Source organism: Notolepis coatsorum (genome assembly GCF_963971535.1).
Source record: "Notolepis coatsorum genome assembly, chromosome: 1".
Lineage (NCBI taxonomy): Eukaryota > Metazoa > Chordata > Actinopteri > Aulopiformes > Paralepididae > Notolepis > Notolepis coatsorum.
Window position 1 is genome coordinate 197,653,569 of NC_140165.1, and position 72,089 is coordinate 197,725,657.

Below are 72,089 nucleotides of genomic sequence, written 5' to 3' on the forward strand. Positions count from 1 at the left end.
GATGGAAAAGAAATAATAATAATTTATATTCTCCTTTGGTTCATTACAATTTACTCAAGCATAGTAACAGACACAATATATCTGACACTGGGAATACATTCCCTGAGGTCCATAGATGTCCCTAGATACCAGGAATATGCTAATGGTCTTGTAGAAGTGGAGCAATCTTCCACTTACTTGGTGTAGGGCCAATATGCCTATCTACGCCAGGATATGTCAATACACTTTGACTTGGGCGATTTTGTTACTCACTGTTTGATGTTGTTGATTGTTGCGTCTTGATGGATTCGAACCGGTTGATTTTATGGAAGGAGTTGTGTAAAAGTTTCAAATAATAATGGGGGCAAACAACTAGAGATGTTCCGATACCATTTTTTCCTTCCTGATCCGATTCCGATACCTAAGCTTTGGGTATCGGCCGATACCGATACTGATCCGATACCAGTGCATTCAAAAAAACTATATTATAAATTATACCCTTTTTTTTCTTCTTTTTTTACAGATACTGTTTTATATATACTGTTTTTTTAGTAATAACTAGAAAGTAATGGTATTTATTCAACAACAGGTGATTGTATAGATTAGTATTAGTATCATTAATCAATGAGTATGGGGCTGCGGCACTGCAGATATACCCTACTCCAATGATCCGCACGGACGTTAGCTAGTACTAGCAGAGGCTCTGGCTAGTAGTAACATTCATGTTGTGATTTTCAACATTCTCTTTTGAGACTCCGCCTCAGACTCTTATCCTTTGGCACTTGGAACTTGCTGTACTTTGCTTGCAGGTCTGCAGCCATTATTGCTGGATTATGAATAGCATCAACTTTAGCCAAGGTACCGTTATCAAGCTAAGCTAGCTGACCTAGCTCGTCTTCCCCGCATTGACATTTGATAACGTTAGTCAGCTAACGCTAGTCAGTAGCTACTTGACTTAAATACGATTCACTGTGGGTGCATTATTGTTGATAGACGGACAGTGTCAGGTCCTGGAGAAAGGACAGGCGATCATCTGATTTGATGTAACGTTAAAGCGGATGTTGTTCCAACTAGCTAGCTTTTCAGCTAATGCTATCATAACACCAGCAAGCAAAACACATCCCGTCCGAGCTCCCCGTCACACGCTCTGTCAGGGACAATGGAATTTAAGAAAGTGTATCTGCTGTTAAAATGACAAACAGCATCACACTTTAAAACACGTTAATTTTATAATCCTCACTCTCCGCAGGAGATAAATGACGTCATGGGACATGACAAACCAATAAAAAATCGCGAATTAACCGGTGGCTACAACAACACACAGTAACTACATGCATCATTGTTTACAATGAACGGTGGGGCTAATCGAAAGGACTAACCTAAAGTTAGTTGTTCACCAACAATCTACAGACACAAACAAACACAGAACCGGACTGTTATATTAAATTAATTGATTGCTGTTTAACGCGTCCGTGTCCAGTCCTTTCGATTAGCCCCACCGTTCATTGTAAACAATGATGCATGTAGTTACTGTGTGTTGTTGTAGCCACCGGTTAATTCACGATTTTTTATTGGTTTGTCATGACAAACCAATTACATAATCCAACATATGTGTAAAGAAACAACATATTCCAGTTAACGGTATATTTTTTTAATGATTCGTTACGGCGTAATCAATACTTCCATTTGTATGAATTGCGTTAAGCGGAGTTTAGTATTCCTGCCTGGCTGAGGAGCTTGTCGCGGCTCATGCGCATGTGCGCGCTCGGCCAATCAGAGCAACGCGGAAGGGCATGTTGGCTGCCGAAAGTATTCACGCGGGGGGGGGTCGCCAGATGATTTGAAAAAAAATAAATGTATGCAGTCAGGCCACTGAACTTAGAAGCAGGCCAGGCCAGTGTTTCTAGTTGCACCAGCGCAATAGTTAGATAACCTAGGTGGGGAACAACCAGGAGATCACTGCAACTCACACACGTTGGAGAACTATCTCTCTCTCTCTCTTGCTCTCACACACACACAAGGGAGCCGCATGTGATTGGTGGAGGCGGGACCCTTACAAAAAACTCAAAATGCATATTGTCGGTATCATGGTCGACCATGAATGCATGAAAGGGGGGGGGGGGGGGGGAGACGTTGTTTCTGATTATTGATTACCAATAACGGCATTAGCCCCAGTAGCCTCATTCGCTGACTGGGTGGATGGCTATGAGAGCAAGGCCCGATCGGGCTGTAATTGACGTCAAAGCGCTCTTACCTGTGGCCGGTTGGACTGCAAAAAGGATTTCCCAGTTATCGATCACCATCTGGTAGATCCATATGTCCATTGGCTGATGACATATTCCTTTACTGCATACTGAATTCAGCGTCCCAAAAACTATTCCAGACCATCGGCTACACGCATAGCTTTAGGCTAACAGAAAAGTCCATTCATAATATATAAAAAAAAAAAAACACCGGTCTGTAACAGGGAACACTGCATTATCGAGACAGCGCCCCTACGAGGATCTGGCCGGTAATGCACTTTTCCGAATTCCAAGAGTAGGGTAAATCTGCAGTGCCGCTCGGTGACATTGAGTAGGATATTACAATGGAATAAAAGCCAAAACAACCTCGCCACGTATATATATACGTGGTTGGCCCTTTAAGCATGGCGCCGAAACATGTATATATACGTGGTTGGCCCCGAATGGGTTAAAGGGTTAAACCACTCCTAGCCACAGCAGGTGCAGACTTCAGTATCAGTATCAATATTCATCCCATGTCATCGTTTTTTCCTGTATGCAAAACATTGTTTCTCTTACTCTATAAAGCTCAGTGTCACCCTTGACTCGGGGTTAATTCTCAGATCTCTGTATTGAACTGAGACTTCTGTGCACAGAATACAACTATTTTATTTTCTATCCCTTGACTCGATCTCAAACACAGGACTTTGTAAAACAAAATGTCTGCAACAGTGTGTAAGAAAAGAGGTATTTGTATAATATTGTAATGAGAATATAGCCTATATTCCAATAGGGTCCAGCTGCAGCCCTGGAGAATCCTCTCACTGGCAAGCTTGTGCCAGCCACAGGACACGCGCTGCCAACCACAGGACGCGCGCTGGCGTAAAGTACGGAAGTTTCTCACTTGATTGATTGAAAACTTTATTAATGTCCGCCTTGTTTCGAACTGGTTATGCTTAGGCCCTCTTTTGAAGTCGGTTATGCTTAGAGTTTATCTTTAGAGCAGGGCGATAGACTGATTGATTGATTGAAAACGTTAACAGATTGCAGAATGGGTACAGTACAGTACAGCTCAATACATACAATTGTTAAGGGAATGCAGACCAGGGAAACACTTTCGTCTTGTTTACATCAGGGTCCCCCATTTTCAATTCATCATAACATATATGACACACACGACATACAGATAGACAGTACTGCTACATCTATACATTTATGACATACCAGATTTGCAAATACAGTACTGTTTGTGGTACAAAAAGTGTCCAGAAAAGAGTGTATATACATTTGACGTAGAAACTGTACATTGGAGGAGGTTGGGTAGGTGGGGTGGGGACTGTACATTGGAGGTGGGGGGGGGGGGGTTGGGTATGGGGTGGGGGGGGGCACTGTACACTGTACATTGGAATACTGACAAAGCCATACTTGGTCATTTACTGTACAACTGGGTTAGGACATTACACTTGGGGGTTAGGGTTAGAGGGGTGTGTGTGTGTGTGTGTGTGTGTGTGTGTGTGAGAGGGCATGCCCAGTTTGATGCCTACTCTTGGGGGTTAGGGTTAGGGTTAGGGTTAGGGGGGGGTGTGTGTGTGAGAGGGCATGCCCAGTTTGAGGCCTACTCTTAGGGGTTAGGGTTAGGTCCAGTGATAGGGACCTAACATGGATTTGGATAGTGTTAGGATAGTGTCCTTCAATTCACCTTTGGTACCATGAGGTGCAACCGTGCAAGCATAGTCGTAGTACCCTTGAATGAGTGCTCCTGACCACCAAACAATGTACAGTTTTGCTTGTACAGTTGTACAGTTTCCCCCACCCACCCCTCCTACCCAACCCCCCACCCCACCCACCTCCAATGTACAGTCCCCCCACCCAACCCCCCCCCCCCCCCCCACCCAACCTCCTCATACGTACAGTTTCTACGTCAAATGTATATACTCTCTTTTCTAGACTATTTTTGTATCACAGAAACAGTACTGTATTTGCAAATCTGGTATGTCATAAATGTCTAGATGTAGCAGTATTGTCTATCTGTATGTCATGTATGTTATGATGAATTGAAAATGGGGGACCCTGATGTAAACAAGACAAAAGTCTTTCTCTGGTCTGCATCCCCTTAACAATTGTATGTATTGAGCTGTACTGTATTGTACCCATTCTGCAATCTGTTAATAAAGCTTTCAATCAATCAATCAAAACCAGCCCTGTTTCCAAACTCTAAGCAAATACCGGAAGTGTTGCGGTGGTCTATAATATCAATGCGGACACCATCCCAGCAGATGGCGGTAGCAAGCACGCTCACTTAAAACAGTGCAGGTTTGTGGCTGCCTTCGAGAAACTTCCGTACTTTCCGCCAATCAGCGCAGACGTACTTCGAGATACTTCTGTACTTTCCGCGAATCAGCGCGCGTCCTGTGGCAGTGAGCGGATTCTCCGGGGCTGCAGCTGGAGGCTACTCCTATATTCCCTTTATATCGATATAAAGGTGTTTAACCATGCTCCATATCTTCCTATCCTGTATTAATGTTTTGATTGTTACAGGTTGTAACAATCAAAACATGTAACCCTTTGACAAATTAATTAATTGGAGGTTACTTAAGTTCAAATAATCGTCATTGGTTCAAAGCGCATGATGACATTAGGCGTGTTCGAGATGGGATAGGCGGACGCAGATCTGCGCAGGTTTTACTACGGCCTCGCCAAGCGCGTTGCATGCCGGTTAGAATGTTGTCCGACTTGCTCTGAAAATCTGACGAGACGAGGCGCGGAACTCTCGCGGGACCGAGCCACGCACAGCCTTCAGAGCGAGGCGCCACAGTACCTCTCAGCCGGCTGCTCCCGGCTGGGAAGTAGGCTGGTAAAGCTATGCCTCCTAAAATGTGAATCGGAAATACAGAAATACCGGCTACAGGCTTTCCGGTTTCCGGGCACCCCCTGATCTGTTTATAGTCCCCAGCGAAACAAACAACAAGCAGGTCTGTCAGCCTGTCGAGGGAGGCGATAACGAGGTTGTTTCTGGGGGAATACATTTTCATGAGCACCGTGTCGTGATTTCAGGGGCGGGACTTCCTACCTGATTCCCACTTTCGGCCGTAGTTCTTTACCAGGCTTTATCTCTCGAGATAAAGCTGGGAACGAGGTTAGCTGGGAAGCGACTTGCTACGGTCGCGCAAAGCGCCTATTGGCTCAAAAAAGTTGTCAGTCACCAGCCACGTGACAGCCAGGGAGTTATGAGACGTTTGATTGATTGATTGAAAACTTTATTATGTTATGCGTTATCATCATATCATCATGATAAACTTCAAGCTGTCAGACACACACACATGCGTCGTCTGTTTTGCCTCAATACTGTATATATAATTCTGTTTTGCCTCAATATACACAGTATACATATATATATTGATGCAAAACAGAATTATTCAGCAGTGTGTTGTGTGTGCGTGCCAGGAGGCTAGCGTGCAACAAGATGGTATACAATATGGTATATGAATAGTATATTCCACTATAGCAGTATATGGTGTGCTGTACATTTGAATCTGATCTAATTTTGCACACGGCCATCGCATTATAATGAGCTGAGCTGCTGGACAGGTGTGTAATGTGTGTGTGGTGACGTGAAAGCGTATCTGCCATGCGAGAGGCTCTCGTGAAATCGGAAGTGTCCGCCTTTTTTAACTCCTCCCCCGGCTTCACTCGGCTACTCTCGTCTACTTTCGAGGCGAACCGAAATCCATCTCGAACACGCCTGTTGACATCAATGACATTTGATACTATGTATCTTCAGAATAGGGAAGTAACCTACTTGTATGTTGTATCCGCAATTATATTTCGAGTTTTTAGGGAGTCCCGCCAGCGTGTATGCTGGCGAAAATAGTTGTCGCTGACAGGAGTTGAACATTGTAATCAGGTCTGCCGTGGTTCGTGGGAATATTTGCTGTTTATTTCTAGGCTATGTGCAGCGACTGTGACGTAATGGTGTGGGCTGCATGAGGAAGAGGTCGTCTGAGGCAACGGATCGATTCCCGATTCACTGCTTTCTCGTTTTTTTTTTATTAATTTACCAGCGAGATGAAAGAAAATGTTTACTATTATAGTCTGTGGGGCTGTATTTTTCCCCGGGCTTTTCTTCAGCCTGAGAAAACTACTTATATCAACCTTCAAAAACTGGAATGAGGCGGACGTGGCTGTCGTTAGTGCGAGGTAATTTGTCCAATTCAGATTCGATCATTTTTAGGGCAACTGTTTTCTATAACAAACTAAGTTAGGTCATGGCAATGTTTCTAAACTTCCATTTCAGGTTGGTTTCCTCCATCCATGCCTCATTGGCCACCACTGCAGGAATAATAATTGTTACTTCCTGCAAGGATGTGATGATTGACCGGTATGAATATCAATCAATAATAATTGTTACTTCCTGCAAGGATGTGATGATTGACCGGTATGAATATCAATCAATAGATGGGCAATGCAGCCACTGCATGTATGGCGTTCGTTTTTATTTTCAAATACGATCAAATGTATTAAAAAATATATATAATTTGCTCCTCTTAATTTCATTTTAAACTGCAGTAATTAAAGTTAATCTGCTTAATGTCTCTCTATGGCATGCAGCCACTGGTTGGTCAATGGCTTTGTGTTGTTCGGAGCTCCCTATATGGCCTACGACATCTACGCCATGTACCTGAGCCATTACTACATTCAAAGGGTCAAGGGTCACGATGCAAATAGAGGTCACTGTCTAAGGACTGTGAGGGAGTTCCTCCACAGGGATTGGCTGTTAGTCCTTCATCACCTGGCTCTGCTCCTCATCTTCATGCCCATCGCCCTGGTGAGGAATGCTGCTCACTCTTGACAGTTGACATACACGCACACAAGTGTTTGTCTCATTATTCAGCCTCTGCTTGGTATGGAACCTCCTAACAAGCTTAAAAACAAGGGCTGGGAATGAAATGTGTCTGTCTTTCAGTTCTTCAGAAGAGGATTGGGAGACTTCTTCATCGGCTGCATGTTCCTTACAGAGTTCAGTACCCCCTTTGTCTCCATAGGGAGGATTCTCATCCAGGTAACAGCTTCCCAGATTACACATGATCAGTATTCAAAGTTTAAAGGTGCACTATACGTCTGGAGAGATTAAATTGCATAGAGAGGGGGTGAGTACATTTTCATAACTGCAACATTGGGTCCCTACAACACAATTGATCAGCAAATTCATACATATAGGCACAGAAAATAAGGATAAACTATAAAAATCAGCTAAGTTGATACACAGTGGTCACTCAGAGATCATACTTTTAAATGCAGCAAAATAAGGAAGAACCTGCAGCTTCAGTCAGTTGGGAGGGCATTCCAGGTGTTGGAAGCATCAAAGGGGGGTACAATTTTCCTAGTTCAGAGCAAACTCGAGGAACCCTAAGAACGACCCATTTGAATGTGTAGAATAGGTTCCAAGATTCCATTCTAACACTTGTATATTATTGTATAAGTCATTACCTTTATTTATCACGCTTAGCATTGTATTTTATTCTCATTACTTTATCATGTCTATTTTCATTTTATTATTTGTATTTTGTATTTGCATGGCCACTTACATTTCACTGCATGTCTTGTGTATGTATGTGACAAATAAAACTCTTGAATAATATCTGTCACCAGTAATAAATCTGATAGTCCAAAATTGATAAGAAAACAGCTTCAACAATCCTCTCTACTAATCACAGGAACACTGGATCTATTTCTGTATAGGAAGCCAATTTTGTCACAGCTTGGAAGTAAGAATATCCATGTATGTTGAACTTAAATGAAAAGTTCTCATCAAGCCACAAGCCAAGATAGTTATACTCACGGACTCTCTCAATGTTAGAAGAACCGCATACAGTAGATATATGTACTTCATCATAATCAATATTTGAATACTATATTACATAAAGTTTTTTTTTTACTAATATAATAGCAGGCTCTATAAATATAAACTGCATAGTGCACCTTTAACTTTCCAAAGACACTATACTATATGCATTTAGAAAACATGATATAGTAGTTGTAGGAGATGCCATTACTAGGGATGCCCCCTCTAAATTGAGTAATTGGTCAGTTTGGTCTTAGTCAACCAAATTGTTGTTTAATCGACTTTCTATGCTTTTTTCACTTAAAAACTGTATTGCCTTAAAAATGACATATATCTGGTAAGCACTAGATTTGAATAAGTCCTTATGCATGGTTGCATGTGGGGAAACACAATTTTACAGATTAAAAAAAAAAAAATCCGATTTAAAGGCTATTAGTCAACTAAGAATTTCTTTAGTCAAGACCTGCCCCGATTCTTACTCATTACTTTACTATGGGAACATTAGTTTTGGGAACAGTTGTTTTCTAATCCTAATGACATGTCTTTGAACAGTTCAAATTTAAGCATCCGTCTTTGCAATATTTATCACCAACACAAATTCCAATTAATTTGTTGTATTTTTAAGTGGTTGTGATTTTACTCCCACTCCACTGCCTGTCATTCTCCACCCCCTCCTCCTCCTTTTCTGTCTTCCATCTTAGTTGGGCCTGCAGGACAGCCAACTCCACCGCCTCAACAGCCTAATGGTTCTCGTGAGCTTCTTCACCGGTCGCCTCCTCCTCTTCCCCTTCATGTACCAGACGTACGGACAGCAGTACGCCGTTCCTCTCCACAGAGTTCCCTTCCATCTGCCACTTCACTGCAATGTGGGCAACATGGTCATCTTGAGCCCTCAGATCTACTGGTTCATCTTGCTTTGTAGGAAAGCATGCTGGCTCTACCGGAGGCAGAAGGGCGATGCTTATAAAGATGGACCCAAGGCAGAATGATTTGTCTTTTATCTGGCATCTCTGGCATCTCTGGAAATGACTTTGCCCGCATTGAGACTTCAGTGCTCAAGCATGAATTGCATTTGTCTACTATGAAGCAGTACAGTTGCTAGCGTTTTCCCCTTAATTTTTTTAAACATGACTCCTATGTTTTATCGTCAGTGCTTTTTATTTATTTGAATAAAGATTTGTATTTATAAAATCAATTGGAATATTTTTTCTTTTATTATCAATTAATTAGTTGTAGGCCTACTTCCTGGAAAAAGACTACTCATCTATATAGTAGTTGTACAGTTAATGCAGCACACACACACACACAATGGGCTTAGTTGGAATTTAAGCAAACTTTCTAAACATCTGCCGACAAAACAGAAAATGTTAAATGCTATTTAGTGACAAGCAAATTAAACGGATATTAAATGGTCTCAGCAAAAGGTTTATGTCATACACACCATTTGTGCTAGTGAAAAATTACAAGAACCATACACCATCTACTGCACAGCAACTTGGTCAAAGACATGATCAAAATGTTTTAACCTGTACCGCTCTACTTAAATGATTATGAATAACGGGTTCCAAATCTACAACAGAATACTCACACACATGTGCATAAAGAACATTAATGCCCATCAAGCTACAGACAGCTTGAGCTGAGAGATCTTATGCTGTAGCACAGCCTTCATCTCTTTGTTCTCCAGGTTGTCTGTGATGGTGGTGAGGAAGTGTCTGGTGTTGTCACTCTCCAGGTGTGTGCTGCTGTCAGGGTGGGCGGCCATGACGGTCTCGTAGTGGCTGAGGATCTCCAGGGAGCACAGGAACAGAGCTTCACACTGCCCACCCGGTATCATCACCTTGGGAGACAAAGGCGAAACGCATTCACTCGCACACAATCTTTAAGAACCTGTATAAGCTGCAATAGTGTCATGTATTATATAGACCTGTTGGCTGTATACGTCAGACTCAGTGTGCACGCGTATCACCGGAGCAGAAAGGAACGTAATCCTGGTCAGAAGAACGAGGCAGACTACAATATATTTGCATTTGTTAGCCATGCTAGTGATCTAAACAATCAATCCATGCCAAATCTAGATATCTAAAAGGTGAAAGACTCACACTCGCAGCTGATTTGGCAAAATTACATCCAGCCATTTGTCACAACTATTAGTCAGGGGAGTGCCATGGTATCTCCATAGAGCCCCATCGTATTCTTTTAGAGCAGCAGCTTGCGCAGGTAGGGGGCAACTTAGTCACGTGACTCAGTTGGTATTGCGGATTGGCCCGAACACGATAGGTTTGTATACAGTGAACAGGTCTATAGTGTCATGTATTACAGGGTTCCCACAGACAGTGCAAAATGAAATTCAAGGGCTTTCAAGTACTTTCGCAAGCACTATTTTTCATTTTAAAAGGGCATTTAAAAGGATACAATTCACTTTTAACACTTTCTTCGCCAGGCTTATGTACATCATTATACCCCTCTCTGCCAGCTCTATTTGTCTATGGAGAAGTTCCCCTTCTTTGCAGGGCTATAACTTTTTAAATTGTATTGCTAAATTGACATTACTATGGCCCATTCAACGTCAATTATCCATCGTTCAGGACGTAGGAACGTTACTTTTTCATTCACATATTCATACTAAAATACGGTCTAAAGTATAAGTATGTTTTTATCGTTTTCTGCAGCTTTCTCCAGAACGTGATTTATAGCCCTAAATGCATTATATTGATGATCAAATACAGTTTGATAGCGATCTGCGCGAGATAAAAAATTTCAAATGGACGTGCTTCTAGAAGTTACTACTTATCATCTGATGTTGACCGGATGGGGGGGGGGGGGGTCGTTTATAATTCCGTGGCCAACGTTAGATGATTCATCTAGTGTGGGTGATATGATCATTATAGCAGTTAGTATCGAACACGTTAAAAAAACCCGCTAAAACTCACCGTAGCTTCCTCGTAGCGTTGGGCGATGAGCAGAAATATTCCTATTATGGGATGTTGAAATATGCGATCCATCTCCAGGTTGTATAATAGTATATACGTCCAAATCATGTTGTTTATCGAGTTATTGGTAACGGATTGCTATCCATTGTGTCTAGCACGAGTCCTGGGACTATTAGCAAGTGATCGGACCGAATTGGAATGAGCACCAGCTTCCGTTTCCTGTTTCCGGTTTGGGCAATCCGCCGATCGGCCACCAGATGGCGCTCTTGAACCGTTGGAGAGTTGAGAGGGGATCAACAGTAGATCTCAGGTCTCCGGGGGAGAAATACGATTGCGATCACAGATTTTTGAAATATTGATCTCAATGACGTGTTACGGCGTCATTGGCAGAATTAGCATGGCGGGGAATGACGTGTTAAGGCGTTTTTGGCAATCAAAGTGTTAAATGCCGTTTTATTATTGAAAAAAATAAATCTGAATCAAATATGTATGGCTTAAAACCAATTTCCGACAATTAGTTACACTTTAGAATTTTTTATCATGGATGAACAAAACTTTCAATGCGAATGGTTGATTTGAATTTCAAAGACTTTTTAAGCACCTTGTTAAAAATGGGCTGTTTAAGGAATTCCAGGCCTTAATTCCAGGGTAAAAAATCAAGCTCTTTAAGCACTTCAAGGACCTTCTGCGAACCCTGGTATTAGCTGCGTTAATTGCTTTTGAAAATGAGGACTGTGTGGACTCAACCACATACAAATTCCATTCAATAAGAATGCAATACATTTTTGGCTCTGGCAAAATCCAGGGCCCTTTAGACTCGTTCTTTATTTAATATCATTTGTATGTGGCTGAATCTACACAATCTCCCTTCAAAAGCAGTTTATGCAGCTTTAATGTCGATCATTCACTGAACCTGCCACTGCACATAGTTGGCACTATAGAGCAAACCAGAGGGAATTTTTTATTGTGATGATGGACACGACGGGGACACGTCTGGGCGCAAGGCATAGCAGAGAACCCTTGGCATCACAAAAACACCCAGATAGTGTGTTAGTAGTGATAGATCATAGCAAATAACATCCTCACAGGTATTATAGCGTCTACACAATGGTTACCAAAATAGGTGTGCTGCCTGAAAAGTTTTCAAAATATTAAGAGTGGAATCCAGGAAGTACCCAGGAAGATGTCCTCATTTACCAGCAGCCATTTGCTTAGCAACAAAGAGCACGGTTATTATCAGCATGGCTGGAACGCCTATTTGACCACCATTTGTAAAAATAATAATTCATACCTGAGAATGTTGTACGTGACAGAAGAGCTGGCTCAGCACAAAGAGGACCTCCTGACAGGGAACTGTCCCGACTTGCGCCTCCTCTTTCTGCGAGTCCACAGATGTGGTGGAGACGTTTGGCGTCTTGGGAACCTCGAGTGTGGTGACCGACATCGCATGGGACACTTCTTCCTTCTCTCTTTTAAAGTCTTTCATTTGTTTCTTGGATGTTTTGGATGGTTTGGGCGAGGTGGACGTGAGGCTGGTTTTAGGACTCGGAGGTGAGGCTGTGAATGGAGCAGAGGTTTTAGGAGAGACAGTAGATGTGCTGGATAAAGAGTGAGTCAGCTTGGCTCTCAGTGACTCCAGCATCTCCCTCACAGCATGGGCGTACAACAACCCCAGGTGGGCCCAGCCCTGAACAGGCAACCAGTCAGAGCAACTGGACCCACAGAGCAGCTGGAAAACACGGAGCAGGAGAACAGACAGGCGGAGCTCGGAGGAGACGCATCTCAGATCCAGAAGGGGCAAGTAGTCCACGTACTCCAGGGAGTAGGGAACATGCAGCCTGCCTGACCGCAGCAGCTCCCTCAGCGCTCCAAGTAGTCTGGTCCATTCAGACACGGAGCACCAGGGCAGAGTCTGGGTGACGGCTACCATCAGACCTTTGCCAAACATATTGAGGTGGTCGGGCCGGCGCTGGTCCAGAGAGAGGCAGGAGAGCATGGTGGACTGGAGGTGGTCTGATATAGAGCAGCACTCCATCCACGCCAGCAGGCCTGTCCCCTGGCCATAGTTGGGCAGCTCCACACCTGACCACTCCTAAGGATGGAGGGAGGGAACCAGAGTGGATGAAAGAATATACAGTGGGGGAAATAAGTATTGAACACATCAACATTTTGTTCAGTAAATGTATTTCCAATGAGCATATTCAAGCGAAATTTGCACCAGACTTTGGTATTAACTCAAGAAATCCAGACAAGAAATCTAAACATTAAAGTCCATATGTAAATAAAGTTATGTGTAATAAAGTGGAATGAAACAGGAAAAAAGTATTGGACACACTAAGAAAAAGCAGTACACCACAGCAAGGAAAGGCAAGGAACTAACTCAAAACTAATTAGGAGGCAACCAGGGTTTCGGTTAGAATTTTTTTTTGCCGGTCTGAGTGGGACAAATGGGATCAATTCCGGTCAGAGTTTATTGAGCTTAAAAACAATTGATAGGCCTATATAAAGAATGACATCCTCAAGGCATTTATAATATTTTAACTTAAAACTAGGCTACTTTTGCATATATACAGTCATTAATATATTCCAAATAAAATAAGTCCCGAGACTTCGTGCTGCTGCCGACTTGAGGTGTCGGTGGGCAGTCTGCCCGACATTAATAAACAGCAGTCTGTTATAATCACATTTTTATGAGCTAACGAATTCCGTTATATTGGACATTTGTATTAATTATATCAAGCGAAGAACTGAGAAATTGGCAGAGAGAGACGGAAACATTATCGTGGGTTTGCGTGATGTATATCTCCACCTCCCAACGACTTGGTGCTGGTCATAATGTCCGGTGAAAATAATTCCCTCTAAGCACAATTTGATTATTTTAATTGTATTAAAATAGGCTAAAATTAAATAGCCTATGCGATGAACGAAACAATCATTACATTTGTTTCATCGTTGCTTCACCAAGCAGGTCTAATAATGACAACGATGTTGTCAGCGGGAGCTTGGTGGTAGATTTGCAAGAGCATGCAGCTGCAGACCCGCAGAGCAGAGGTGTTTTCAGGTCCGGTCTGGGGACCGCTCAGCAGCGCCCCCCACCCAACAGCTGAATTGCCAATGGCTGAATTGGAGTACTGCAGTGTGCGGGCACAGCTCTGTGGGACTGCAGCTCTGCAGCTGCATGCTTCTCGCAAATCTACCACCAAGCTCCCGCTGACAACATCGGTCATTATTAGACCTGCTTGGTGAAGCAACGATGAAACAAATGTAATGATTGTTTCGTTCATCGCATAGGCTATTTAATTTTAGCCTATTTTAATACAATTCAAATAATCAAATTGTGCTTAGAGGGAATTATTTTCACCTGACATTATGACCGGAGAGATTAAATATGTCGGACTTCAACAGATTTTGCCGGTCAAATACCAGTAATTACCGGACAACGGAAACCCTGGAGGCAACTCTACCTCCTATCTGTGCTAATAATGTCAACTGGGTTAGAATATATTGATGGGCTATAAAATGTTTTTTTTTTGTTACCAAGGTGCCACACAAGAAACATCAAATGATGGGTAAAAGCAAAGAGCTCTCAAGACCTTCACAAACAGATTATTGTAAATCATGACAATAGAATTGGCTAAAGACGTATTTCACAACTTCAGAATCTTCCAGTAAGCACCATTGGGGGCATTATCCATAAGTGGAAGCAACATACTCCATCATCAACCGCCATGCACAGGTGCTCCTAACAACATTTCTGATCAGGGAGTCAGAAGGATACTTAGAAGAGTAGCCAAAGAGCCATGGACCACTAGGAAAGAGCTCCAGAAAGACTTGGGGGCAGCAGGTACAACTGTGACAGAAAGGACCATAGGCAATGCACTCCACGGCCATGGCCTCTGTGCACGCTCAGCCCGCAAGACGCCACTAGTTCAAGTTCAAGTTCTTTAATAGTTGTCATACAGAAGTACAGAATACTTTCATACAAAATGCTTCTTACTGTTACGCTCCAGAGACTGTGCTAGACAAGATAGTATCAAATAACATAATAACATAATATAGCATGAATTTAGAAGAAGAAAATGAGGTCACAGTGTTCGGTATAGACATATGTACAATGTTCTGAGTTACCATATAATATACAATACACAATACTATGCAGTGTACTAATGTACAGTACTATCTAGTGCAGAGCAGAAATGGGATGAGGTACAATTTTAGGTACAATTTACAGTAAGGTGTACGAGTTGTAGTGCAATCCTTCATCCATAAATATAAAGTGTGGGGAGTGGGTGCTACAGTGTGTTTGTTTAAAGTGGGTGTGTGCTATAAGTGTGTGGAGTGGGTGCTACAGTGTGTTTGTTTAAAGTGAGTGTGTGCGTGTGGATGTGTGTGCTATGTGCGTTTGGTGGTTGTTGTTGTGTAGTGTTCATTCATTGTTCGTTTAGCAGCCTGATGGCCTGGGGATAGAAGCTTCTTCTGAGTCTTTCTGTGCTCGCCTTGAGACTCCTGTATCGCTTGCCTGACCGCAGCAGTTCAAAGAGGCAGTTGTTCGGGTGACTGGAGTCTTTAATGATTCTCTTAGCCTTGCCCTTGCAACGCTTGTAGTAAATGTTCTGGAGGGTGGGGAGCCCCCCTCCAATTGTGCGTTCGGCTGAACGTGTCACTCTTTGTAGTCTGCTTTGGTCTTGTGCAGTGCTATTCCCAAACCAGGAGGTGATGTTGCCGGTCAAGATGCTCTCTATTGTACATGAGTAGAAGTTCTTAAGGATCTTCTGGCTGACTTGGAACTTCCTTAGGCGCCTGAGGAAGTAGAGGCGTTGTCGTGCCTTCTTCACAACACTGTTAATGTGTGTGGTCCATGTCAAGTCCTCGGATAATTACACTACTGAAGAAAAGACATGTTGAAGCTTGTTTAAAGTTTGCCAAACAACATTTGGACAAGCCAGTGAACTACTGGGAGCATGTACTCTGGTCAGATGAGACCAAAATGTTACTTTCTGGCTATCACACAACACACCATGTTTGGAGGAGAAATGGCACTGCACACTACCCGAATAACACTATACCAACAGTGAAGTTTGGATGTGGAAGTATCATGGTGGGGGGCTGCTTCTGCTCTCCTGGTACTGGCAGACTTCATATTAGGGATGCCCCGATCGATCGGCCACCGATCGTTGTCGGCCGATAATCAGTATAAATATGCGATCTGTGAATTCCGATAATGAGTCATATTCGCCGATCGCGGAAACCGATCAAGCGGAGATCTCACTCGCTGTCTGTCTGACACACAGGACCTGCAAACTGCCGCTGCTCCCTTGCCCCGCCCGCACCCGTGTACAGTTTGTAGACACAGAGGACTGAGAGGCGGCTCCTCTGCTCGAGTCTATAGTGCATTCGACCTGAGCTAACGTTAGCTACCTAGCTATCGTTACTGTTTAAACTAAATTACCCAGTTAACTATTCACTTTTAGTAGGCATTGTCTAACAGTATTTAGCCGGCTAGCTACTGATAGCTCCTGATATCAACAAATGCTCCAGCAAGTCTATTGGTCCATGTTGATACCTCCGTTAGCTTGCGTTAGCTGACGTTAGTTCACTGTTAAACACGAAATGTCCCATTGAACTAAAAAGTTCTGTCTTAACGTCATCTAGCCGGCTAGCAGTAGCTACAGATAGCTCTTGATATCAATGTCTTATAACATTGATTCAATGCGTATTCGAGCTGAGGGCTTGCTGAATGTGATATGACCAAAGCACAGTAACGTTACCAATAGGGTCCAGCTGCAGCACAGGAGAATCCTTTTTGGAGCTGGAGGCTACTAGAATACACACAGACAGTGGAGCTGTTTGCAGATAGCGAGCATTTTGACTTGTTGCGTGGTGGCGATGTCTCGCAGATAATACAAGTACAAGTCTAATTATATAATATATATATTTTATAAAAAAAAAAATTATATAAAATAATTTTTTATCAAAAACGATCGGATCGGTATCGGCCGATATGACTCACGACGATCGGTGATGGGTATCGGTGGCAAAAAACGTGATCGGGGCATCCCTACTTCATATCATTGAAGGAACAATGAATGGAGCCATGTACAGAGAAATTCTTGAGAGGAACCTGCTGCCATTCACCAGGATGCTGAGGATGAGACGTGGGCGGACCTTCCAGCAGGACAACGATCCAAAGCAAACAGCAAAGGAAACTTGCAGTTGGTTTCAGAGAAAGAAAATCAACTTGTTGGAATGGCCCAGTCAATCACCTGACTTAAACCCAATTGAACATTTGTGGAAGAATCTGAAGATCCAGATTCACAAGAGGCCCCCCCGCAATCTTCAAGATTTAAAGACAATCTGTGTAGAGGAATGGGCCAAAATCACACCTGAATACTGCGGGTGATTAGTTACATCATGCAGAAAGCGTCCTTGAAGCTGTCATTACAAACAAAGGCTTCTCCACTAAGTATTGAATTAATTTCAGTTCGTGTGTTCAATACTTTTTTCCTATGTCATTCCACTTTATTACACATAACTTTATTTATGTATGGACTTTAATGTTTAGATTTTTTTGTCTGGATTTCCTGAGTCAATACGAAAGTCTGGTGAAAATTTCACTTGAATGGCCACATTGGAAATATATTTATGGGACAAAATACTGATGTGTTCAATACTTATTTCCCCCATTGTATGTATTGCTACACAAATAAAGTACAGAGGTATATGAATGCCTCTAAAATGAGGATAGCACAGGCACGTTTCATGATAGCCCTTTTTAAGAAATATTGACAAGCATGAAATCAAAGATATAAACTCATACCTGCTCGGGCAGATGGCACACGGTCAGCAGAGATGATGGCACCTCGTTCTTAAAGTGCTCCCCCCACACAGGCTTCAGGTGGAAACGAACGGTCCAGTCGAGATTGGTTACCTTGTTGTAGAGCCAGTACAGAGCTCTGGACCAGGTACTGGGGGCCGCTGCAACCTCCTGACCCACCACCTCTGCCAGTGTAGCCAGGACAGAGACCAGCAGCTCCTTGGTTTCCATTGAAAAGTTGACCGTGCCCTTCGGTGGTTGGTCCCAGCACCTGGTGTAGATAAGATTGGTTTATTTGACATTTAAAAAGGTGATTTCAAACAGCTCAGAAATAAAAGATAACCAATGAACTGGATTCATGCAGTATGAAGGACAAACTCACTTACTGTGGACTCCATATGAATATATGAAAAGCCAATAAGGGCTTATAAAGAAAGAAGCCATCAATAACAGTGGGTTATTTAAAGGTCCCATGTTTTGCTATTCCTCTCACTATTTGGGCAATGTTACACAATTCCTGTGAGTCTATGGAACACATCTGTACGTTTTTTTTTAAATGCATTGTTTTGTATTTCTAATCAATTACTCTAAAGCAGCATTTTTCCACTTCAAGATTTCAAGCTGTTTTGGGCTGGGCTCCGCCCATAAGCGATTTGAGTGACAGTCACCCATACACCGTCACTTACTTACATCTACGTATGAAGCCCTTCCCCTAGACTCAGTTTGGAGGATGGATATACCAGACCTGGAAGTAGATTTTGATTGGGCTGAGGTCTGGGCAAACGTTCGGCTATCGTCACGTAACCCGGATCATCAACAGATTAATCTTAATTTTATTCATAGGACTTATCTAACTCCTATTCGATTGAACCGTATGGGGCTTAAACAAGACTCTCGATGTTCCTTATGTACAAACGGTGATGATGGTACATTGATGCATATGTATTGGGAATGTCCGCCTGTTAAGATATTTTGGGAAGAAATAACCACACTATTATCAGGATTTTTGTATTTGACAATACCTGTAATGCCTTCTGTATTACTGCTGAATGATGTCTCTCAGGTATCACACTCTGTACACATAAAGAGGCTAATCTTGTCCGGTACTACGGCTGCCAAAAAGCTAATAGCATCACGCTGGATTCAACCTGATAAAATGTGCCGGAGGGTATGGATTCTTACATATCTTGATGTGATTTACCTGGAGATATCTACCGCACGAATTCTAGGTATTAATGAAGCTAGCATAGAAATCTGGTTAGGGGTGGTGGAGAGGATAAAACATTATATGAACTATTAATCCTTGGTATCAAACGGAATAATGGATGTATTCAAGGGGGGTCCGGTGGGGGGGGGGGAAGAACGAGTAAGAGCATGTATGTGTTTTATAGTGGATTTCTACTGTAAAGGTTTGTATGTCATGTCAAAAAAAAATACAAATAAAAAAACATTTGTTAAAAAAAAAAAAAAAAAAATCAAGCTGTTTTGGGCTGGGCTCCGCCCATAAGCGATTTGAGTGACAGTCACCCACACAGCGTGATACATGTATACGAGAGAGAGCGAGAGAGAGAACGAGCAAGCGAGAGAGAGAGAGGATATATTGCTCCGTGCGTGCGTGGGCGCTGTGCGAGTGGCTCGACTGCGATTGTGTGTAAAATGCAGGTGGACCATGGAGAAAGAGAGGGAGTCAGGGACGCTTATAGCTTATCCGCAACAGTAAGTGACTTCCGGGGTAGGCCTGATTGGCCCCGACAGGCACGTGACGCGCAACTTTCTCTGCCGCGCGGCACGCTCCGCGGAGCGGAGCGGCAGAGCTTGCGGAATGATGTAACCGTCCAAATACGCTATGACTTTCATTCGGCGCTTCAGCTCACCTGGCAGAGCAGCGGTCCTGCGATCCTGCGGTCCGTTGTTGACGAGTTCGAATCCCATTGAATTTTTTTTTTTTAACGTGATTTTTTTTTTTAACGTGTATTCTTTCGCCGGTTAAGGTTAGGCATGGTTAAGGTTAAGGTTAAGGTTAGGCATTGTTTCGGAGTTGGTTAAGGTTAGAACGGTTAAGTTTAGGCGCTGTTAAGGAGCTGGTTAAGGTTAGAGTTTGTGTTAGAGAATGGCAATATTCTTTCTATGGTTAAGGTTAGGCATGGTTAAGGTTAAGGTTAAGGTTAGGCATTGTTTCGGAGTTGGTTAAGGTTAGAACGGTTAAGTTTAGGCGCTGTTAAGGAGCTGGTTAAGGTTAGAGTTTGTGTTAGAGAATGGCAATAGACAGCCTATTTCCGCGCGACAGCTCTCAGCAGCCTCGTTGCGCGTCCTGAGTTTGCCGCGTCACGTGCCTGTCGGGGCCAATCAGGCCTACCCCGGAAGTCACTTACTGTTGCGGAACAGTTACACGCGTCAGGGACAGGGAGACCGCTTCCGCATTATTCCCACTGCTCCGTTGTTGAGCGAATTGTTGATTCTCTCTGTCAGCACCCGCGCACGTCAACCCGTTTGAGGAAGTGTCAGTATTTCCACTCGCTCTGTTGTTGAGTGTGCTACAACCATAGAGGGGGCATTAGTTATGAAGATCAGCAGCACCTACTGACATCAGGGAACGAGTCAAATCAGAATGGCTTAGTTCAGTGAGGGAGGATCTCGTGAACTCGAGACTGGACTGATGAGCCAAAATGAGAATTAGAGACACAGACCCCATTGATACAACCCCACATTGCTAGAAAACAATGCTAACACTGGAAAAGGCTATTTATAAGACATGGGACATTTAAATAAACTCAAATGTCTACCTTGAGGCCTGGTTGAGGAGCTGAGTGAGGGTGTATAGGAGGGGGAAGGGAGAGCAATCCAGGACCCAGTGAGGAGAGGAGGCTGGCTCCTGGACATCCAGAGACAAGGCACCATTGAGCAGTTGCAGACTCAGGTCCAGACTAATGGGCCCTGGTTCTGTAGGGAGGAGAGAGCATTGATCAAAATTTCACTTTCAGTCAAAGGGCCACCTCAGTATTTCAAATGTGCTGGAACTAGGTATGTACTAGGGTTGCACGATACACTGATACTAGAAAAGTATTGCGATACCTAGCCGTTAAAAACAGTACAATAATACTCCATTGTATTAGTATCGAATATCGATACTTTTAGAATAATAGCCCGATGCCGTATATTCTACGAGTTGAGTGGTGTGTGTGTGTGTTTGTGTGTGTGTGAGAGAGAGTGCAGGCTTTGCGTAGTGGGCATGTCAACAGCATCAGCTGAACTCACCAAACCATTTTCCACATTGTCTGTTTGTAATTCTTCTGCCTAAAGCCAGGCCTGGACAGTGCAAGCGTTTCACTCTCATTTGTGACTGGGAGTCATTGAACAAAATACAATTTTTCTCCATTTAGGGAGAGGTAACATCCTTGTGTGTAAAGACAGAGTGATAAATTATTTCTGAAATGTTACATATGGCTCTCTTAAGTGCAATCCTTGGTACTGATACTGGTATTGGCCAGATATCCAATATCAGCACATTCCTAACTGAAACAACTAAATGTGTGTAGATTTATAGACAGTAGAGGAAGGGCTGACCTTCGATTATTTTTTTGGAATTCTGAGCTTCGGGGCCGAGATTTGATTTTAATTCGAAGCTTCGAGATTAAAAAAATATATATATAATAAATATTTTTATTTTTTTTATGTTGTGGGACTTGTACAGCACTTTGTTCAACTTTGTCAGTGCTGTAAAGTTTAAACCTTTTTAAATCTTAGACAAACAAAACACTTTGCTTTCATGAAATATTGTAAGCCGTCATTTGAAGCTTTATAAAAGCAGCACAATGAACACAAATCCGTCAGTGCCGAGTCCGACCTCATCCTAAATAACAAACAGCATTGCTTGTTGTAGTTACCAAAGAGAGGCAGAGTTGATTTAGCAATTTTTTTAATCGGATTTAATTTTCATATTCGAATCCCATGCCCATCAAACGAAGCTTCGAAGTATTTAAGACAGCCCTAGGAGTCCTAACCCAACATTTGGCTTTCAAAAGCAGTTCATTCAATCCCAGCTTTGGTGGCTTATTATGACCACTCCCCCCTTAAATGGAAGAGATGCAATTGACCTATCTCAAACCCTGCCCTCTTCTCTTGATCCTCCAATCACAACTGTTGTTTCCCTTTGTCCGAGGGAAGCAACAGCTGTGATTGGAGGATCAAGAAAAGAGGGACAGGGTTTGAGTCGAGTCAATTGCATCTCTTCCATTTAAGGGGGGAGTGGTCATAATAAGCCACCATAATAAGGTCAATTGTAAAGCATGAAGCAGACATCAGTATGCTTACGTGTGGTGGAGAGGTAAGGCAGGACGAAGGTACACACCACCTCCTGAAGGGACAGGAAGCTTCGCTTTCTATCCTCTCCTTCAGCCTCTATGACTGGCACCATCAGCAGAACCAGGAACCGGAGGAACTGCTGTCTCTCATCAGCTGACAACTGTTTGGTTGCGATCGTCTCCTGTAGGCAACTGCAGAGTAGACTCCTGTCACCTGGACCATCTCTACAGCATTCTGCCATTTCCTCTAATATCTCTTCTCTATTCTTTTCACTCCCAATAGTGTCTCTCCTCCTTTCCACCTCATCCGTTCTCGCCTTCCCTCTCAGTCCGGGTAGCTGCTGCAGTATCTTAGCCATGAGAGAAAATGACCCCTTATTGAAAACAGCCGAATGACAGCAGTGCCTTAAAGTAGCCTCAGGGTTCTGAAAGGCCACTCTCGCTACCAAGGAAACTGCCAAGTTCAGGTTGCTATGTGACACAGCAGCCGAAGCTCCACCCCCTCCCTGGATGATGCAGTTGAAGGCCATGTTAAGTTCTTGTCCAAATCTATCAGTCATGGCACTGGGAAGAGAGGCATCCAAGAGCCCCTTACTGGAGAATCTCAGTATAGCGGCCAGCACACTGTTCTTGTCTGCTAGGGAGAGCTCTGCGAAAATGTCCACAATGATTTTTGTTAGTTTTTTGCATTGGGTTATGTCTGTGGCGTCAGTGTGCGATTTAGCGATGAGAGTAGAGACTAGTTTCACAACTGTTCCATGCTGCTGGAAGGCTGCTTTGTTTCTTTCCAAACAGTCCATCCAGTGCTTTTCCCTCATGGCCCAGGTCACCTCAGTGGCAAATAACACAGCAAAGTCCTGATAGTCCTCCAACCGATGGTCGATAATGGCCATGGTGACCCTAGCATTTGCCTCAGGGTCGCTCTCTATGTTGGGGAAGGAGAGTGAACCAAGCATCTCTCTCAGTGTATTCTTCAGGTCTGTCAGATCATCCACTTCACTCATGGTTTCAGACACCTCCACATCCTCCAGGGCTTTGAACGTTCTCAGGATGCTTCCATCTAGATGTAACACAGAGCAACTAGGATACAGGCTGTCACTCATTTTCAGTAGGCCCCTTTCTTGCCAAAACTGTGTGAGCTCTGTTAAAATACGCAGGGCCTGGGTCAGCGTCACCAGGCACGGTCTAAACTGAGATGGGGTGTGAAACGCGCACAGGTCTCGCTGGACATCCTGGAGAAGCGCAGAACTCAATTTCTCACCGTTCCTCTCTCTGATGCTCACTACCTTAGACAAGAAGTGCATCTTCTGTTCAGGAGGAAGCGGAACTGCTCGGTCTATCAGGAAGGAGGTGTAGATAGCGTTGAGGGAGACAGAGAGGGCTTGGCAGCAGAGGTCTGGTGTGGATATGTGATCTCTTATATCGGTCAGTGCATGAAGGAGAACGGACAGGACGTCGGTGGTTGATAAAGACGCAGGCAATGATACTGGAGGTGGATCTGGGATGTCTGGGTCGGATTTGAACCTCTTAGCAGCCTGAGAGGACATGCTAATGGATGATGATAAAGAAGGAGGCTGGGAGGAGAGACCAGCAAACTGGTCAGCGAACGTCTTCTCCAGCTTGTCCTCTCCTCCCACCAGCCGCTCGGCTCTTCCCTTCCACGTCTCCCACCACACTTGCAGGAAGAAGCGGACATCATTCTCTGAAGTGGGGCTGCTGGCGACATGCTGGGCCAGTCTGCCCAGCTCAGTGCAGATCTGAGCTTGTGGAAGACGGAGGAGGAGTTGGCTGAAGATCTGAGCGGCTCCCATTGATTTTAGCAGCTCCAGCATGACAACACGGTTGATAGCGGGAAGACTGTTCTGAATGGGGAAGAATGGGTTCTCTCTCCATCCTCTTTCGGTGTCTTCCCCAGTCTCGCTCTCCAATAACTTGAGCCATAACACACAGGTGATTTTCTTCCTCCAGTGGCTGGCACTTGTGTTTAGACCGTCGCAGAGTGCCACCTGGTGACAGATTTCTTGGACTGCCTTCAAGATGGGGTGAGCCACCTTGGACCAGTCACCTTTCTGGAGGGAGGAGAGTGACGTGGGGAGACACAGCTCGTTAGCCAGAAGGAAGCCTCCCTGAAGAATTGCAGACTCTGAAAGCACAAGAATACACACCAAGGTGAGACTTCAGGTATTTCAGTTAGGAGGATGCAATGTCTTGTATACCAGCTAAGCTCTACATAACACTAGAGGTCGCTTAGCTGGTATATTGTGGCATAGTATGTGGTTGGGTGAAAATACCATAGGCCAAAAAAATCCTGTTTGTAAAGTGCAAAGTTTATACTCCCAACACTGTTGTATTGCTATTAGGAGTGTAACAATGCATTGATGCATCACAATGCATCGACCCTAAGGTGACGATTCAACTGCATCGATTTGAAGATGTTATAATCTATTAGAATCGCAATTTTTATGTGTGCAGTCAGTGTTGTTATTCTCATGTCCATTACAGCCAACACAACGACATACGCTACTGCATCAACATTATGATTAACAAAGGCATTCATTTTGTGGCATTAATGTTACATATATATTACTATTGCTATTGATTAATCTAGGTGTTCTAAAAATCGATAAGACTAGAATAAGTTCAATTAACTTAACGTTACTGTCTCGGAAAAGTCTCGAGTAGAGGAATGGTGGACTTTCCGGAAGTAAAAAAGCAAATAAGCGCTTCCGATTGGTGGTAAGAACAGCAGAGGTGGGTGCAAGTGGTGTGACGTAATTCGCAGAATCGACTGTCAATCAATATGGTCTACCTGACATGCAAACTCATAAACAATGTTTCTGTACTGGAGGTGTACAGTATTTCAATAAGCAACCCTGAAAGGATTATTTTAGAAGAGCAACACTAGCCAAAACATAGGCATTGTATGCATAAAAGGGGCTAAAGTTAAGTAGGGATGGGTACCGAATTCAGTACTTTTGAGGTACCGAACCGAAACACGTCGGTACTACCGAGTATCGAATCAAGTGAGAAACCGATTTTTTTTTTACCTTTTTTTTTTTAACTTTTTTGTCAACGTTCACACGCTCAATATATGCTTACCTAGGATTTGACTTGATTCAACAACAAAGCAGTCGGAGCAATGACAAGCCGAAAACTGTCTAAATTGTAGTTATTTGAAGTTTGGATTTTTTTTTTACGACTGAGGTAGGTAAATTAAATTTCTTGAGACTAAAGTACCGAAAAAAGGTACCGTTGGGTACCGGTATCGATTCACAGGTACCGGTATCGGTTCAAATGTGAAAGGTACCCATCCCTAAAGTTAAGTGACTGTTACTTTTGTAGCAGTAGTTCAATGTCACTGCCTTTTTTGTATTGTTTTTATTGACCTATAGTCCATTAACTCAATCAGCGCCACACAGTTGAGCATCGTTTGTACTTAACAGGCCGACGCTCTAAAATATAGGAATACGTGGCGTGTTTGAAGGGCTATAAATTTATTAAATTTATTTCCCAAAACTTTTATTTGAAGCCCACCGCTCCGTCTTTTCCGGTGTTTTAGACTTTTATTTTGAAGCCCACCGACCGGACCGGAAGTATTGTTGTGATTATCAGGTACTTTTTTAGTCCCTGCTCTGTCGTGGTTCCAAGCGAGTAGAAGTGAGATGCATGCATCTTATTGGTAGAAGTGGTACCAGAAAAGTCACGTGAAACACTGCAGACCACTGATTGGTCAGAATAGAGACGCGTCACTCATTGGAGAGTCTGAGGGAGTCTGAACGAAAACAGAACGCCGCCATCTTTAATGTCTCGCATAGGATTTCATAATCATTATGTTTGCAGCAGGCACAAGTGCAATAAACAAAGGATACAGTCACTGTGTATTCTGCCTCATTTATTGATTAAACAAAACCGACATCAACACAATTTGCCACCGAGCGGAGAGTTTAGTCTCGCAAAAAGATTGCTGACTTGTTAAGGCTTGTTGTTAGGTTAGGTGCTAATGTTGTGCTAGCGTGTTAGCATGGCTATCGTACATAGCGTGATCAATATAACTCGCTATTGATTGTTTGTATGAGTAACGTTAATGCTAGTAGAATAGACACAATGAGGGGTAACGTTAGCCCCACGGAGCTCCTGTGCTGTGCTCTGTAGTAAAGCCAGCGGCCCGCCTCCCAACACGGACAGTGACTGACAAGGGGCACTGGTTCCGACTCAAACAAACACGCAAATAGCAATTAATCGCGCCCGTCAAAATCATTGCATTAATTTTAATTATCGCTGCAATTAATCGATTTATTGCTTATTGCGGCAGGCCTAATTATAGCTATGGATACAATACTATGGCCCATTTGACATCGACTATCTATCGTTCAATATGTGTTAAAGAAATAATTTTTTCATCCATACATTCCCGTTTTATACCGTGGTGAATATGAGTATAGTTTGAGTAATCCTGTCTAATCCCAGAGAACTACGCTATGCAGCAATACGTGCAATTCACTAAAAACTTTGCCGTTTCTCACCTGTACACGCTACTATTTCGAAATCACATCTATATTATCGGTATTATGTTTCATCATGAATGCATGAAAGGGTGGGGGGTAGTTTTTTGATGCTTTGATCGTCACCAACGGCACACGTTGTGGAGTAACATTACATATATCTTGTGATCGAAGTGAAATCATGGTTGGATCACAGCAGGATTGATACCATATAGGCCTTACCTTCACTAGGATGTACCCCATAAAGAATATTCCAATGATCTGATCGCGAGTCCCAGTATTTGTGGCGATCGTGTCGCCAACATAATCCGCGACACATCATGCACCAGGAGCATTTCAAATTTCTCAATCCGATCGGGACAACCGCCCCCCTTGCCCAACAAATACAAATGTGACCGGAGACTTTTGATCGACGCACAGGCCAAAATATAATGTTTCAAAGGGTGCTTGATAGTGCCACCTGGGTGGATGCGGCCGGTATTGCACTTTGGCATTCTCAGGATTCCCCATGTTAACCCAGATGTCTGTGTGCCTGTAATGAATGGAAATATCGAATAAAAGAAATAACGATGAAAACCCAACTATACTCGGGTCTGGCGCTGAACGGTTGGAGAGTTAACCCGACTATCATCGGGTCCGGTGCTGATTGAGTTAATGGAGGACCCTTATGTAAACAAGACGAAAGTATTTTTCTGGTCTTCATCCTCTTAGCAGCTGTTTGTATTGAGCTGTAGGCTACTGTATTGTACCCATTCTGCAATCTGTTAATAAAGTTTTCAATCAATCAATCATGCTGAGTGAATCAGTTCCCCCAGCCACATTTTGGGGAATTAACTGATCCTCGCATCGAATCGTGGTCAAATGAAGAGATTTCATGATGCATTGGATCGTTGCCTGAAGAATCGTAATCTAATCGTTGTGGGGTTGAATCTTTTCACCCCTAGTTGCTATGCAATCTGACACATGACTGCATTTGCAGTAGCCCCTTTCGTGACTTTCGGTTTGCAAGCCTGTGTCACTTGCCCACCCGCCCCGATCACCCAGTAGAGAAACGACCAAGCGCCGTCAAGGGGCTCGCGGTGTGTCAAGAATACATCAGATCTGAATTTCAAAGATACCCAGCGTACAATATGGGTCCAACACAGCTCCACGATGGGGTCTGGAAGCTCGCAGTTGCCAATAAACAGTTTAAAACATTGTTACTCGACGAGTGGTATTTACAGACCGAACGTCCATCTCCGCCGTTGGTGTCACAGCGCATGCGCACCATGCCGCGTTCACGTTACTGGGAAGAAGCGGAAGAACCAGGACATCTCGTTGCTACAACTAGGAAGCCTTCACGCTTTGACTCTATATATATCTATGGATGAAACGCCCACATCCATACTTCCGCAATTCGTGACGCGAAGTGGGAGATATGGGGTCTATAAAAGAATCCCATATGTCCTAGTAGGAATTACCACTAGGAGGCTGACGTGAATGGTTTTTCCCAGTCGGAAGCTGGTTCTTCCGCTTCTTCCCAGTAACGTGAACGCGGCATGGTGCGCATGCGCTGTGACACCAATGGCGGAGATGGACGTTCGGTCTGTAAATACCACTCGTCGAGTAACAATGTTTTAAACTGTTTATTGGCAACTGCGAGCTTCCAGACCCCATCGTGGAGCTGTGTTGGACCCATATTGTACGCTGGGTATCTTTGAAATTCAGATCTGATGTATTCTTGACACACCGCGAGCCCCTTGACGGCGCTTGGTCGTTTCTCTACTGGGTGATCGGGGCGGGTGGGCAAGTGACTCCGGTCACAAAAGCCACAGGCTTGCAAACCGAAAGTCACGAAAGGGGCTACATTTGCAGGTGACTGGCCATGCAGAAATGTATAGCAGATAACAAGTAATTTAGGGAAACCCATAGGAACCCTAATTTTGGCATGGCAGGTCACCTGCAAATGCAATGTGTCAGATTGCGTAGGTCAGTTTGAGGGAGATTATAACATTGCCCTAAAGTTACAAACGACCGACTGAATGTTGCAACTTCCAAGGCCAAGGACCAAGGTAGTGTAATAATAACAAACAAAATACAAAATAATGTCGCGCCCAATTTGTTTTGTGGCCTATGGTATTTTCACGGAGGTTGGCTTGCAAACCACAGTCACGAAAGGGGCTAGGGTTACCAGCTAGAGAGGTTGCTAACTTGCTATGCAGTAGCTAGAACAGCTACCGCAATGCTCAATCAGAAGTGACTAAATGTAGTTCAGTCTTTGTGAAACACGGACAGCTCTCACAAGGATAAGTTAGCTAGTAGTAGTAGTAGGCTATAATATATTCAAGTATGGTATTCCGTTTAATCTCGGGAGTTATAGCAAACAGATAGCCTACCTTTGTCCATGATCTACAGACAGAGTGAAAGTGACAACAGACAAATTAACAAATGCAGTGATGTTCAGCATTCAGAGTCCCATTCTTTTCAATACACGTTTATACACTTTCTTTGATTGCGCCTAAATCTACGAAGTTGAAGGTATGGGATACAAGTACGTTTTCACGCGCGTGTGAATCTTCGTTCATTTGTTTAGAGCGCTTCCTTTAGTTCCGTATCAACGTGTCCACAGTCCTCAAGAAGAGTAAACTGCCCTCAAACGTGATACTTTCCCTACAGCGCCAACTATACAGAAAAGGGATATATGGAGTACTGCATTATATGTGGCGCGTCTATTGTTTTTTTTGTGTAAATAAACATTCCGTGAACATTCCTAACTGATCTGATACGCCCACCATTTCATTGCATCCAACATTATACAATTATAGCAGCATTTAGTAATAATAGCTTTTCATAATTATATACTGCCACAACTGGGTGATACGGGTTGCAGGCAAAGCTATGCTACTATTTTTTCTGCATGCCAGGTTCTATTTCTCTAAAAGCGAAAATGAAAGTTATTCCTGTCTACACCGAGCAGTTCCATAGCTTAAAGTAACAGCAAGGAGAGATTTGTACCGACAAAAGAAGATGGATTCAATCATAAAGATCCTCATATACTCGTATCTCTGTGCAAGTATGTCATTTGTGTGTCCAATGTTAGTCTTGTTTACGACTTGCAAACACCGTGTCTTGCGCGAGTATTTTGTTCCACGGTTGATAAATACAATTATGTCGTTGTCGCCCCCCCCTAGTCTTGTTTACGAATTGCAAACACCGTGTCTTGCGCGAGTATTTTTTTCCACGGTTGCTGAATTGTTAATTGTTTAAAAGGATCCCTATTATTATTAGCTGTCACCTAAGTGATGAGCTAGTCTGCCCTGGGTCCACACAGAAAGACAACAGAAAACACAAAACATAACAACATATATGACAATCACAATTAACAATGATAATCTAAAAACAGTATCAACATCAGAATATTTTGCTCACATATTTAAGTAGTGCATTGTGGTATTTGAAAGACACTTTACTATTAAATGTACTTATGTTCAGTGGGCAGTTATTCCAATGATTGATAATAATAAATAATTATGGGGGACCCTGATGTAAACATGACAAACGTCTTTCTCTTGTCTGCATCCCCTTAACAATTGTGTGTATTGAGCCGTACTGTATTGTACCCATTCTGCAATCTGTTAAATAAAGTTTTCATTAATCATTCACCCCCCCCCCCACACACACACACACACTCTCTACCTCCTCATCTTCATCCCCGACAGAACTCCACGGTCTCCAACAGATGCCATTGCTGGCCTGTACGTTCACAGATGAACATGAATATATCAACCATGAGAATCACACCACGATCAAGTTTTACCCCAGAGACGCCATGCTGCAGTTTGGCCAAGCAGGAGATTCTCCTATCAATCCCCACATCATCACTTTCCTGATCACTGGTGAGAGCGGGGGATACTGTACATGTGGAGAACCAGAACCTTGACATTTGGGGCTGCATGTGTATTATTATTATTATTATTATTATTTTTTTTAAACATAACATCAAATTAGAAACACAAGCATTAACAGTAAACATCCAATGAAATCACCATTTGAATCATTATAAATGGAGTATACGAGATATATACCTAATACTTGCTATCTAATACCCATACATATGCTCTTGCTCGCTCACCCCCCCCGGACCCCCACTTGGATAATCCATCCATTTTCATTCGTTTCTAACCAGGCACTACAATTCATATGCTAGCTTTTATTCTCTCCACCACTTCTAACCAGATTGCAATGTTGGTTTCACTGACACCTAAAATTCTTGCTGTAGAAATTTCTAGATAAATCACATCGAGATAGGTAAGAACCCATACCTTCCGGCACATTTTTTCCGGTTGAAACCATCGTGATGCTATCAGCTTTTTAGCCGCTGTGAGACCAGATAAAACTAGTCTCTTTAGCTGTATAGGGGCTGCAAACTGAAAAACATCATTCAACAGCAATACAGAGGGGTGTACAGGTATGTTCAGAAATAAGAATTCTGATAATTGCTGGGACACTTCTTTCCAGAATATCTTAACCGGTGGGCAATCCCAATACATGTGCATAAATGTACCCTCATCCCCATTTGTACATAAGGAACATCTGGAGTCTTGTTTAAGTCCCATTCTGTTCAATCTTATAGGAGTCAGGTATGTCCTATGAATATAATTAAGATTCATTTGTTGATGGTCCGGGTTACGTGACGCAATTCGAACGTTTGCCCAGACTGGTCTACAAGATACACTATACGACTAAGGTACCCATGTACATGTCAAAATACTTCCCAAAGGTCAGTGAATACCACAACCACTACACCAGAGGAAGCTCAACAAATCATGTTAAACCCAGATTCGGCTCAAACAAGGGACTAAACACGTTTCGCAATTATGCCACATCAATGTGGAACGCCCTACCCAAAGCTGTAAAGGAATGTGAATCTCTACCCACATTCAAAACTGCTCTTAAAGAGCACCTACGGGAGGCTGCAATTCGAAACTGGCCCCTGTAAATGTCCTAACGCAACCCCCTCCAATTTACAATAAATATCCTATCAAACCCAATAATACACGAGACCCTCTTCTTGGGACCAAGTAAGGTTTAGTCGATAATCCAATGTACAGTTACCCCCCCCCCCCCCACCCACCCAGCCTACCCAACCCCCCCCCCCCCTCCACCTCCAATGTACAGTTTGGGGGGGACCCTGATGTAAACAAGACGAAAGTCTTTCTCTGGTCTGCATCCCCTTAACAATTGTGTGTATTGAGCTGTACTGTATTGTACCCATTCTGGAATCTGTTAATAACATTTTCAATCAATCAAACAGCTGTGGGTAGGGCGTTTCACATTGATGTGACATAATTGCAAAACGTGTTTAGTCCCTTGTTTGAGCCGAATCTGGGTTTAACATGATTTGTGGAGCTCCCTCTTGTGTTGTGGTCGTGGTATTCTCTGACCATTGGAAAGTATTTTGACATGTACATGGGTACCTTAGTGGTGTAGTGTATCTTGTAGAACAGGCCCATTGCAAGTTGCTGTAGTCTGTCTTCTACTCTAAGCCATCCTAGGTTGTCAAAGTGGGCAGGGGTGAGGTGGGTTTTGGAGTAAGGTCAAGCAGTAGTCTGACCAGTTTGTTTTGCGATGTTTGTAATCTTGTTTTTAGTGCCTTTGAGGTGCTTTGGTACCATGAGCCTCTAGGATAGAACCCAGGTATGTAATTTCATCTTTCCTTGTGACAATATTGTCACCCACTGTAACTGAGAAGCCGTTGGTCTTGCTGAGTTTGTTATTTGATCCGAAGAGAATGGACTCTGTTTTTCCCAGGTGTAATGATAGTTTGTTAAGCGTCTTTGAGCACCTGGAAAAGCACTATATAAGATAGATGTATTATTATTATTATCAGCGAGCCAGGTTCTGATTCTGCCGAGTTCAGAGCTGAGGGTTTTTTCAACCTGCAACTTGTCCCTGTCAGACAGAGACCAGCAGTGCTGAGTCGTCCGCGAACAGGAACAGGTTGCAGTCACAGGCTGACTTTGAGTTCCCCCCAAACTCAATTCAGGTGAATCGAGGAATCCCTTGAACTGAATCATATAGTGTTTTCACGGCGGACCGGGAAAAGCACTTGGAGTACTTCAGATTGCCAAAAGCTATTACAAATCAGGGAGAAGAGTGCAAAAAAGGAGGCGAACACCCCCTCTGTCCTCGCCCGTTTGAACGAACTACCAAAGTACCGATCAGCATTTAGATCCAAAAAGTTGTACTAGTAGACTATTATAAACAATAAACAATCTTGAATCTATTCGAAAACCATTTTTAATGTAAAGATCAGTTGATCTAGTAACGTTATTTAATCACCTACCTTGGCTTTCACAATACGCATGTGACATGTCATGATGAGCTGATACTGTGCCTCACTCACCCATCCATCCACACACCATATGGTTGTAGCCATAGGCATCCAAACCTTTGTAAGATTTAAGGTCTTCATCTGTGTATGGGCTTGGTGAAAAAACAAGGTAGTTCACTATGTCGGGATAGGCAATAGAAGGCAGAATTGTCGGGTCGTAACTCCAAGATGAAGGAGCCAGCTCGTACAGATCTTCACCACCTATTAGTCTGAGTTTATCAGAATATCGCGCCCTTTCCTGCCGACTGTCCCTCTCTGTAGGTTCTAAGCAGCTTCCACACGCTTTCCTGAACTTTTCTGTGGTTTAGACACCCTAAAATCCAAAAAATCGACTTAAATCAAACATTCAGCGTGCAATCCATTCTGATGTTTCAATCCCAGTATCTCCACAATGTCCACACATCTGGGTTACTGACCAAACCGTGATGTCGGTGCAAACACTCTATACTGTACTTATTATAGGAGTTTGAAAAATGGAAAGAAGTGGGTGCAACTGACAACAATCCAGGGCTGAATCCAGGCTATCCTATCCTACCCTACCCTGGTTAGATTGATGTTTTCCTTGATTTTATTCCCCTATATTCTGTCCTCTCTTCCTATTATGTTATGCAACCTCCTATTTGGTATAGCTACCGGAGATACACGGAAGCAATACACTATGGGACACTATTGGACTGTTGGACATTCACTACACTTAAGCTATAGACCACTACACTTCCGCGTTACATTGAGCTCATGGGAGGAGAGAGCGGGGGGAGAAAATGAATGAATGTGGATGAGAGCCTCGACATTAAGTGGTTGTAGCTACGGCTGTGGGGGTGCTGGAGCCATGATCCTATATACTTTTATACGCATGAGTCTCCTGAACACGGAGCGACCAATCCCAAGTTGATCGGCACTTTCTCTGCCGAGCTATAGTCACTTTTCCGCACCTACTCCTGAACTACGCATGCGCAGATTGATGAACCTAGATCTCAGGACAATCCAGAGACTCCGTGGGCAATCTGCGCATGCAGAGTTCGGGAGTACGTGCGGAAAAGTGACTATAGCTCGGCAGAGAAAGTGCTGATCGACTTGGGATTGGTCGCTACTCGCTCCGTGTTCAGGAGACTCATGCGTATAAAAGTCTATTGGATCATGGCTCCAGCACCCCCACAGCCGTAGCTACAACCACTTAATGTCATGGCTCTCATCCACATTCATTAATTTTCTCAGTCATGGAGGAGGTACGCAAAGTCTATAGATTCTCAGGTCTGGACAAAACAGTCAAAACAATCGACCAAGTGGCTAATTAGACCTGGGGACACAAATGCCATGGGGGAAGACAAGAGTGAATCAAGTAACAGATGGTTTAGCCCATTTAAAGATTTATGGTTTGGAACCATGTTGCTGAACCTAATAGTTTTCCTCGCTATGAAAAGTACTGATCAGCAGCCCTGCCCCCTCCCATCATACTGGGAGGCACTCCGGTGACCTCCGTGGAGTACCATCTCCCGGGATTTGAAGTGGGAGCTCAACATCACGGGCCTGCTCAAGAAGGCCCAGGGGAGGATGTTCTTCCTCCGGCAGTTGAAGAAATATAAACTGCCGAGGACCATGATGGCCCAATTCTACACGGCCATCATTGAGTCCATCCTCACCCACTCCCAGGGGCGGGGCTATAGGCGCGGCTGGGGAGGCAGCTGCCTTAGGGCCCGCCCACTGTCTGGCGGGAGGGCCCGGGACTGAATGGAGTTGCCGTTCGCGTGTGGGACTGGATCGAACACAACTGGTGGTAACGGCAACTGGGACTGGTGCGTTTGTTTTGATTCTAGGCTCCTCCCGTTTTGCCAGTACTGTGGTACGAGTACGACTGATAGCGTGTGGTTTAGGAACAGGGCGTTTTGCACAAATCCAGCGCTCCCTTTCCTTGGCTGTGACGTAGCCACGTAAATCTCACAAGCCGCGCGGAGGTGATATTTTTCTCTGATGTCGCGTTCACGTTACGTGGGAAGAATCGGAAGAATCAGCTTCCGACTGGGAAAAACCATTCACTTCAGCCTCCTAGTTGTAATTCCTACTAGGACATATGGGATTTTTTATAGACCCCGATATCTCCCACTTCGCGTCACGAATTGCGGAAGTATGGATGTGGGCGTTTTGATCGAGTCAATGCGTGAAGGCTTCCTAGTTGTAGCAACGAGATGTCCTCTGGTTCTTCCGCTTCTTCCCACGTAACGTGAACGCGACATCAGAGAAAAATATCGCAAGCTATGTTCAACATAATAAGTCACCTGAAACATGAATGAATGAATGAATGAAAACTTTATTAACAGATTGCAGAATGGGTACAGTACAGTACAGCTCAATACATACAATTGTTAAGGGGATGCAGACCAGAGAAAGACTTTCGTCTTGTTTACATCAGGGTCCCCCACATCACCACCGCTACCATGGTGTATTAAAATCCGAAGACGCCGAGGAGCTAAGGGGGACATTTACCGAGGAGTCGGACCAGCACAAAGTGTGGATATATTATGATTTAACAAGTCTTATCTGTCCAGGACGATGACAACATTATTGCAGGTAAGCTAACTAGTACTACTAACGTTATCACGCTAGCTTGGATGCTAACTAACGTAATGTGAATGAATGAATGAATGAATGAAAACTTTATTTAACAGATTGCAGAATGGGTACAATACAGTACGGCTCGTTAAGGGGATGCAGACCAGAGAAAGACGTTTGTCTTGTTTACATCAGGGTCCCCCATTTTCAATTCATAGTGATCATAGAAAACATATACGTTACCACCTAGCCACAATCTATGGTATTTCTAGGTTACCACATGGGTGGCGCACGTGAACACTTTGTGAATTATGTGAGGGTGTATCATGATGATGGTAATTTGGCACTTAACGAACGTTACCTATCTCTTTGCCGTTTTGCATAGTGCACTGCATAGTACCAGAGATGACAAAAGTTATGTGGTAACATAGGTGGCATCACTGCCAGTAGTCGGCATATTACGAGCTGTCAATCTCGCCTCGGGGCCCGTGGGGCATTCCAACCGCCACTGCCCACTCCATCATCTCCTGGTTCCCCGCTGCAGCGGCAAAAGATCTTGCCAAGCTGCAGCGGGTTATTCGCTCCGCGGAGAGGGTGATCGGCTGTCCCCTGCCCTCCCTCAGGTCCCTGCACGACTCCAGGGCGCTGAAGAGGGCGAGAAAGATCATGGCCGACCCATCCCACCCCGGTCACAGCCTCTTCACCCTGCTCCCCTCTGGGAGAAGGCTGAGGATCCCAAAGGCTGTGAAAGCTCGACACAGACTGAGCTTCTTCCCCTCAGCCGCCAGGCTGATCAATGCCTCAGGTCCCCCCCCCCCCCCCCCCCTCGGTACCCCCCCTCTGCCCCCAAGTGACACTGGCACAATGACATTGACTGCACTGCACTAGTCCGTACTGGATCTCTGCACACTTCACTTTATATATATATATGTATTTTATTTATTGATTAATCCCCCACTGCACAGTTTTCGTTTCTTGTCTGTGTTGGTGTTTGTTTACTGTGAAAAAAGAAAGAATGCATACACTGTATTGCTGCAACAATTACCAATGTGTTTTACACAAATGGCTCAATAAAGGAATCTGAATCTGATCCACCACATAGTATTAGTGTATGTAGAGCACTAGTATAGTCTACTTGTGAGGGTTCGGTGTGGGAATAGGAGAGGAGACCCCAAATGCAAGAACACGAGCAGAGAGAGAAGATGCAGAGACGACGGGATGAAGTGAACAGGCTTTTACTGCGCAGTTGCAAACAAGGATACACGTTGAACTGTTACAAACAAAAACTAATTGCAAAACCCGAAAACAATACTCAGCAGTGCTGGGAAAATATGGACTAATAAGGAACGAACTCACAGGGAAATACAGGTGACAAAGTGAGTATGTGACCGAACACAACTGTGGTAACAATGACGAAACAATGCAAAACAAAATGTGTTATATAAATACTGCCCGTGATTACTAACAACTAACAAGTGCCAGCTGGTATAAGGCCAGGCATGGCCAAGGCTGAGGAACACAAAGAATTAGTAAAAGAAAACTCACATCATAAATAAAAGCATGTGTAAAGGGATATCTTACTCTAGAAATATATATGTAACAAGATTATCTCCACACTAGAAACATATATAAAGAGATAACCCTTACTGGAACATATGTAAAGGATAAACCTTAATGGAAATATATGAGAAGGTTTAACCCTTAAATGAAAGCATAAGTAGAGAGAAAAGCCTTACTGGAAACAAATGTAAAGGATAAACCCTAATGGAAACATATGAAAAGGCTTAACCCTTAATGGAAACCTATGCAAAGAGATAACCTTCTAAACACACGCTAAACAACACAACACAACATGAACAGAGGCAAACAATAAAGCATTAAAGATAGCATTAATATTATCCAGCAAACCTAGGAGGTCTAGTATCTGGAGTTGCTGCTGTGTTTGGCCACCAGAGGGCGGCAGAAAACCACTGTTCATATTGTTCGGGCAGAATCCCTGGCCGGGACCATGACACTACTCTACTGCATTGTATGTGATTGATTGATTGATTGAAAACTTTATTAACAGATTGCAGAATGGGTACAGTACAGTACAGCTCAATACATACAATTGTTAAGGGGATGTAGACCAGAGAAAGACTTTCGTCTTGTTTACATCAGGGTCCCCCATTTTCAATTCATCGTAACATATATGACATACTTGACATACAGATAGACAGTACTGCTACATCTATACATTTATGACATACCAGATTTGCAAATACAGTACTGTTTGTGATACGAAAAGAGTCCAGAAAAAAGAGTATATACATTTGACGTAGAAACTGTACATTGGAGGAGGTTGGGTAGGTGGAGGGGGGGGACTGTACATTGGAGGTGGAGTATGGGGGGGGGGGGGGGGGGAGGTTCGGTAGGAGGGGTGGGTGGGGGACACTGTACAACTATACAAGCAAAACTGTACATTGGAATATTGACAAGACCATACTTGGTGATTTACTGTACGTTGGAGGGGGTTGTGTTAGGACATTTACAGGGGCCTGTTTCGAATTGCAGTCTCCCGTAGGTGTTTTTTGAGAGTGTTTTTGAAAGTGGGTAGTGATTCACATTCCTTTACAGCTTTGGGTAGGGCGTTCCACATTGATGTGGCATAATTGCGAAACGTGTTTAGTCCCTTGTTTGAGCCGAATCTGGGTTTAACATGATTTGTGGAGCTCCCTCTGGTGTTGTGATCGTGGTATTCACTGACCTTTGGGAAGTATTTTGACATGTACATGGGTACCTTGGTCGTGTAGTGTATCTTGTAGACCAGGCCCATTGCAAGTTGCTGTACTCTGTCATCTACTCTAAGCCATCCTAGGTTGTCAAAGTGGGCAGGGGTGAGGTGGGTTCTAAGAGTAAGGTCAAGCAGTAATCTGACCAGTTTGTTTTGAGATGTTTGTAATTTGGTTTTTAGCGCCTTTGAGGTGCTTTGGTACCATGAGGTGCAAGCATTGATTGATTGATTGATTGATTGATTGAAAAGTTTATTAACAGATTGCAGAATGGGTACAGTACAGTACAGCTCAATACATACAATTGTTAAGGGGATGCAGACCAGAGAAAGACTTTCGTCTTGTTTACATCAGGGTCCCCCATTTTCAATTCATCATAACATATATGACATACATGACATACAGATAGACAGTACTGCTACATCTATACATTTATGACATATCAGATTTGCAAATACAGTACTGTTTGTGATACAAAAGTGTCCAGAAAAGGAGTGTATATACATTTGGCGTAGAAACTGTACATTGGAGGAGGTTGGATGTGTGGGGTTGGGTGGGTGGGTGGGGGCTGTACATTGGAGGTGGGGGGGGGGGGACACTGTACACTGTACATTGGAATACTGACAAAGCCATACTTGGTCATTTACTGTACAACTGGGTTAGGACATTTGTAGGGGCCAGTTTCGAATTGCAGTCTCACGTAGGTGTTTTTTGAGTTGCTGTACTCGGTCGTCTACTCTAAGCCATCCTAGGTTGTCAAAGTGGGCAGGGGTGAGGTGGGTTCTAGGAGTCAGGTCAAGTAGTAGTCTGACTAGCTTGTTTTGAGATGTTTGTAATTTGTTTTTTAGTGCCTTTGAGGTGCTTTGGTACCATGAGGTGCAAGCATAGTCGTAGTACCCTTGAATGAGTGCTCCTGCTAGAGTCTTCAGGGTATTCTTGTTTACCAGTGAGGAGATCCGGTACAAGAATCGAGTTTGTTGGTTGACTTTTTTTATTACATTGGATGCCATTTTGTCACAGGAAAGATTTGCCTCTAGGATGGAACCCAGGTAGGTAATATCTTCTTTCCTTGTGACAATATTGTCACCCACTGTAACTGAGAAGCCGTCGGTCTTGCTGAGTTTGTTATTTGAACCGAAGAGAATGGACTCTGTTTTGCCCATGTGTAATGATAGTTTGTTGTCGGCGAGCCATATGCAGATTTTGCCTAGTTCTGAGCTGAGGGTTTTTTCAACCTGTAACTTGTTCTTGTCAGAGACCAGCAGGGCTGAGTCGTCCGCAAACAGGAACAAGTTGCAGTCACAAGCTGACGACATGTCATTTGCATAAATTAGGAACAGTAGCGGACCTAGTATGCTTCCTTGTGGAACACCACAGCTTACTGTGAGGGGGGGGGATAGGGTACCGTTTACCTCCACCATCTGCTCTCTCCCCTCCAGGTAGGATTGCATCCAGCTCACTGATAGACTATCAAAACCACTACTCTTTGTGCTGTATGTGAGATCTTGTATTCCTGATACTATGCATATCTCTGTGTTGATGATATGTCTATCTCTACCAATACCACCAAGACAAATGGCTGCATATTGATTGTATTTGTTCAATACAAAGTGATTGTGATTCTTTCCTCAGGTTCTAAGGTGAACCTACAGAAGTATGTGGAGGGGGCAGGTGTGGACCAGGACCAGCTGGAGTGTGAGCTGCACAGGTACAAACCAGAGGGGATCCCGGTGCGCTGGCCCGGTCATGGAGCTCAGGAGTATGACCACTGGTTCATCTCTACCCTCAAGCACACAGAGGGTCTGTTCACCGTCTCGGCTTTACTCAGACACACACCTGCAGCGCCACCAGCAGGACTGGAGGACTCCCACAGACAGCTTGCTGTCGAAGACAGAGACACTCTCATCACTACAGGTAAGACTGAACCCCGTCTGCCTTTGCCTTGGTACAAAAGAGAAGATGTAAGCACAGGGCAATCGGTTGGTATTATCAAAAGTCTCTCTTTCTCTCTCTCTCTCGTTCTCTTTCTCTCTCTCTCTTTTTCTCTCTCTCTCTCTCTCTCTCTCTCTCTCTCTCTCTCTCTCTTTCTCTCGTTCTTTGTCTCTCTGTTAAAAACTCACCATGAATGTTTGGACCATATGGTATATGCTCATACATTATTAAAGTATTTGAGTTGTAGATGTTAAATAAGCTTTATCTATCTCTTCTCAACCGATCAGAACTGAAAACATAGACCCATTTCTCTACTCCAAAGTTGATAAACATTGCTGATGTAAACAAAACTTTTTATAACATTGTGAAACAGTGAAAATCCATAGTTAGTTCGCTATCACTGGTAGTCCTTGTATTAAGTGACCAGTCAATCATGTTGGGAATGACAATATATGTCTCCTATCCTATGTGTTGCATTTTTGTGGTGATGCTACTATTACAGTTTGTGCCTTTTAAAGGGTACGTTCAGACAATTGGACGCCATAGCCCTATTTCCTACTTACCAAAGATCTTCATACTCACAGCAGTCAATGGGGCCATGCTCCAGTCTGTACATGCCTTGAAATAAGCGTTAATTTCAATATGTTTATTTATACCATCTCTGTGTTTCTTTGTGTCCACATTTACTTGTTGTAGTTGCTATGGTGCTCCAAACCCGCTCTCCATCGGTGCACGTGGGGCTGCAGTCTGATCAAAAGCTCCACTGCCAGTTTGCCGTTGACCACAGGGGGCCAAATGTCAGTGTGTCATGGCGGTTACGGCGTCATGGCGAGTATATCCTGTTATTCAGCCACGCCAGCCGCTCGGGACAGACACATGGCAGAGGGGTGGGGCTGAAGGCCCTGCATGAGGGAGACATGTCCCTCTCCCTTCTCCCTGTCAAGATGAACAGTGAGGGGACCTACATCTGTTCTGTATATGTGCCTCCACTCACCACCAGTCAAGATGTAACTCTACATATCATAGGTGAGTGTGGGTCATGGAGGAGGTACGCAAAGTCTATAGATTCTCAGGTCTGGACAAAACAGTCAAAACAATCGACCAAGTGACTAATTAGACCTCGGGACACAAAGGCCATGGGGGAAGACAAGAGTGAATCAAGTAACAGATGGTTTAGCCCATTTAAAGATTAATGTTTCTGAACCTAATACTGTACTGTAAAAGCTCAAATGTGAATCTCGGATAGAAATTGTAATATGCCATTTTTCCAGCTGAAACTATGATGATATTACCCTGATAATCCATCATTATCTAGAAGGCTTAACAATCTCCACCCTTTACTTTCCCACTCAACATTACTGGGTAGATGACAGACATGAGATGCCTGTATTGCCATGGCTTATCAAGTAAATAATGCATTTTGATACCGTCAGTAGGGTATCACAAACGGACAACACATTTCACATGTCATCACGATTGGACAAGCTGTTGAGTGTTTTTCATGTTTTTAGTTTTGTGAGAATTGTGCTACCATGAGGCCAAATTATTCAAAACAGGCCTCCTCGCTATAGTAGGACAAACATATTTGTCAAGTTTGGTGAAAATCTGAAACATTCACAAGTAACACATAACTTCTTGTTTACCATGCGTTTATCCAAAATTCAATAGGATGTGGTGGTGGTCATACCTTTTGACCTATCAACAGAATCATATGGTTTGGTCTATCAACTGAATCATACAATTTGGTCTATCAACTGAATCATATGGTTTGGTCTATCAACTAAATCATCCATTTAAAGACAATGGTCCTCATTCATGAACGGACTTATGGGAAAAGTTACAAGCAAATTTCATCGTAACTCCACTTACGAGCCTTTCGGGCCGATTTTGGCATTCTCAAACGGTTCCTTGATCGGGGATTCGCTCGTAGCTAAGAGCAGGATTTATGAGTGCGGAAAGGCAGTCGTACGTCGGATAGACTGGTGTGCGCCAGTGTTCTTAAGGGCTTCATTTGGGAGAAATCGTTGGTGATTGCGTTCACGTCGATTCTACAGACATCCTCTGATTTAAATAATTATAATAATAATAAATACGACAATATTTGTATAATTAAAAATTAAGCTTTACATTTATAGTCATGCAGAGTGATGTCAGAAAAAATATATTAGCACTACACACACACTGCAAATGACAGTGAATAAATACATAAGTAAATAAATAAGAACTAAACTCAATCGTACGGATATAGCTAGAGTGGAATAGAATGGACACATCTACATTCTGCTATCAGCACACCCCATTCCTTTCATGTAGGCTATATATTTAATAATATATATTATAAATCTATAGTTTATTAGCAACGACGCACTAACGTACATTGTATTGTACTTGTGCTGTATAATGACAATACATTTGAATCTAATCTAATCTAATTTTGATCAGTCGCAAATCGCTTCCATGCTACCTGTTGAATATGGGGGTCAGCACAACCAAGGTGCAATGCTTAGCCTCTCCCTTATGGTATAAGGAGCTGTTGAATCAGTTTGCACATGGTCCTTCATGCCCTATAAGGAGCTGGTGGGGCGTTTATGTATGCAAATTCAGGTGTATGAGAACGCGCTTTCAGTTTAAGAACGAGTGACGTTCTTCATTCAGTTGCGATCATTTTGGCAACTTACGAGCACCTCTCCACACGTTCAGGTATAACACATTTCTTACAAGGTTATTTACGAGGAAACTTACGCAAATGTTACTGAATGAGGTCCATTGATCTCTAGATGCCACAAAGAGAGTTTTATAAAAATCAGGTGAACAGCCTAGGAGGAGTATGGGAAAAAATATTAAAAATAAATGGCAGAAAATCTAATATGGTGGACTTCATAGTTCCTTATGGTAAATATGTTGTCCATGAGGAGCCACAGGGTATAATTTGTGTGACTACGAGTAACGGGTCAAGAGATAATCTCATTTTAAGAGCGAAAGTTTGGGCTGATGGTGAAAGAAAAGACAGAGCTCACCAAAATAGGTGCATTCCGGTAGGGATCATGAATGTTCACAGCAAATTTTCTAGCAAAGGTTTAATGTTATATAAGCATTTATTGTATTGTAAATGGGACACCCATGCAGATCAGGTGGTAAAGAAGGCCCAACAACGCCTCTTCCACCTGAGAAGACTAAAAAAGTTTGGCATGGGGCCTAGCATCCTGCGTGCATTTTACAGGGGCACCACAGAGAGTGTCCTTACCGGCTGCATCACAGCCTGGTACGGGAACTGCACTGCTCACAGCCGCAGAGCAATACAGTTGTTAAGACAGCTCAGAAAATCTGCGGCTGTGAGCTCCCCTGTATACAGGACATTTATAACAACTGGTGCATCAGCAAGGCCCGGAGGATTATAAAGGACCCCAGCTATCCCAACAACAGTCTGTTCCAACTTCTGCCTTCCGGGAGGCGTTACCGCAGCCTCAGAGCTAGGTCCAGCAGGCTCAAGGACTCAGGGGCCTTTCTCACTCACTCATTCTGTCCATACCGGTCCGTACCGTCCTCATTCCGGGTCAGAGTGCGAACTCCCCCCCCCCCCCTCTCCCCCCTCTAGTTTGTGTACACACTGTGGTCTTGGTTCGCTTCGGGTTCTGTTTACGGTTTGCCTTTTGAGCATTTACGCTTGCCGTAGGTGATGATGTCACGTTCGAAAATGTAAACAGGAAGTGTCTTAACACTACTGCGGAGACTGGATGCTGATATAAAATGAACAAATTACCAATAAATATGAAGTTATATTTGAACCTCTGTCAAGCCTTGTCAATATAACCCACCCCATTTTATCACGAATGGATGGTGTTGTAGAGTCCGCTTTTGAGCGTTTTGCAGGGTTCACGATAGCGCTAAGCTAACGGCTAACGCTAGTTAGCTTAGCCTTTTACTAGTAACATTGCTGCATCGATTATATTGAATGTCATTGATCTACTGGTCGACCACGGCCGACTGGTTGGGCACCACTGGTCTAATAGAAATAAATGCATTCAAACAAGAAACGAATGTATAGAAATAGCATGGCAAACAAAAATTGCCAGGCCTAATGCGAGCCAGAAGTGCTGTGCTTTGTAATGTGGCTTCATGTTTTCATCCACTGAGCTGTGAGGTTCCACATGCTTGTTTTTGGTTGAGGTCTGAACTCTCAAATTGCCCATAAATATCGTTTTTGTGGGTATTGTTCAGTGTGGTTTTATCTGCCCAAAATTCAAGCAAGCATGACAGTAACGACGTTGTGTGTGTCACGCCCCCCGCTCCCACGGCCCGATTCCGAGACCACCTAATCCAACTGGCCCCGTTCAGCGGGGGGTAAAACGAATCAGCGCCGTTTCGCATCCCAAAAGGGGTGAGTGAGAACACTCCCCCCCGTGCCCCGGGGTGGTGATTCGATCCCAATACCTGAGTGAGAAAGGCCCCTCATTCTACCACCAAGCCATCAGACTAATGAACAATACCTAAACAATTATGATTTTACCCTGTGTTTTTATGTATGTAGTAAGTATTTTTTAGTACTGTATGTACATTTGATTCTACTGTTGTACTTTTTATATCACCACTCTCAGCACTGTCACTTTTTCTTAAATCATTATTATGCTGGTTTTTATTGTGTTTTCTTTCGTATGTATTCTTTTGTGTATTTTATTGACTGCTGTAGGTTGAGGGGGCAAGACCTAAGAATTTAGCTCTTTTTGTATGTAAATGTGACAAGATGCAACAATAAAACTGAATCTGAATCTGAATGTTATATAATCATTTATTGTACTTTTGACTCCCTCCACAGAATCTCCCCGTGTCTTCCTCAATATTGGTCCAACCCTGTCCCTGCAGGAGGGGGGTGAGCAGAAGGTAATTTGTGGGGTGGAGGGCTACTACCCTCTGGACGTGGAGATTGAGTGGTATCGCGAGTCCTCCACGGCATCTGGCCAGCGAGTGGGCGCTCCTCTCCCCAAGAGGCTCACGAACATCCTCTTCTCCAGCCACAAACGCAATCAAAGCGGGACCTACTCCCTGTCCGCCTTCTTCTACTTCCAGCAGGCCTCACTCAGGGACTCGGGGAGCCAGTTCTCCTGCAGGGTCTCCCACACCTCCCTCCGCATGCCCATTCGCAAGAGTTTCATTCTCACTGTCCATGGTAAGAGGCGGAGGGGTCCAAAAGTTACCGTTATGAGTTTGAAGTACAGTACCCCTTTTCTTTTGTCAACGTCATAACTCTGCTTCCGAAGCCAAACTGTATATGCATCTCAAAATTTGAAATAGGCACGTCATTTAATGCTGTCTCCACAGTTCTCAAATCTCTACTGCAGTGAGCATTAGTGAGCTGGGTCAGGATATCTGGTGTTGCATAGCTGTTTAGACTGTTATTGCACTCTGCTGTCTTTCTGTGGGAGAGGCTCTAGGGATGAAAGCACTTGACCAGGAGAAGGAATCTGAACACACAGTTAGTCCTTACTCCCTCTTAGTAATTTACCCCTCTTAGTAATTTACCCTCTCTTGGTAATTTACCCCCTCTTAGTAATTTACTCCCTCTTAGTAATTTACCCCTCTTAGTAATTTACCCCTCTTAGTAATTTACTCCCTCTTAGTAATTTACCCCTCTTAGTAATTTACTCCCTCTTAGTAATTTACCCCTCTTAGTAATTTACTCCCTTTTAGTAATTTACTCCCTCTTAGTAATGTATTCCCTCTTAGTAATTTACTCCCTCTTAGTAATCTACTCCCTCTTAGTAATTTACCCCTCTTAGTAATTTATTCCCTCTTAGTAATTTACTCCCTCTTAGTAATTTACTCCCTCTTAGTAATTTACCCTCTCTTAGTAACGCCCTCTTAGTAATTTACCCTCTATTAGTAACGCCCTCTTAGTAATTTACCCTCTATTAGTGATTTTGCCTCTATTAGTAATTTACCCACTATTAGTAATGTTTTCTGCCAAGTACCTCCTTGACGGACCAGTTTCCTTTTGACAGTTTCTTCACCTCCCCTCTCATTGTTTTACAGCTATATCAGCGTGTGTCACATGTTTCATGATCATGTTAATTTTGTAATATTTATTTAATAATAAATCTCCTTGCATATCCCATGCAGTATCCCCACATAACCCTAGGGGTACATGTACCCCCATTTGAGAAACACTGGTCTGATGCTTGCATGCTTTGTCACATAATTGAGCTGCAATACCTTCAACCACCACTTGATGTCAGTATAGATGCGTGATTGATTACAGCTGTATTTTGTGTTGGATGTTGTCAGAGGTGACCAGTTGGACGTTCATCCTTACTGCTGTCTTCGTTGTGCTCATCCTGTCCACCATCTTATTTGGGATGCTGTACAACCTGCACACAGGTGAGTCTCCCTGCAGAAGTTGCTCAAATTCATCTGTGAATATTATATTTGAAACACTTATATTGACATACAAATGTATTCTGTTTGAAAGAGTAAAACATGGGCGGGCGGGTAGCGCAGCGGACTAAGCGTCTATCTACCACCACAGAGCCAGTGGGATCGAATCCGGCTGTGGTGCCTCCGGCTTGGCCGACCGTCCATACTAACACAATTGGCAGTGTTAGCGGGTGGGAAGCCGGCGTGGGTGGGTCCTGGTCGTTGTAAACAGCGACTCCTACAGTTCGGTCGGGGCGCCTGCACAGCAAGGGAAGGATCTGGGAGAGGTAGTGTGACCTTCCACACGTTACACTCTCCCGGTGAGAGTCTGCGCTTCCAGGTGAAAAGAAGCGGTGGGCTGGCTACACATGTGTCGGAGGAAGCATCTGATAGTCTCCGCCCTCCCGGACCGATGGTAGCGGGTAGAGTGTGCAACGACCAGGAAGGGGATTGGGAATTGGCATAACGACTAGCATTGGGATGGGAGAAAAACTGAAAAAGAAGGGGGGAAAAGATAATAAAAAAAAGGAGTAAAACATTGTTTTTTGCTTTTTATTTACTTCCTTAGCGCAACAAGCAGCAAAGGTAATATTATATGATTTATGCTATTATATGCTTTATTACATGTTTTTTATAATTGGCCCAAATCTAGTTGTTCCTTGTATCTTTATTCTCTTAATTAGTGTTAACCAAATGTCGATATTGTGTGTGTGTGTGTGTCCTGAACAGAGAAAACCTTGCTGATTGGACATGCAAGATTGACTGAGTATGAAATCACCAGAGACAGACACTTGGACGGCCTTCTTCCCTCTATTATTCTGTCTCTTCCTCTTCTCTCTTTCCCTGGCTGGCACACAATTACATCAACAAGGAACACCCCGCCCATTGGAGCTGCACAAGTCAGATTACCTCTCATTCACCGTCTTATAAATTCTCAAATGGTTGACTCAAGGGGGAAATTGGGTTTGTGTGAAACCTAATGTGTCCTTGGGTTTTTGGCCCGGTTTGAGAACCGATGTGAATAACTTTTGTAGGACTTGTGGTACCTGTCAGGTAGTGGGGAAGCCTTGCCGTAGTCCATGGAGCTGGACCTTACGTGCATCTCAAGGTGATAGAAGGTGGACCATGGTTACCTGATGTTTTTCTTTGTATGTGATAATGTTTGCTAACCCGATGGGTTCGCTTTTATGGGGGGAAGTGTGACGTACCTAGGGCTGACCTTCGAATATTTTTTTGGCAATCGAAGCTTCGGTGCCGAGCTTCGATTTTAATTCGAAGCTTCGAATTTTAAAAAAAACTATTAATTTTTTTTTTTTTATATAGTTATTATTTTTTTTTTATCTTATGTTGCAGGACTTGTACAGCACTTTGGTAAACTTTGTTGTTTTTAAATGTGCTCTATAAATAAAGTGGATTGGATTAATGAATTAAGTAGCCCCTTTCGTGACTGTGACGCAGCCAACACAGTGTGATTTAATTCAAGGTGGATCGCTGTTGTCGTTTGAACAACTTCAGATTTCATGGGAACTACCAATCTCCCAAATCAAGAATGTTTAAGATGAATGAAGTAAGATTTTGATTATTTGAAATATGGCCTGTGTAGACTAAACTATGCACAGAATTATGTCAGTCTACAAGGTCCGGATTCTACATGGTCCGGCAATGTAGACCTTGTAGACTCCACTACAGACCAATTATCAGTGAATGTTCATGCATTTTTAAGAAGGGCTACTTCCACAAAAAAACAAAGAACTCACCAAAACATCTCAGTAGCACCTTATCTAAATGTTCTATTTCATATATGGAGATTCATATTTATTTATGTATTGCATGCATTTCTACATTTTATTTCCTATTTTGTTTATTCATCCCAGTATCTTTCTTTCTTATGTGTGGAATTCTACAAGGCATTTACATTCACATTTACATTTAGTCATTTAGCTGACGCTTTTATCCAAAGCGACTTACAAGTTCTGTACGACAGGTCATCAGGAAGGATACAACTCTATCAACTGAGTAACAATATTCATCAAAGTGTTGCGTGTTACAGTGTAGGTTAGTTTATTAGGACAAGTGCATGACAGTAAGGTTAGTTAGGGTTAGATTTTTTTTATTTTATTTTTTAAATTTTATTTCAGATAATGGTTGAAGAAGTGCGTCTTTAGTCGACGGCGAAAGATTGGATGGGATTCGGCTGTCTGAACTGGGGTGGGTAGTTCATTCCACCATTGTGGGGCAAGGACTGAGAATAGGCGTGTAGGTGGTGTATATGTGTTTGAGGATGATATCCTTCAAACAGGCAATAGTGATGATATAATTTGGGCAGTGCTGAGTTGGGTTACTTTCCTCCAGTGTATTTGTCCCCCGGCCCCACCCAATGGCCCCATGCACACACACACACACACACACACACACACACACACACACACACACACACACACACACACACACACACACACACACACACACACACAGAAGTAAAAATAAAATAAAAAATTAGATTTTTTTTTGATTTTTTTGATTTTTTTTAAACTTCGATTTTTTTTTAATGTTCGAAGCTTGTGCCATCGAACGAAGCTTCGAAGTATTTAAGACAGCCCTAGACGTACCCTAATGATAATCCCCTTTTTTGTTTCCCCTTCTCAGGTGCCGCCCGCCCCTTCCTGTAGAGTGTGCTGATTACCCGATGATGACTACAGCTGAGGGCAATCACTCATTAACACTTTGAGTGCCAGCGACGAGATTTCTCGTTAGTTCATGCCGACCGTTGAGTGCCAGCGACGAGATATCTCGCTTTTTTTTTAATTTATTAGCGATTTGAATTCATATTTCATCAATCTAGTCTCACGTTAGTGCTGTAAACTCTCTCTGAGCTCCATTGGGAAAATACCGCCCCCTATTGTCTCTCCCTGTCGTACTGCACCCCTTTGGAATGGATTGAATGAAACACTGCTTCCTCATTTTACTTCTCGGGCAAGTCACCCGAGAGGATCGGATTCATTGCAGAGCCGCAAAACAGCGCGGAATACATATTTCCGTACCCAGCGTTGGATCAATAAACGCGATCGATATTTGGAATGGCGATCAGGAATTGGAATAATCTTTTTGGAGAACATCTGATCTGAGGTAAGGAATCTATTTTACCAGTCTTAGGATAATCAGAGCTTTTTTCACAGAGATATCAACGTGTGCCCTATGTGTGTGTGTGCGTGTGTGTGCTGATCAGGAAATGAGAGAATCGATTTTTCAGCTCGCTTCTATAGCGTGCATAAGTACAATACTATCGATAATCTAGCGTTTATTTGAAAACTATTCATAAATAGGCCGAAAAATGACAACGTTTTTTGTGTATTCCAGAATATTCCAGTAAAGGGCGATTATCACAGAATCTTTATATTTTCCTGAAACTTAAAAAAAACAAGCGTTTTTCAAAATGGTATAAAACGGAAATTAACCGATTAAAAAACAATCCGTTTCCACAATGTTGACTGCAAACAAGTCATTGATAAGCGACGGCCAGATTAGACACATAGCCATAATTTAAGATATAGTTTATGCATTTGCAAATATGAGAGCTCTATCATTGAAGTGGGTGGTGGCATTCAAGGTGGGTAAGGCTCACCGCATGGCTGGCACTGAGTGTGTTAACACATTCCCGGCCATTGGGGGCCGTCTAATCTCACGCTATATGGCCAGCATTTCAAAACAGACTTGCATTGTGCGTGAGGCTGTTTGTAGAGCTAAATCTATACTTTATAGTATTGCTATCTGTCCATTCTCATTGTCAATTGAGACCATAAACCGTCCCTTCAAAATGGCTTAAAGAAATTTTTTTTTCATCAATACGTTCCCATTTTATAGTGTCTTGAATATAAGCGCTATATGGGATTTGGTCTAGTATATTTCCTGGAAGGCGAGATACAGGGCGCTAAGCTAATAACATTAAATCGAACTGCGTTTTGGCACTACAGAAGCTAGAGCTAAAACTCAAAATGCATATTGTCGGTATTCATGGTCCACCATGAATGCATGAAAGGGGGGGGGGGGGCGGGGGACGTCGTTTCTGATTATTGATTACCAATAACGGCGTTAGCCTCAGTAGCCACATTCGCTGATTGGCTGGTTGAGTATGATAACAAGGCCTGATCAGAATGTAATTTACGTGAAAAAGATCTTACCGTGGGCCGGTTGGATCCCCAAAAGGATTTCCCAGTTATCGATCGCCATCTGGTAGATCGATATGTCCATTGGCTGATGATATATTCCTTTACTGCATAGTGAATTTGGCGTCGCAAAAGGTATTCCAAGCTACAGGCTACACGTATAGATTCCAGCTAACAGGAAACTCAATTGAAAGTAAAAAAAAATAAAGCACCGTTCTGCCACAGGGAACACTGCATTATCGAGACAGCGCCCCTACGAGGATCTGGCCGGTAATGCACTTTTCAGAATTCCAAGAGTAGGGTAAATCTGCAGTGCCGCTCTGTGACATTGAGTAGGTTATTAAAATGGAATAAAAGCCAAAACAACCTTGCCACGGACATTGGTTGGCCCTCTACCTTTGGATCCGAAACACGCACATGTCCGTGGTTGGCCGGGAACCAGTTAAGGGGCGGGTGGATAAAACCTGAAATGCTGCGCCCACTCATGGCCTTTTTTTGCCATTGACACTGAGTTGGATGGATTGATTGTTGTGTTGGCCTTATTTCCACTGTTGTGTGGGACTGTGTGTGTTTTGGTTCACACTGGTATGTTGTATCAATGTTATGAATTGAAAATGGGGGACCCTGATGTAAACAAGAAGAAAGTCTTTCTCTGGTCTGCATCCCCTTAACAATTGTGTGTATTGAGCCGTACTGTATTGTACCCATTCTGCAATCTGTTAATACAAATTTCAATCAATCAATCAATCATTGTTTTGTCTTGCTGGTATCTCTACCATGTAGGTTTGATTGTGTCTTGTGACACTCCTGCTATTAGTAATAGCCTTGTGTTCTGTTGTGCTGGGTGGTTACCCAGTTTCCCAACCATGTGGGGGTTTGGTGGTGTCCTGTGACACTTGTGATTGATTGATTGATTGATTGATTGATTGATTGATTGATTGATTGATTGAAAACTTTATTAACAGATTGCAGAATGGGTACAATACAGTACGGCTCAATACACACAATTGTTAAGGGGATGCAGACCAGAGAAAGACTTTCGTCTTGTTTACATCAGGGTCCCCCATTTTCAATTCATAATGACACTTATGACATACACAATATACCGATATACAGATAAATATCATGACATTTATGACAAATGTGCAAATATACAGTAGGTACTGTTAAACAGAGATCCTAACAGAAAATATATACATACGATGGGCAGGCGACTGTACATTAGGTGGGGGTGGGTGGGTGGGATGGGGTGTTTGGACATTTACGGGGGCCAGTTTCGAATAGCAGCCTCCCGTAGGTGCTCTTTGAGAGCGGTTTTGAAGGTGGGTAGGGATTCACATTATTTTACGGCTGTGTGTTTGTTTAGTGTTTGCCTAGTGTAGTTTGTCTCTTTGTAGATCCCTGTTTTGTTCTCCCTTACCTTATCCCTGTTTTTGGGTTTCATTCCCCTTTATGTTAATAAATATAATTTACTTACCTATCGGGACCTGTGCTAAATGCACTCACTGAACGGGTTGGAGGTTCACAAACAACCCTGTTCAGGTACATTTATAGACCTTTGTATGTGACAGTCCTAATTTAAGCGTTAATCAGTTATCTGATTGGGATTTTGATGATGATTGAAATATGATCATAAAAAGATGTGGTTTGATGGAAATGTATGGCAAATGTTCAAAAGCAATATCTGTTATTTTGGTGTTATTTTTTGTTGTGAAGAAGGTAATGCAATGTTAATACCAAAGCAAAGAAAGACATTTGAACAGTTGGAACTTTGCTCTGAGCTTTTAAGTTGTTCACAATAGCTGGCTAAGTTTATTTATCTTTATGTGAAAATGTGTGTGAATATGAATAATTATAATGATGATAATAATATATATCTTTTTAAATATTAAAACACACTTGTTCCTTGTGTAATGTCTTGGCTTTTACGGTATGTGTGTCTGCTCTGCTCTGCCGCGTTCCATATTTTGGGATTTCCAGGCAGCCTAATTGATGAGGGTTTAACCTTATCTGCTCCCTCACTGGGAGGTAAAGGCAATGCTAGATGCCAGAGTATGGTGGACAGATGAGTGTATTCTTGGTTCTAACCTCTCCATTGCGCTTTGCACAGGGACAGGCCGTTCAACTTCCAAGGCCTTCTCCCTGTGTCTCTGCCATGTTAAGTGAACTGTAAACACTATCAGACTGGAATGACAGCTGTTCCCCAACGCTGCACTTTGGGACAAACACCTTCCCCCTCACCACACTACTACCACAGTTCTCTGTTCTATCTGCTGCTCTCTCTGTCGGTCTGGTTTATACAAACACTCACAAAAAAAGAAAGTCCCCCTTGTAAAGCATGTGATTGACCCCGAGATGGTCGTAGATGCCAACCGTCAGCTTTGAAGTGGTTTGATGAAGAGGAACTTTCAGATGGAGTCCATAGAGAGAACAGATAAGTCGCCTGGTCAGGTCAGAGTCCATTTACTAGGATAAACAATGCTCTAGTTAGACCAATACCATATGCCTGCCAGTTTGCTGTACCCCAGGGGAGTGTGCCTGCTGCAGAGAGGGTGCGTGTGGCCCAAGTTTGATCACACAATGTTAAAAGGAAAACAAACAGCTCTAATCTCTCTGGGAGGTATAAAGAGAGGCACCAAGGTGGAGTGAGAGAGGTAGCACAATAGAGAGAGAGTGAGGAAATGGGGAATGAAAGCTTGTAAAAGAAAATGAGAGCTCAGCAGAAGAAAGAGAAAAAGAAGCGTCTGTTTTGTTTTCCAGTGGTGTCACTATATGAATTGAAAATGGGGGACCCTGATGGAAACAAGACAAACGTCTTTCTCAGGTCTGCATCCCCTTAACAATTGTGTGTATTGAGCCGTACTGTATTGTACCCATTCTGCAATCTGTTAAATAAAGTTTTCATTCATTCATTCATTCAGACTAGTCAACAGAATCCACCTGTGGTACTGATATTTTGAAACATAGGTGGTGGCAACTGGAAGTCAGGTTTACATTTGGAACAGAGGTGGTGGTAACTGCAAGTCAGGTTTACAATCTTAAATTCGGGGGAACGTGAATGAGTATTGTTCAGTAACTACCGCCATTAGTGGCCTTGAGGCACTTAACTCCCAAATGATCCATTAGAGCTGCTCAGCGGACCAACAGTAGAAGACGGGTTGTAATGAGCAGCTCCCAAGTGTGAATGTGCATAACTATGATAATGTGTGTGAAGCGAAGTGTTGCTCAAAAAAGAGCAAGCGTTTTCAATCAAACTACTAAGGAGAAAAAGAAAAAAAAATGGAAAATCGCACTTTATTAGGCCCCAAAAAGGTAAATGCAGTGGTTGAGTTGAGTAGCTTCACTGCAAGTTGAAATTAAGCAGGCTGGTTGATGGAAGACGACAACAAAAGTAATCTAGCCTGTCATAAAAAAAAAACATGATTCTCGATAAAATGAGTGAGACATGATGGGTCATATCAATCCCCTATAATTATGGTGACTTCCTTCAGCCATAGACAAAGCTTACATGAAAGCCCCATAAACCAGTTTATCAGACAGAAGACAAGTGGGATCTAGTTGTGGTCTACAGGCTCCGGAGGTGGGTTTGTTGTATCACATACTGTGTACCTCATACCTAATCCCCAGTGTTTGTACTCTGCGGAAAGCAATTAGCTCAGGATAAGTCTCTCCTGCAGATGCAGTAATGTTGGTATGTGCTGAATTCCACCGTGTTATCCCCCCTTGTAAACTTAATTTGATTGTAGTATATATACTTAACAGTTATATCTGAACATCTTACAGTGCTTTTCAGAGACAAAACAAATGCCTAAGGGAGGATGCAAAGTATGTTGAAAGCAGGGTTTTCTTTAGGGTGTGGGTTGCATTTTTCAGGCATAGTTTAACCCATTAGAAGTAGAACTAAACAACAGTAGATATAAAGCCAGTGAGTGATCAGTTCTGTTCTAAAACCCTCTCTCCATCGGACTGTGTTTTCCTCATGAGTTGTGACCCCATGTTTATACATACATGTCAGAGTGTGTGAGTTTATATTGGCTGATGTGACACCGTGTATTGGTGTGTGGGTGTCAACATTTGTCACTCACAACGTGTGTGTGTGTGTGTATACGTATGTCAGGGCATCCTGCAAGTAGCTCACAAGGCCTTCTGACCAAACCACAGGCCACACACTTAACTACTGCACGAATAAACAAGACCCATGCTGTGCAAATGGAAAGATTGGTGTGTGTTAGTCTGGATGTCTACGCATTAATCTGTCTGCGGCTTCTTTCTTTCAATTTAACTCATTCCTCTCTTCTCCCTCCATAATTTTACATTTCTACCACAAATCTCACTTTGTTCACTTCTCTCCAATGACCAAGTAATTTAATCATCTCTATCTCTACCCATCTGTCTGTCTGTGTCCCTTTCTTTCTTTCTTTCTTTCTTTCTTTCTTTCTTTCTTTCTTTCTTTCTTTCTTTCTTTCTTTCTTTCTTTCTTTCTTTCTTTCTCTCTCTCTCTCTCTCTCTCTCTCTCTTCCAGTTTATCCAGGGTTCTGTCGGGTGAGGTCAGGTTACATGGATCTGTCTCACCAGGCACACAATAAAACATATAAATACATGCAGCGGCTTGGAAGCTTGTGAGGAGATGAGCTCATGTTTTGAACCTGGCTGTCAATGTCCTCACGTCAGCCAAAAGACAGAGGTTCTGGCTTTTTCCTGTTGAAACAGTTGTGTAAGAGGCTGAAAGTATATTTGCCTCAACGACCAAACATGAAGCTGGATCGTAAAAGTGATGCATCATCACATAGTTATGTGGGTAGCGTCAGGCTGTATATGAAAGTTACCAGCTGAATTCACGTGGGAATTTAAAAGGCTGTTTTTGGAAATTCTGGCCAAACGATAATGCTGGTGTGTGTGCAAAGCTCGTAGATTTATGTGTTGACAAAGAAATGATAAGAATGGACAACAGATTGGTGACAACAGTGGCATTTACATTCTTTAACAGTTGTTTTGGCTGTGTAATGAGATAGACATGGTGTGTATTTTTTGCTCTATTATTACTCATTCTGTTTGTGTTTACATGGGAAACGGAGGTGTATTAACTGTAATTGATAATAGCCATGAGAGATTGGTGTGTGTGTGCGTGTGTGTGTGGGGGGGGAGAGGGGGGTGAATGTCTTAATGTCATTCTTCCATATGAGCTGTGTCCATCTCCAAGGCTTAGGGGTGAGATGACACGCATGCACACACACACACACATACAAATGCATCTGTCCATCTTCTCAGTGTGACAGATCGTTAGAGGAGCTTTGGCGTCCAGAGAGGGAAAAGGCAATTCGGCAGTTGATGAACAGTATCTATCTATACAGATACAACATCCTGGTTTATAATGAGATGCCGTCGATTTTAATATCCTATTCAATGTCAGGGACCGTATGATGCCGGTAGAAGGCATACTGCGATGCCGAGGGTGCAGTACCGGCCAGATCCTCCCAGGTGGCGATATCGAGCACCCTTTGAAACCTTGTATCTTGGCCTGTGCGTCCATCAAATGTCTCCGGGTCGGCTTTTTTTTGGGGCAATCTGAACGGTTATAACAGTCGGAGTGAGAAGGACAGGCATGCGTTCTTCGTGGGACGGGGTTGCACTCTGTGCAGTACTCGCTATTTGCATATCAATAGCGCCGGTCGTCAGGTGTGTTAAATACGTTCTCAGATACATTCACACCTAACTTGTTGTGAAGACATGTGTTACATTCCATTCGTAGAGGCAATTAGGCACTGTCTTTAGTCTGTGCGCAAGCGCGAGGGGACATTAAATGCGCATTCGCGGGAGCGCGCGCACGCGCCAGGAGCGTGTGTGCACGTGGTGCGTGCAACCACAGATGATTTCAATAACGCACCACTGGAGAAGGATCAAATGCTCCCGATGCATGATGTGTGGTGGATTATGTTGGCGACACGATGGACATCAATACTTGGAATCACGATCAAATAATTGGAATATTCTTTTTGGGTGACATCGTAGTCAAGGTAAGGGCTATATGATATCAATCTTGCATTGATCCAACCATGTCTTCATATCGATCCGAACGTGTGTGTAACGTTACTCCACGGGACCACGACGTATGCCATTGGTGACGATCAAAGCATAAAATGAGAATAATAGCGGGTCCAGGCAAGAAACGGCAACGGTTCTAGTATAATACACGTATAATAGTATAAGGCTATTCCTCAGCATTTCGGGAATTACCCCAGACCAATCTAAAACCATACTCATATTCACCACGGTATAAAACGGGAATGTATGGATGAATAAATGATTTATTTTTCACATATTGAACGATAGATACTCAATGTCAAATGGGCCATAGTATTGTATCCATAGCTATAGTATAGAATATAGTTATAGCTCTACAAACAAGGTGACTCACTCCTATCTTTTAAAGCGTGGCAGTGCAACCACAGGGCCAAGGCTAATAGCTGGCAGCCAATGAGTTAAAGAAAGTTGATTTAATACAAAGAAAATACTAATTTAATCAGATTAATCACTTTATTCAAATTGAGGATTTAGTTTGAGGATATTTATATAAAAAAAATACTTTATTTTGAATTTTCTATTTTTTTTAAATATATATATTTTCTAATTAAAAACAAAGGTTCGAACATCCATTCGAAAAACCCTGACGAAGTTCGAATCCCAAAAACAGGCTTCGGGTACAGCCTTACCGCCAACACAACAAGTACACATAGATGTAAACCATTCTCTCCGACTCCTAGACCGTTTATGTCACAAATGTATCAGTACTAAATACCTATATGTCCCTATGCCATAAATGTCATGTATGTTGTGTATGTCATAAATGTCTATATGAATTGAAAATGAGGGACCCTGATGGAAACAAGACAAACGTCTTTCTCAGGTCTGCATCCCCTTAGCAATTGTATGTATTGAGCCGTACTGTATTGTACACATTCTGCAATCTGTTAAATAAAGTTTTCATTAATTCATTCATTGAACTGGCTTTATACAAACTGCCATGCCTATGGGCTGCCACTAGGGGCAGAGTGGCTAAGTGTGAGTTAGTAGACTGAATTAATGAGTGTGTTAGTGACATTGCCGGTTATAGAGTTGTTACTGGGATAGATTAACAATCTGAATTTTGAACTTCTTGTTATGACAGCAGGGTGAAAACCTTTGCCACTTTGTCTTGGCCATTGGTTCTCAAACATTTTCATGTTAGAGACCCTATAATAATTGGCACAAATTAGACCATGATGAACCACCATAATATGATATGTCCCTGGGTCCACCACTTTAGTAGTTTAGTGGACCATCATCCCACTGGTCTAGACATGAGATATAATCTATCTACCGTGGCTTTAAATGATGTGTGCCTGTGTGTGTGTGTGTGTGTGTGTGTGTGTGTGTGTGTGTGTGTGTGTGTGTGTGTGTGTGTGTGCGCGTGTGTGCATGCGTGCGGTGTGCATGCACGTGGTTGTGTGCATGTGTGTGTAGTATGAGCAGGGAAACAGGCATGTGAAAGTATTGTAGTTAAAAAATCATTCTTAAATCATATAATTAATCTTAAATCCTTCAATTCCCAAATCATCCAAACCATTCTTATCTTCCAAACCAACAATGCTGAGATATGAATATGATTGCTGTGTGTTTGAGAAGGTGGGACCCTCTGTTATAGGCTATATTAGGTATGACCAACCCAGCCCTTATGATGTACAGTACTAGAAGACATATTAATTACTTGTTCTTAATCTGCTTCCAGTTTGTATAGGGCCAAACTGAATAACATCTATCTATTCTTTGTGATCTCATTCTAGTAAACGGCTATCTTTTAATTATGGACTGTGTGTGTGTGTGTGTGTGTGTGTGTGTGTGTGTGTGTGTGTGTGTGTGTATGTGTGTGTGTGTGTGTGTGTGTGAGAGTGAGAGTGAAAGAAGTATGGGCACCTGTTAGACGGGTGTAACTGGGTTTACTAAATTCTCAAAATGTGTAAAAAAAAAAGAAAAAAAAAAACAATTAATTTGTTGAGGTCCTAGTCTGGGGGAGGGGAGGGGGGTCTGGCCTAGAGTTTTCTTTTTTCTTTTTTATATTGATTTTTTATTTGTATTTCAGGGGGGGGGTGGTTTATTTTGTATCTATTTTTCTGTAACTCGGGGAGGGGGGGGGCAGTTGGCAGCATTTCCTTTTGTATGGTTGTTGAACTGTTGAACTGATGCTGTAAAAAAAAAAAAAAAAAAAAACAATAAACATATTGTTTAAAAAAAGAGAGTGAGAGTGAATAGCTGAGCTCTGACATAAGTGCATGGTCCATATGCTCACTCATTCTCCAAGTCTCTCCAAGAAATGTCGCCAACTTTCTCGCTCAGCCTTTCTCCATTGTCCTCACTGACTTGAATCTCCCCTGCCTCTTTCACTCTCTCCCTCTTTCACTCCCTCCCACTTTCACTCCTTCCCTCCCACCCTCCCTTCCTCCCCCTGTCCCTCTCTCAACACGTTACACATAGATTTCATTAGAAGAAGAAATGTGTCAGCTGGAAATTGGCGTTCTAAAAATTACCCCACACCTCAAATATGAAAAATGGTCTTCCCTTTCCCCAATGGCATTTCCCTGTACGTTGCCTACTGTAATTTAAAAGCAGACGTCTGACTAAGTGGAATCCATATTAGTTACTGGCTAAGCAGTGTTGAAAATGAGTCCATACTGAAATACATAAACCATGGGAGGATTTAGAAAACATGATGACGGCTGTTGAAAGAAGGATTAAGCTCTGTTTTAATTTGTAATGAGGTGACCAGATGTAAATGTGTGTGTGCGTGCGTGCGTTCGTGCGTGTGTGTGTGTGTGTGTGTGTGTGTGTGTGTGTGTGTGTGTGTGTGTGTGTGTGTGTGTGTGTGTGTGTGTGTGTGTGTGTGTGTGTGTGTGTGTGTGTGTGTGTGTGTGTGTGTGTGTGTGTGGTAGTAATAGCCTATTATATGTGAGGGTCAGAGCTCCCTACAGTGTGACACAGGAAAGGCCACAACGATAAATTCCCAGACAGTAAAACAGAATGGAAATGCATCTTCCCTTTTGTCTTTTGTCTCTCTCTCTTGGTCTATCTGTCTGTATTCTTCTGTCTCTCTCTCTTGGTCTATCTGTCTGTATTCTTCTGTCTCTCTCTCTTGGTCTATCTGTCTGTATTCTTCTGTCTCTCTCTCTTGGTCTATCTGTCTGTATTCTTCTGTCTCTCTCTCTTGGTCTATCTGTCTGTATTATTCTGTCTCTCTTTTCTCTCTGTCTGTATTCATCTGTCTCTCTCTCTCTCTCTCTCTTGGTCTATCTGTCTGTATTCGTCTGTCTTTCTCTCTGTCTATATGTATATCTATGGCATCTCTCTTACACACAGTGGTTGGAAGCTTACTCCAAAATGGAATGTAATAATGTAATCACTACTCAATCACTAATATAATCAGAGTACTTGTGGACTACCTTTCTTGGAAAACAAATATATGTTTAATCTGATTAAATCTTCTACCTTTTTTTGTAATCAGAAACATATTACTGCACATGTAAGCTGTTACTCCCCAACCCTGATTATACACACACACACCTAACACATAAATGAACACACACACATACCTAACACAGATAAACACACACACACACACACACACACACACACACACACACACACACACACACACACACACACACACACACACACACACACACACACACACACACACACACACCAACACACCCATACCTAACACAGATAAACACACGCACACACCTAACACATAAATTAACACATACACACATACCTAACAAAGATAAAAACACACACACACCTAACACACAAATGAACACACATACACATACCTAACACACTTAAAAACACACACACCAACACACACACACACACACACACACACACACCTAACACAAAGGCGAACACACACACACCCCTAACACACAGATGAACACACATACACACCAGCTTCCTGTCTCCCCATCCCATCCTCTGGCTGTCATTCTAGGAAGTGAGCTCATTCAGCTGCTGTTTTATCAGGCCCCCTGGGTACAACTAAACCAGGAGTGTGTTGCCTTTTCTGTGTGTGTGTGTGTGTGTGTGTGTGTGTGTGTGTGTGTGTGTGTGTGTGTGTGTGTGTGTGTGTGTGTGTGTGTGTGTGTGTGTGTGTGTGTGTGTGTGTGTGTGTGTGTGTGTGTGTGTCTGTGTGTGTCTGTGTCTGTGCGTGCGTGCGTGGGTTTGCAATTTCTTTATTGGGAATAACCCCTTGAGATGAAACCATCTCATTTTCAAGGGGATCCGCAAAGACAAAATACAGAGTTATTTGACAATCTTATGCTTTCTTTATCATAAATCGATCAATAGAGACCGTATTAGATCCCCAATTATCATATCATGGGGTATCATTGGAAAGCCACACTCATTGGCTACAACCCTGTGCCAAATGGGTTGTGTGTGTGTGTGTGTGTGTGTGTGTGTGTGTGTGTGTGTGTGTGTGTGTGTGTGTGTGTGTGTGTGTGTGTGTGTGTGTGTGTGTGTGTGTGTGTGTGTGTGTGTGTGTGTGTGTGTGTGTGTGTGTGTGTGTGTACATGTGTGTGTACATGTGTGTGTACATGCCTCTATGTCCTGGCCCTGTGTATACATTCTACAGTCAACCTCATCTGGCTATAGCCTATGACCTCAGGGAAGATACAAACAGATTGATTTCGATTCTGTATGGATTAGTGTATTTACTAATGTGTGTGTGTTTATTATGTAAGTTTGGAGGTGGGAGTCCTACTGTTTTGCAACCTTTGTTTTGGCCACTGAACAAACATGACAACTCATCATCATGACACTGAAAACCACCTCCTCCCTTCTCCTCTTCTCTTGCTTTTTTTCTCTGTCACTTGTTTTCATTCTCCATTATGTCCTCTCCCAGTTGTCCTCTCCTCTCCTCTCCTCTCCTCTCCTCTCCTCTCCTCTCCTCTCCTCTCCTCTCCTCTCCTCTCCTCTCCTCTCCTCTCCTCTCCTCTCCTCTCCTCTCCTCTCCTCTCCTCTCTCCCCATTAAACTGGGGTATAAATCAGAGAGGAGCAGAAGAGGACAGTGAGGCAGAGCTTCAGTGTTTACAGATCCCATCATTACTCACTGGCAGTCGGGAGACACATCCTCCTCTTGGTCCGCCGCTTGGCTCTCTGTGACTTGAAGAGCTACACTGTCGGTGACGTGTCTTAACGTAACTCACTGCCTTATCTAGGGGGAGTTGAGTTCAGTTGTAGTCACAGGCCCAGTTAATAACAAGGTTTATTGTTAACAGCAGACATTTTGTTTGTACAAGGAATTAAGAGCGAGATAATGTTTACATGCCACAGTAGGAGTTGGAATAAACCCTGTATGGTCAAGCATATGTTGTATTTGCAGTGCCAAAGTATGCAGCAAACTTCTCTCCCTTAACTGGTTTCTTGAACAAATCCTTCAGTTGAGGAAACTTACAAGTCCTTTAAGTTTCAAATTGGTAGTTAGGGTCAACAAAGACTTTTCCATGAGTCCTTTTTATGGTATTTATTTTCCATTCTGAATGACTTATTTCTTGGAAATTGATAAATATCCCTAGCATCACAATACTTTTAAATATGATTCAGTCTCTAATAAGCACAAAATGTAAACATTAATTTGCTGAAGGTCAACAATGTTGGAAAGGCAATTTATTTTACAAATAGATTTTTGTTGATTGAATGGACTACTAATAAATTTGATTAAAGACTATTAATCGATTAGTTGCTTCACTGCCAAGCGAAAGGAGGTAATATGCAGGGCAGGCCTGTTCTTTTTTCTTCAGGCACTTGAATGAAAGTACGTTTTTTTATGGGTGTGTGTGGTGAGATGATAATGATTTGTTCCGTTCGAATAAAATGTATTATAGAATAAAAGATGGGTGATTTGTTTTCCAACTTGCAATTGTCCAACTACACAACACCAGCATAACATGTTGAGGAGGCTGACTAGAATACTTACCTTTATTTGAGTTTTGGAAATTACAGTCATTTTCTAGTGCTAACAAACACACACACACACTTGCATACGCTTGGAACTATTTATTTATGTTCCCATAATTAACAAATAGGCAACATTCACATTGTCAAGTAATTTGATAATTGAGACCTTTCAGTCACACATTCACTCAGTTGACAATCAGGTTGGTACACACAATAAAACTAGGTTGACGGTACAATAACAAACTTCTAATTCACAGGGTATAAAAACAAAAAGTAACACTAGTCTCAAACATCATGCATCTGATTACATTAACAACAGCAGTGATGTGTTCAAATATTACACTCTAGCCTTCACCACCAGCCATGAGCTGACACATACACAAACATACCCCACGTCAGCCACTTGGTACCTGTTTTTACCTCACATTTCTACCTCAGGTGTGGCTGTAGATGTCAGGTGAGGTGAAGTTAGCTTATATCCTGGTTAAAGGAAGTCTCACTCAATCATTTCTATGTCTGTCTGTCTGGGTAATTGTCGTTGTCATAGGTTGTGTACAGCGAAAGGGTATTTCTGAGTGACTCCATTATAGCTTCTTAAAAGGATAGTTTGGATTTTTTGGGACATTAAAGGGGACATGTCTTGCTATTCCTTTCACTATTTGGGCACCTTTACACAATTCCTGTGAGTCTATGGAACACATCTGTAAAGTTATTTTCAAAAGAAATCATTGTTTTGTATTTCTAATCAAGTACTCTAAAGCAGCATTTTTCCACTTCAAGATTTCAAGCTGTTTTGGACTGGGCTCCGCCCATAAGCACTTGTGACAGTCACCCACAGTCTGCACTGGCAGACAGAGAGAGATTGAGGGGGATACTAATACATTTCGCGGCTTGGGGGCATAATCCTACGGGACAATGCATTGGTAACTTGTTTCAAATGACAATACCCTGTGAATATTATTGCACGGATCGGAATACAGGTGCGCGCGTGGGAGCGTGCGCAATGATATTTTGACAGTGATATGCGATTGGAGAAGCTCCTGTCCCGCTCGGAGGTTGTGTGTAAATGCTCTGTGTCCGTGTCCCTCTCTCTCTCTCCCTCTCTCTCTCTCTCTCGTTCTCTCTCACTCGCTCGTTCTCTGCTGTCTCTGTCGGCACCCGCCCACGTCAACCCGTTTGAGGAAGTGTCAATAATTCCACTCGCTCTGTTGTTCGGCGAATTATTGATTGTGGGCGGTGACTACAACCAGTGCCTTACTCACGTCAGCAAAACAGTCAAATCAGAATGGCTTAGTTGAGTGAGGGAGGATCTCGTGAACTCGAGACTAGACTGATGAGCCAAAATGAGAATTAGAGACACAGACCCCATTGATACAAACCCCCATTGCTAGAATCCTGCTATTATTATTATTATTATGCAACATTGTAGGTTATGTAAGGGATAATGTATAGCCTACTCGGTCATTGTCGCAAAATAATTGACCTTCACTACGTTTAAAACACCTCGGCGCGGCGCCTCGGTATTTTAAACTCCGTGTCGGTCAATTATTTTGCGACAATGACCTCGTAGCCATACATTATCCCTTACATAACCTACAATGTTGCATAATAATAATAATAGCAGGATATAGCAGTCATTAAGTCAATCCACCTTGTCACCTATATAACCTACTAATAATGACAAAGGTGTTAGGGTTTGTAACCGACCTCAAGCGCAACGGCACAGAGAGAGTTGTTTCAGAGTTAGCCAAAGCAAGGGCGTATTTATTCTCAGAGTCACAAGGTTGAATTAAGTTGAGCAACAGAACAAACGGGGAATCTGGCATGTGAAGATTGTTGCGGCTCTGCAGATTCTCCCAGTAGGTGGTGGTGAGGAATTAGCTTGTGACGTCTGAAGCCGCTCTGCAGATCCTCCCAGCTTTCACTCCAGGTGGAAACGGAGAGAGAGAGAAATCTGAGTTAGCCCAGCGCACAACAGAAACAGAGAGGTGACTGATCCAAATAAATATCCAAGTGACTTGATCTTCGGTGTAACACACACAGTTAGCAGAGAACAGTATACCACAGTATAACAAAAACGGGATCTCTTCGGTGTTTCACAAACACAAAAAACTGGTGATCCAAAAAGAACTGTTTCCAAAAACTCACCAGAGCGCAACGCGTAAAGCGGGCAGATAAACGAGGCGCAGCTTCGTATGGGGAATCAGGTTCTCCACAGGGATTACTTCACGAAAGTCCTGGGGAGCAACAGACAGGGAACAGCGACGGGAAAGACAGGCAAATGCAGGAGTATATTCAAAACGATCCAACATCGATATTAGGGGGATCAGGGTATATAAAGCCACAGGGCGCTGATGACAAGCTGTGACAGCTGCGGGATGAAATTGATCATTGCTCCAGAAGCGTGTGGTGGGGAGAGCACCAATCAACACGGCACCTTACAGGAACGGAGCGTGTGGCGGGGAATGCAATTAATCAACAAAATACCTTAAAGGAACGGAGCGTGTGGGTGGGGAGCGGACCAAACCTCACAGTACCCCCCCCTCCACGGGAGCCACCCGGCGACCAGGCCGACCCGGCTCGCCCGGATGGGCACGATGGAAGTCGGTGATCAGGCCGGGATCCACGATGAGCTGGCGGGAGACCCAGCTCCGTTCCTCCGGACCGTACCCCTCCCAGTCCACCAGGTACTGGAACCCCCGACCCCGCCGTCGAACGCCCATCAACCGGCGGACCTGCCACTGGGGGTGACCGTCCACCATCTTGGGAGGAGGTGGTTCCGGAGCAGGAGGCATCAGGGGACTGAGAGAGACAGGCTTAACCCGGGACACATGGAAAACGGGGTGAATGTGCATGGACGCAGGAAGCTTAAGAAGCACCGCCGCCGGACTGAGTACCTTCAGAACCTCGAAAGGTCCGACGAACCGTGGGTTAAGTTTCTTGGCCAAGGACCGAAGTGGGAGGTCCCTCGCGGAAAGCCACACCCTCTGCCCAGGGTGGTACGTCGGCGCAGGAACCCGGCGCCGGTCAGCCCCACGACAGGCGCGCTCTGATGACCGGAGCAGCGCGGTCCTGGCGATCTCCCAGACCCGACGGCACCGGTCGAGGTGGTCCTGTACGGAGGGAACTGCCACCTCCGTCTCCTGTGCAGGGAAAAGAGGGGGTTGGTAGCCCAGGGATACCTCAAAGGGTGAGAGGCCGGTGGCGGAACTGACCATGGAGTTGATGGAGTACTCGACCCAGGGAAGGAAACGGCTCCAAGAAGCTGGTCTCTTGGCAGCCACACACCGAAGAGCAGACTCCACACTCTGGTTCATCCTCTCCGTTTGTCCGTTAGTCTGGGGATGATAACCAGAGGAAAGACTGACCGTTGCCCCCAATCCCTTGCAAAAAGCCCGCCATACCTGGGAAGTGAACTGGGGCCCCCGGTCCGAGACGACGTCCTGGGGAAAACCATGGAGGCGAAACACGTGGCGTGTCAGGAGGTCCGCCGTCTCGGCCGCCGAGGGAAGTTTGGGAAGGGCCACGAGGTGAACCCCCTTGCTGAACCGATCCACCACGGTCAGAAGGCACGTGTTCCCCTGGGAGGAGGGAAGACCCGTGACGAAGTCCAGCGCCACATGTGACCAAGGACGGCTCGGAATGGGAAGCGGCTGTAAAAGCCCGGAGGGTGCCTGGTGGGAGGCCTTGCTGCGGGCGCAGACTGCGCAGGCCAGTACGAACTCCTTGACGTCGTTCCTCATGGTGGGCCACCAGAATCGACGAGCCAGGAAGGAGAATGTGCGATGAACGCCCGGGTGGCAGGCGAACCGGCTGGTATGGCCCCACTGGAGGACCCGGGACCGGACCGAGTCGGGGACGAAGAGACGATGAACCGGTACATTGCCTGGAGCGCGATGGAAGCGTAGGGCACGCCTTACCACCCCCTCGATGCCCAAGGTGACGACTCCTACCACCCTGGCCTCTGGGAGGATGGGAGTCGGGTCCTCAGTGGTTGGAGCCCCCTTGGAGTGTAACCGGGACAGGGAGTCGGCCTTCGTGTTGCGGGAACCAGGGCGAAACGTCAGCGAGAAGTCGAACCGACTGAGGAAGCTGGCCCATCTTGCCTGCCGGCCATTGAGGCGCTTGGAAGCACGGATGTACGTCAGGTTCTTGTGGTCCGTCCAAATGGTAAACGGCTCCTCTGCCCCCTCTAGCCAATGACGCCACTCCTCCAAGGCAGCCACAACCGCCAGCAGCTCCCGATTGCCGATGTCATAGTTCCTCTCGGCAGGGAGGAACCGACGCGAGTAGAAGGCGCACGGATGTACCTTCTGGTCTGTTGCCGACCGCTGGGATAAGATAGCTCCCAGTCCAGTATCCGAGGCGTCCACCTCAACGATGAACTGTCTCTTGGGGTCTGGATGGAGCAAGATCGGGGCGGGAGTGAACCTCTTCTTGAGGGAGCGGAACGCAGCACACGCCGCTGGGGACCAGTCGAACGGCAGGGCGGGAGAGGTCAGTCTGGTAAGCGGTTCCGCCACTTGACTGTAGTTCCGGATGAACCTTCGGTAGAAGTTGGCGAACCCGAGGAAGCTCTGTAACTCCTTCCGAGAGGTGGGTTCCGGCCATTCCTCCACGGCCTGGATCTTGCGAGGATCAGCTCGGGTCAAGCCTCTCTCCACGATGAAGCCCGGAGTCGGAGTGGAATCGGCACTTCTCCGCCTTGACGAAGAGCCGATTGTGGAGGAGGCGCTCCAGCACACGGCGGACATGCTGGATGTGTTCCTCGAGGGTCTTGGAGAAGATGAGGATGTCGTCTAGGTATACTACCACAAACTCCTCCAGCATGTCACGAAGGACGTCGTTCATGAGCGCCTGGAATACCGCCGGAGCGTTGGTGAGGCCGAACGGCATCACCAGGTACTCGTAGTGGCCCCTGGGAGTCTTGAAGGCGGTCTTCCATTCATCGCCCTCTCGGATACGGACAAGATGGTAGGCACTCCGGAGGTCCAGCTTGGTAAAGACGGTAGCCTGGGTGAGAGGCTCGAAGGTGGAGTTCATGAGAGGTAGAGGATACTTGTTCTTAATGGTGATCTCGTTGAGCTGGCGATAGTCGATGCAGGGTCGAAGGTCTCCGTCCTTCTTCCCAACAAAGAAGAAACCGGCCGCCACAGGAGAGGAGGAAGGCCGAATGAGTCCTGCTTCCAAGGACTCAGAGATGTATTGATCCATCGCTGCCTTCTCCGGGAAGGTCAGACTGTAGAGGCGGCTGCCGGGAAGGGGAGCCCCTGAGCGGAGGTCGATGGCACAGTCGTAAGGCCGGTGAGGCGGAAGGGCCTGAGCCCTGGACTTACTGAAAACCTCCATGAGGTCGTGGTACTCGGGGGGTATGGTCGAGAGGTCCGGAGGCGGCTCACCAACGGATCTCCGGGGCGAGGGACAGGACGCCGCCTGAAGACACTGGGCATGACAGGAGGAGCTCCAACCCTTGATGGTACCGGAGGACCAGGCGATGTGGGGCTCGTGCAGCGCGAGCCAGGGCCGGCCCAGGACTACTGGGACAAGAGGGGATCTGGTGATAAGGAACTGGAGTCTCTCAACGTGGTTACCAGCAATGGTGAGCAGGACAGGGCAGGTGCGTTGAGTGATGTCAGCCAGGCGGTGTTGGTCCAATGCGAATACCTCCAATGGCCTCACTAGGTCCTCAAGAGGAATGTTGGCCCGGGTAGCAAACTCGAAGTCTAGGAAACTCTCGTCAGCCCCCGAGTCAATGAGTGCCTCCACCGTGGCCCGTTGGTCCGCCCAGGCCAGGGTGACGCTCATCAGATGGCCAGGTGGTGCACGGCTCTGGGAACGAGAAAAACGGCTCACCAGGATCTCCCGGGGTCCCGGCGAGCCTGGTCTTTTGGCCGGGTGGGGCAGTTGGCGATACGGTGTCCCTTCCGACCGCAGTAGAGGCAAAGGCCGGACCTGAACCTCGCCTCCCGTTCAGCTTGGCTAAGATGAGAACGTCTGCATGGGTTCCTCATCGGGCACCGAACGGGAGGGAAAAGAGCCACCAGTCGTGTTGGGAGCAGGGCGACCAGCAGTACCGTCACGAGTACGGGGGGTCCGGAGTACCTCTGGAGGTCCCTGTCGGGTTCTCTCACGTCTTCTCTCCTGGAGGCGTCCGTCGATGCGAATGGCGAGGCTGAACAGGTCCTCGAGGGACTCAGGTTCCTCACGGGTCGCGAGCTGGTCCCTGACTGCGTCGTTGAGCCCCCTCATGAAGGTAAGACGAAGTGCTTGATCGTTCCAACCGCTCTCCGTAGCCGCCAGTCTGAACTCCAGCACGTAGTCGGTAACCCCGCCACTGCCCTGCCGGAAGGTACCCAACCGGGCTCCAGGGTCCTGGCCACGGGCTGGGTGGTGGAAAACCCTGCGGAGCTCAGCCACGAAGTCTGGGTAGGAAAAACAGAAATCTGCCCCCATTGCCCAGGAGGCAGTGACCCACTGGGCTGCCCGGCCTGAGAGCAAGTTAGTCATGTAAGCCACTCGGGCTCCCCTTGAAGTGAAACGACTGGGTTGATGACGAAAAACCAACTCACATTGCATGATGAATGTGGCACAATCCTCGAAGTTACCGTCGAACAACCGTGGTTCGGAGAGACAGGGCTCCCGAGGTGCGGGATCGGGAGGCGCGGGGCCTGCCAGGGCTGCGGGTGATGCTCCGGCCAAGGCTCCTGAAGGAAGTGGGGTTAAAAGCAAAGTGTTAACGGTCTCACTCAGCGTTTGTAAGTGGAGGAGAATACTAGACTGCTGGCTAGCCAGAGAGCCCAGGGACCCCTGAATAGGCAGGACCTGCTCTCGGAGTTCCTGTACAGCAGCCGCAGCCGCATCTAGCTGTAGGCTGTGGCCCTTGGTTAGCTCAATCTGGACTGCCAATGCTGTTCTGACTCTCTCTGTGTCGGCTGGGGTCATCATGGTTGGATCGTAATGTTAGGGTTTGTAACCGACCTCAAGCGCAACGGCACAGAGAGAGTTGTTTCAGAGTTAGCCAAAGCAAGGGCGTATTTATTCTCAGAGTCACAAGGTTGAATTAAGTTGAGCAACAGAACAAACGGGGAATCTGGCATGTGAAGATTGTTGCGGCTCTGCAGATTCTCCCAGTAGGTGGTGGTGAGGAATTAGCTTGTGACGTCTGAAGCCGCTCTGCAGATCCTCCCAGCTTTCACTCCAGGTGGAAACGGAGAGAGAGAGAAATCTGAGTTAGCCCAGCGCACAACAGAAACAGAGAGGTGACTGATCCAAATAAATATCCAAGTGACTTGATCTTCGGTGTAACACACACAGTTAGCAGAGTCCAGAGAAAAAACAATACGGTAATCCAAGGTGTAAATCCAACACAAAAATAGGTGAGAACAGTATAACAAAAACGGGATCTCTTCGGTGTTTCACAAACACACAAAAAACTGGTGATCCAAAAACTCACCAGAGCGCAACGCGTAAAGCGGGCAGATAAACGAGGCGCAGCTTCGTACGGGGAATCAGGTTCTCCACAGGGATTACTTCACGAAAGTCCTGGGGAGCAACAGACAGGGAACAGCGACGGGAAAGACAGGCAAATGCAGGAGTATATTCAAAACGATCCAACATCGATATTAGGGGGATCAGGGTATATAAAGCCACAGGGCGCTGATGACAAGCTGTGACAGCTGCGGGATGAAATTGATCATTGCTCCAGAAGCGTGTGGTGGGGAGAGCACCAATCAACACGGCACCTTACAGGAACGGAGCGTGTCGGGGAATGCAATTAATCAACAAAATACCTTAAAGGAACGGAGCGTGTGGGTGGGGAGCGGACCAAACCTCACAAAAGGTTTATTTACACGTTTTATTTGTTTCCTGACAGCTAATTATGGTTATTATTATTATTATTATTATTATTATTATTATTATTATTATTATTATTATTATTATTATTATTATTATTATTATTATTATTATTATATTATTATTATTATTATTGAACAGCAACCAGTAGGCTTGATATCAGTGTATTATTGTAGCAGCTAATAGATATAGGTTAAATAGGTCCTTGTCACTGCTTTTAATAATAATAATAATAATAATAATAATAATAATAATAATAATAATAATAATAATAATAATAATAATAATAATAATAATAATAATAATAATAATAATAATAATAATAATAATAATAATAATAATTCAATAATTAAAAATAAAATAATAATAATAAACATAAATGGCCTGTATTGTATAGGCATGTTGTTTAGGCCCTAACCAAAAATCACAAGAGAGAGAGAGGGCTCGCGCTGCAGTCTGTCGTCTGCACGCTCTGAAGTTGGACTCTGTGTGCCAGGCCACGCGCACGATCTCGCACGGAACCCGTGCGGGACTTCATGCGCGTCTGGTCTGCCCGGGGCGGTGCTCAAATTGCTAGTATGTTCTTCATACATGAAGTATGTACAGTATTTCATACTGTTGGAGTACATTCAGTACATTACTGTGCAACTTACTTGGCAGACTTTTTCACCAAAGCAGAAGTAGGTTTGTAATCGAACCTGGGGGGGATCATGTGCTCGCCTGTGTCTGTCTGTATAGCCACAGCAAATCTCGACAACTACAAGGCTGTGGTAGATGAAACAATACTTCTCAACAACAATGAGTAGTATAAATATTTTATTTGAATAAATGTCCACCATTGTCCATTGAAATATTCAGTATAAAATTACAGCTTTTGAACACAAGAGGGCGATACTACACATATTTGCTGCTCAGAGCCCCAGGTGATCATCTCTCTGGCCCTTGTTTACAACATAGAATTGCCATAGTGAAACTATTGTCATTGATATACATATGCATTAAAAACATCACTGAACTCAGTACAGACTATACTTTCATTGGTCTAGGTTAACCATGCCCCCATCCCCAAGTGTGTAATTATGTAATAGTTTAATACTGTGTGATCGTGTGTACTTGTGTAATAGTGTGTAATAGTATAATAGTGTATCATAGTGTGTATAGATGGTCTCTGCATTTGTTTCATATTAGGTGTGTTTATATGCTCTGTGAGAGAGAGAGAGAGAGAGAGAGAGAGAGAGAGGGAGAGAGAGAGAGAGAGAGAGAGAGAGAGAGAGAGAGAGAGAGAGAGAGAGAGAGAGAGAGAGAGAGAGAGAGAGAGAGAGAGAGAGAGAGAGAGAGAGAGAGAGAGAGAGAGAGAGAATGGCTGCCGCCTGGTGGAGATTTGCTCTCTACTGAGTGCACCTTTCTAGTTTCTAATGTTCTTGCTGACTGGAAAAAGAAATGACAACACCAGAAATGG

At 44.0% G+C, this 72,089-nt stretch overlaps 3 protein-coding genes across 7 annotated transcripts; 2 read left to right on the forward strand and 1 right to left on the reverse strand.

Annotated features, from left to right (window-relative positions):
• Nucleotides 1-5,931: 5,931 nt before the first annotated feature.
• Nucleotides 5,932-9,254, forward strand: LOC311244762 (TLC domain-containing protein 3A-like). Of its 4 annotated transcripts, none has more exons than XM_084334442.1 (5): nucleotides 5,932-6,398; nucleotides 6,496-6,636; nucleotides 6,810-7,026; nucleotides 7,165-7,260; nucleotides 8,745-9,254. In XM_084334442.1, the coding sequence occupies exons 1-5, from the start codon at nucleotides 6,277-6,279 to the stop codon at nucleotides 9,030-9,032; spliced, it is 864 nt and encodes a 287-aa protein (XP_084190568.1). In that variant the 5' UTR covers nucleotides 5,932-6,276; the 3' UTR covers nucleotides 9,033-9,254. The 4 variants fall into 4 exon arrangements, with proteins under 4 accessions (XP_084190568.1, XP_084190571.1, XP_084190569.1 ...); XM_084334445.1 differs by having other exon boundaries at nucleotides 6,496-6,579; nucleotides 6,903-7,026; nucleotides 8,745-9,252; XM_084334443.1 differs by having other exon boundaries at nucleotides 6,496-6,579; nucleotides 8,745-9,249.
• Nucleotides 9,255-9,258: 4 nt separating this feature from the next.
• Nucleotides 9,259-29,146, reverse strand: gemin4 (gem (nuclear organelle) associated protein 4). Its single transcript, XM_084334432.1, has 6 exons — nucleotides 28,969-29,146; nucleotides 22,102-24,234; nucleotides 20,574-20,730; nucleotides 17,794-18,061; nucleotides 12,268-13,068; nucleotides 9,259-9,883 (listed from the first exon to the last, which is right to left on the reverse strand). The coding sequence occupies exons 1-6, from the start codon at nucleotides 28,976-28,978 to the stop codon at nucleotides 9,662-9,664; spliced, it is 3,591 nt and encodes a 1,196-aa protein (XP_084190558.1). The 5' UTR covers nucleotides 28,979-29,146; the 3' UTR covers nucleotides 9,259-9,661.
• Nucleotides 29,147-29,534: 388 nt separating this feature from the next.
• Nucleotides 29,535-50,538, forward strand: LOC311227445 (tapasin-related protein-like). Of its 2 annotated transcripts, XM_084313093.1 has the most exons (9): nucleotides 29,535-29,645; nucleotides 30,292-30,468; nucleotides 39,917-40,198; nucleotides 40,913-41,242; nucleotides 45,030-45,380; nucleotides 46,496-46,588; nucleotides 47,193-47,209; nucleotides 47,354-47,390; nucleotides 49,271-50,538. In XM_084313093.1, exons 1-8 carry the CDS (start codon nucleotides 29,600-29,602, stop codon nucleotides 47,366-47,368), a joined length of 1,311 nt encoding a protein of 436 aa, XP_084169219.1. In that variant the 5' UTR covers nucleotides 29,535-29,599; the 3' UTR covers nucleotides 47,369-47,390; nucleotides 49,271-50,538. The 2 variants fall into 2 exon arrangements, with proteins under 2 accessions (XP_084169219.1, XP_084169218.1); XM_084313092.1 differs by lacking the exon at nucleotides 49,271-50,538 and having other exon boundaries at nucleotides 47,354-47,837.
• The last annotated feature ends 21,551 nt before the right edge of the window (nucleotides 50,539-72,089 follow it).

Coding starts and splice junctions, on each gene's coding strand:
- LOC311244762 (XM_084334442.1), top strand. CDS start 6,277: ATGTTTACTATTATAGTCTGTGGGGCTGTATTTTTCCCCGGGCTTTTC. Junction 6,637..6,809: donor AAGGATGTGATGATTGACCG/GTATGAATATCA, acceptor TATGGCATGCAG/CCACTGGTTGGTCAATGGCT. Junction 7,261..8,744: donor TAGGGAGGATTCTCATCCAG/GTAACAGCTTCC, acceptor CTTCCATCTTAG/TTGGGCCTGCAGGACAGCCA.
- gemin4 (XM_084334432.1), bottom strand. Junction 20,731..22,101: donor GCCTTACCTCTCCACCACAC/GTAAGCATACTG, acceptor TCCTCCCTACAG/AACCAGGGCCCATTAGTCTG. Junction 13,069..17,793: donor TGTGCCATCTGCCCGAGCAG/GTATGAGTTTAT, acceptor CTCCATCCTTAG/GAGTGGTCAGGTGTGGAGCT.
- LOC311227445 (XM_084313093.1), top strand. CDS start 29,600: ATGGATTCAATCATAAAGATCCTCATATACTCGTATCTCTGTGCAA. Junction 30,469..39,916: donor CATCACTTTCCTGATCACTG/GTGAGAGCGGGG, acceptor TTCTTTCCTCAG/GTTCTAAGGTGAACCTACAG. Junction 45,381..46,495: donor TTTCATTCTCACTGTCCATG/GTAAGAGGCGGA, acceptor GGATGTTGTCAG/AGGTGACCAGTTGGACGTTC.